General features: G+C 33.0%; 1 protein-coding gene across 4 annotated transcripts; it reads left to right on the plus strand.

The window, feature by feature from the left end:
- Positions 1–9756: 9756 nt before the first annotated feature.
- On the plus strand, positions 9757–60511 carry LOC133203676 (protein kinase C delta type-like). Of its 4 annotated transcripts, none has more exons than XM_061339443.1 (19): positions 9757–9775; positions 21349–21578; positions 33484–33651; positions 38376–38572; positions 43570–43630; positions 46468–46500; positions 49729–49882; positions 50238–50269; positions 50464–50549; positions 50861–50990; positions 51568–51710; positions 52592–52765; positions 53067–53240; positions 53960–54051; positions 54913–54975; positions 56050–56188; positions 56734–56922; positions 57159–57299; positions 58147–60511. In XM_061339443.1, the coding sequence occupies exons 3-19, from the start codon at positions 33528–33530 to the stop codon at positions 58291–58293; spliced, it is 2079 nt and encodes a 692-aa protein (XP_061195427.1). In that variant the 5' UTR covers positions 9757–9775; positions 21349–21578; positions 33484–33527; the 3' UTR covers positions 58294–60511. The 4 variants fall into 4 exon arrangements, with proteins under 4 accessions (XP_061195427.1, XP_061195429.1, XP_061195430.1 ...); XM_061339445.1 differs by having other exon boundaries at positions 51568–51707; XM_061339444.1 differs by lacking the exon at positions 9757–9775 and adding an exon at positions 19600–19743.
- The last annotated feature ends 1306 nt before the right edge of the window (positions 60512–61817 follow it).

The following is a 61817-nucleotide window of genomic DNA, read 5'->3' on the forward strand; positions in this document are numbered from 1 at the left end:
GTTTTATTGTACACTGTACTTTTATTTATTTATTTATTTGCTTTTTTTATTTGTAAATGTATTATGTTTCATATTTTTAATATTTACATTCCACATGTATTTTGCTTATAAAGTGTGAGGAAAGCTAAGGCATTCAACACACCATAACACGGACGGGGGATCAAAAGGTTAAACTATGCGTTTTATTTTTACATCACAAATGTTGAGCATCGTAGAAATGCAACGTCATAAGCGAAAGTCAAAATTCACGTTCATATTGAACAGAAAGCTGTTGCAACGGCTCTTCCATTAATTGTAACTTACCCGAAGGATAATACTGGGATTTTAAAATATAAATCACTTTTGCAATCAAGGCAAGGAGTTAAAAAAATGTAAATATAAGCATTGAATCGTTATTTCTTGAAAGATATAGTCTCATAACTGCAACGGTGTGTGTTAACAATTTGTTTGCACACACCGTTGCAGTTATGAGACTATATCTTTCAAAAAATAATGATTTAATGCTTTTAAAATTATACTTGATGTGCTGATGGAGTAAAAACCTGATTACTTAGTGGTATATTATTATCTATTTTTTCGGTGGTTTAGCTTGGTGCTTCTATATATACATGTAGTAGGCAACTAAATGTATTCGAGACTTATGGTAGAGCTCATGTATAAGAGTTATTCAGGGGTAAAAAGGTCGCAAATTTACAGAAACAAATGAAATCATACATACACTTGATTGCTTCGGAAATCATAAACAATTATTTCTAGATGATAGAAGAGTTTCCCAAGCTTTCTTTATTCAAATTCAGGTGTCTCATGAAAGCGATCGAAAAGTATCAAGCAGACCGAAAAGTATTGCAGTTTACTGATTTTTAATTTTAGTATACTTATTTTAAAATAAAAATCAGAAAACGACAATAGGGACAGAAAATAGAAGAAACACAGAAAGGCAACTATGAAATAATGAATAATTACATACATACAACGGATGGCCAAAGAAAATGGGATAGGTCAAAAACAACAGGGCTAAGAACAATAGAAAGCGAGCTGAATCGTATAGGGTTGTCGTGGAACAGGGGATACAAGAGCAAAGGATGGAACTTGTTGGAGGGACTTTGTGGCTGACTTATGTTCCACCTGGCATGAAGAGGACTAATAACTAAGTAAAACATACCACCATACTTTCATCGTCTACAGCCTATAATATAATAATAAGTGAATTATTTTCTCGAGGACCAAACCGTAATGTAAGAGACATCATAGCTGTGTGGCGACAAAACGTGCAGTGAGGATTGCTTTGCTGATTCAATATTTGTATAGAACATTCCAGACAATGCTTAATTAGATTAAGGTCTGATGACCTTGAAGGTCAATCCATTCTCTCTAGTCTCTACCTCTAGGTACTGGTTCACAGTGCATGCTTGTCCTGAGTGGTATGGCGTTATCATCCATTAGAACGAATTCTGAATCTTTGGCTCCTTCAAATAACTGTACAATCTGATGAAAAATCTTCTATATTTGATACTCCATTTCGTATGACGTACAACTCCTCTTCATTAAAATAAATGCAGATTCGGACTTTGAAGTAATGACTATGGGTCTCAGTTCTAGGGACTTATCTATTTACCTGATCTCTTACAAACTCAATTCTTCTCACACTATGCTCTGCGGTCAAAACGGTATGTAAGGTAGGTCCTCGTGCTTTCAAGTTAGCTTCATGAAGCCTATTCCTGATGTCTGATTTTAAAATGTTCACTTTATGTGTGTTGCGAAAGTCTCCGTTTAAGGCAACAGATGAGTTAAATCGGTTCTGTTTCGCTTGCGGTGAAATTTAACGATCCTGCAGGGTCGTTGTACGTACAGCGTGTTCATCCACTCCAAGACGTTTTAAAGCACATATCTTGTTTTCTGAAACCTTTACCACAACTAACCAGTGACGCTTTGAGACCTGTTGAGCAGACTACCTACTGCATTCTGTTGCATTTCAGTTTGTAGCATCCCTATGGTTCTACAGGCCTCCCGTGCACATCGTCTTTGTGGCACCATCTGTATTTAAATTCATGATTTATACGAGATTACGAGATGTTACATTGTCCCACCTAAACATTCAATTTTTCAGAGTTGTTCATGAAACATGCTTACCAATAGTACATCCAGACTTGGGAGAAGACATTTTCCTCTGACTTCCATCACGAACAATGATTGGTAAGTGAAGTGTACATGTAACAAACAAAATTGGAGTGTTTGGTTAATTATCAATGGAACTTCGTAGATCTAATAACTTACATTAATACATGATACATGAAAATATTTAGCAAATCTCCTGACATAAATCCTATCCAAATTTAATATATAAATATTTAATTTTACATGTTTATACACACGAGATGATTTTTTTTTTTTTAAAAAAAAAACAAGTTGAGTTATTTACGTGCTTATTATAAAAAAATTAATTTACATTGAATTTTTAATTAATAAAAAAAAAATCATTAGGTCTATCATTAACCAATATCAACATGGTAGCTTTTATGCAAACATGTTTGTTGAATCAGTAAATAAAGTTAGAAATTACACTTTAATTGTACTTTGAAGGCGAAAAAAAAAATATCCATAAGATAATATAGTGGAACTTAGAAATGGGTCAAGATTATACACATGTAGACAGTGATTAAACTGTTCAAGAAAAATTATGGCATTTTCCCTGTTTATCATTTTCTTTGTCCCTTTTTTTTTATTTAATAAAGACGGGAATTATATTTTCATATACAGATCATCTCTTATTAAAATTCAAAATTCAATTTTTTGATAACTTACTAAAGTATATATAATTCTTAACTTTTTTTAATAAAATAAAAATAATATTATCCTTATATAGTTGTAAAACAGCTTGTATAGGCTTTATGATGGCTATATAAAACATATAGGCATCAGAAAATTTTATTTGTTCCATATATGAAGAATATATATCTACAGAACAAAAATGAAGCATCAGATGAAGTGAAACTCTAAGTACACTGGATTTATTATTTAATCATTAAGTTCAATCATAAATACATGAAATACATCAATGTCCAGAAAAATTATAGGACAATTTTGGGAATTAAAATTTCTTCAGTCATTGCATTAAGTTTCAGTAAGAAAGAGAGGCCACAAACTGTCCATTCTGTAGGCTGTAGGCCCTAGATCAGTTCTTTCTCTCACAGAATGACAGTTTTGGGTCTCTCTCCTACTCAAAATTAATATTTAGATATATCGACGACGTATTATCAATTTTTTTTTAAACTCTGCGAATTAAATAAAAAAAAAAATATTAAATATAGAAGAATGCTTAAAAATTAATTTATAGTTTTGCTTTGGAAAGGCATACATATTTTCCTCCGATGGAGAGTATAACAGAATCAAAATTTAACGACCCAAATGATGCACAAAAGGAGTGATATTTGGGACTGGAAACAAGGAAAAGTAAGAGTAAAAGAGTTTAAAACAATATTAATTAAAATCCTACCTGAAAATAGATTTCTTTCCAATAAAATGCAGGTAATTAAATTCGAATCAATCTGGAAACTTCATACTGTTTGTTTGAAGTTTTTCAAAAAAACTGCCCATTCTTTAAACAAATGGACAGTTCCCCTCCCTCCCCCCCCCCCAAAAAAAAACCGGATTCTTATAGGTAACTTAAAGGATTGTTTGAGAAGTTAGCACAACAGTAAACTTTAGAATGGACAACACAAACAAAAAGTTTCCGACACAATTATGCTTTAAATATAAATACGAAATTAATGATTTTTAAGAGTACAGAAATAAGGATTCTATATGAAAATTAGGAAATTTCTGTTCCATATATTTCTGATTGCCTATATCCATGTCCTCAAGAAACGTGTTCATTACTTTGTTTCGGAGAAATGTTTTATAATCGATAAGCATAGTTAAATTTTCTTTGAAAAAATCCGTATAAAATTATTCTAGATAAACATTCAAATGTAAAATAATTCTTAAGGTTTATCAGTATATTAAAAGAAAAGCAGTGCAGTTTTTATGCAATGTGTACATGTATGTTTCTAATTTTACCCTTGGCAAACATGCATGTTTATTGTTCATTGCGTTTCGACCATTCAGTTTGATACTACATGTACCCCAAGGACATATAACCCTTCCCCCCGTCATATCTTTAGAGTTGCCTAAATTAGGACAATGTAAACGACATTCTGTTTATTTAATTAAGCCTTTAATTGACCTCTGTTTGTTCATTTATCTTACATTAGTTTGTGAGGTAGTGATCAGATAGGAGATGACCATCACTATATTTTAGAATGCAATGCTTTAATCCAATTTTCTTGAACCAGAAGTTTTGTTCTAACCCAATTACTATAAAGTTTTGTGAAGTCAAGTGCTCAGAAGATGTTGAATCTATGAAAAAATATAGTCTGATTAAAATCACACCTTCACTTTAGCTCCTTTTTTAAAAAGGAGCTAGTGAAGATTTGATTCTAATCAAACTGGGAAAAATACAAATTAATGTATGTACATTTGTTACTTAAATTAATAGTATAATGGTATGTTCTCCTACTAGCTAGACTTTATCAATCACACCTTTTGTTTGATCCTCTGTATTATATATGTAATATATGTTTATATATCTTTTGTACCTCATATACCATTTACATGGTTTTTGAGAGACTAAGTGGAACTGAATTATAGTTTTGTTTTTATGCTATTTCTTTTCCTCTCTGTGTAATTGTCATGTTAAAATAATTGGTAGTTGGAGGAGAGCGACTGTAAAGTTGCTCAAAGACTCTCGACCCCGCAGATTTTGTTACAGATTTTAGGATTTTTAATAAATGTATGGAATTGATACCCTCCTCACCCTTCTGCTGGCTCGGGTGACACAGAAACTGTATTACACGACTGAGATGATCCCATTCTGTTGACTTAAAATACATATATATGAAAATGCATGGATGAAATATATTATTAGACAAGTGAATTTCATTGTCGTGAATTAAAATGATTTAGTTTATTTATCTTTAAAAGAAAGGGTGTTCTCACGTTAGAGCTCAATGGCCCTGAGTGTCGAGTATAGATCTAAATTTGAAGCTATTCGTCGGTATAAGGTGACGTCTCTATATGAGTGAAAATTCTTGATTAGGACGTAAAACAATACAACAATCAAACACGTTAGAGCAGAAGACGTGAAAGGTACCAATTGCGCCCCATTATCTATTTTTGTATTCAAATGAAGCAGAATTTATTCAAAAATCTTATACATGAGAAGAAAACACTTACTGTGGCCTTCAACTCGATATTTAGATATATCGACGACGTATTATCAATTAACAATAGTTATTTCCATTCATGTCAACACGATATATCCCTGTGAACTCGAAATAAAGACACCACAGAGTCTTACACATCTGTTTCATATCTGCATATTTTACTAGAAAAGGACGTTAATGGTAACCTAACAACTATAAGCTTTATGATAAACGTGATGACTTTAACTTTTCAATCGTCAACTTCCCTTACTTATGCAGCAATACACCAGTATCAGCTGCATACGGGGTTTATATCTGTCAGTTGATTCGACACGCAAGAGGATGCTCTATGTATGAACAATTTCTAAAACGAGGTAAATTATTGACAAACAAGTTGATGAAACAAGAATATCAACAGTCTCGTTTAAAGTCATCATTTAATAAGTTCTATGATCGATACAATGACCTTGTCAGCAAATACAATCTATCATTAAGTCGTATGCTGACTGACGTTTTTCATACTGGTTGTTAAGCCATCATTTGCACACTGAATTGTCTACGGATTTTTCCGTTATTTCCCGATCATGACAAGGAGCACACCGGTCGGCTGGGGATGCTCACTCCTCCATGGCATTTGATCCCACCTCTGGTGTTTTAGGGGTCCGTGTTTGCTCTGCTCCTGATTTGTATTGATTAAATGGACTTTTGAGCTTGAATACTGTTCGTTATCTGCATACATTTCATTATAATAATACCTCATGCATCTAGTGCTGCACATAAGGTGGCAAGATAATAATAATTCAGCTTTACATGTAAATCTTTAGATTTTATAACACTTTAACTGACCGGCATCTTCAATATAAATATCTGCTTTATACATTGGCAGAGATTCGCCGACTGCATCTATACCCCTTTCTAGTTTTACGATCATTTCCCGCCCTTCTGTATAGCTACTTTTCAGTCTTTCCTGTTTTATTTCGGTCCTTTTTCGGTGTTTCTGTCAATTGTTCGTTTCATTTCAGTGTCTCCGACTTTCTTTTTGTATTGAATGTATAATGTGTATTGAAAAACAGACTGGTATAATGGGATACTGATAACACTATTATTCGTATGCACAGTTTGGACTTAAACCTGTTACCAGTACAGTTCATGCAATTTCTGTATAGCTGACTCTTATAAACAAGGTACATGTATTAAAGAGAAAAGAGGGATTTTGAATTATCAGAAAGCTTTTGATTACATTAACAGATCTAGGTTATTGCACAAACTAATTTCACAAGGTATACATGCAGTTTAAAGTATTAACATGTTTCATACTGTAAGATAATCAGGCCCGTAGGAAGCAATAACACTTTGGGTGGGGGGGTGGGGGGGGCACAAACATACATTTTCAGTTGGGGGCACTATCAACTATCAAAAATTCCTTGACAAACCAAAAAAGGGGGGAGGGGGCATCAGACGTCATTATTGAGGGGCAAAAGCATGTAGTTCCTGTTTTCTATAGTATTCTATATATCGGCAAAATTATTGGAGGGGGGGGGCACGGCACCCTCGTGCACCCCCTACTCCACCCTCCCGTCCGCCCCCCGTTCCTACGGCCATGATAATTTTAAGGGTTAGACAAAGTACTTGTAATGATATTGTTCATCGGGAGCTGGAAAGATTTCCACTTGAGATTTATAGAAAAAAGAAAATTTTAAATTACCGGTTAAAAATATCAAATAATAACCATTGTATACTGAAGTCTCGTTTACAGGATCTGGTAGAAAATGATAATGTATGCATTACAAACATAAGAATTTCATCAGTTTTTGGAAATTTACTTTCGGTCGGAAGTTATGTATCGCCCTTTGGTCTAGAAGATTTATATAACAGTGGTAATGTAGATTCAAATTCTTTTTAGGTCTTGTACATGTATGAAAGAATTTGTTACATTTATGAAAAAACAAAAAAAACAAAAAACAAAAAACAAAAACAAAAAAAAAAAAAAAAACAAAAACAAAAAAAAAAAAAAAAAGAAGAAAAACTTTGTTAAATGTTTTTGCTTCACCCATGCAAAGGATTTTTTTTTGGTTTAGAAAATTTCACTTTACACCATACTATGAAACCGTTAGAAACAATTTATAGAACATGTGTTACAAGTGAATTTGTCCGTCTAATACTAATTCCGGGCCAACCCTGAGTTTTTCTATTATTGTTGAAACCAGATTTAATAAACAATTCAACAATTTAAGTCAACATGCGTTACAGTTTTTTGTATTTTTTTTTTTTTTTTTTTTTATAGAATTAGGATGTAATATACTTTTACATGAGTTTGGCATCTATCAGCACCGAAGGTCCACCCGATTCCAACTGACTATGATTTTCAACAACAAAACATACATACTGAACATAGATAGAACAAAATAAAGGGGTTAACAATAGAGTCTAGAGAAATCATTTCAAATTATCAAACACTTAATGAGTGACTGGTGACATTTGGCGACATGTACACAAAGGGGTTAATTTAGATAAAAAGGTTAAGTGTCAAAGAAGTCAATTAAAAGATTAATTGTCATCTTTGAGTGACTCTCCCTCAGGCGGGATTAAGGCCCTGAGGAATTTATAAAATTTTCACATTTGCCCAAATATTGGAAAATTTTTGTTAACAATTAATCCGAAAAGATAATTGCATAATAATTTATGTCCGGAATAGTGAAATTTCACACCATGACACATGTACATTGTATTTTTCGAATAAGATTATGTGTTCATGACTTAAAAACTGAAAGAGGAAGACATAATGATGCCCTAGAAATGTAGAAAATGGGATTCTTTGTAATACAGGTAATTTAGAAGATGAATTTCATTTAATATTTAAATGCCCAAAAGAAGAAAATTTGATAAAAAAAAATCATCGAAGACAATTCCTCTTGTCACCCTAGTATTTATAAATAAATGTAAATTATAACCCAACTGCATGTGAAAACCAGCTCTACAACACAAGAGAACTATGTAATCTGGGAAAATATATATTTTTTGCAAACAAATTAAGAAATGTATTGTCTGATTTACAAATGTCGTGATTACTGTTAATTATATTACCAAATATGTTGTTCTCACGTGCATAAATTGTATATTTGTACATGTTTCTGTGTATGGTACATATATTTACGTACGAGACGTAAGTCACTCGATCAGTGACGTAGCTACCATGTTTGCTTACAAGTATGCCAAAGCATCCAAATTTATTTTTAAAAAATGAATGAATTAATCAATTCATTCATTTTAAAAAAAAATACAAAATTCATTGATAAAAGAATGTATTTCAGTAAATTGTTTTCTTATATTCAGAGATGATTTGTTAAATGTACTATCTTCATAAAACCATTAACACTCTTAAATATTGTCATTATTTGTGGAGATTTCGAGGGATTCTCACAGCTGGACCCGCTTTTGAGGGAAGGGGGGGGGCTGATTTGGCCCCAGACCCGATGCAGCCAGAAAAGCATCCATATTATTTTTGCCTAGCTACGCCACTGCTTTTGGTTCAATAAAATCTGAATTTTTGTCCGTTGAGGTCTTATGCTTTTGATTCGTTCACTGTAATTTCACTAATTTTTTTCAGCAAATTGATAAAGCGAACAAAGAACTATACCATTATATGATATTTATTTAGGTATCGCATGATAAATCGTGACGACGATGTAAATATATACGTTTGATCATCATCCATATCGCGTTTAAAGATGGAGTTTAGAAAGAACCTTATCCAATTTTACACTGCCAGAAAAAGAATTAAGAGCAGTGTAATTTACCTTAAGTAATTTCTCTCTCTCACTCTTTCTCTCTCATAAGACACAGCTAGTGAATTGCCGCAGCTATATATTATTATAGGACACTGTGCAATGTAACTTTAAGAATTTTTAAGCAGGATAATTTCGTCGACATATTGTACATGTAAACTTGTGTTGTTTCCGTAATTTTAACGTTTATTATGCCTAATGATGTTATACCTCCTCGATTTAAAACAAATTTTGAGGAAATACCAGCTAAAACTATGTTTGGTAATTTTTGTGTTTTTCTTCGAATAACACAATGATCTTCACCCCTGGTATTTTTTCCCTTAGAGCATTATTGTATAATGGTACTATGATTTTAAATGACCTTTAAGCTTAGAGGCTATTACAATTTATTGGTGTGTACTCAGAGTTTCTCGAAATAAAGTCCTTTTTCTAAACTTTCATAATATTGAAGAATCAATTTCATTGAATAACCTGAAATTTACGAACTTGCTGCTCTACTTCCATTCATGCTTTCTTTTACTTGCAGGGAGTTTAAGGGAATATAACAAAAGAGACGTATATACATGTACCTGCTAAAATAAACTTTCTACTTTGACTAAAGACCACGCCCAATCCGGAACTCACGTCAGTGGCGGATTTCATTTTGCTTTATATAATTTGTGACGTCAAGGAGAGGGTTTCCGTTTCATGGTTCATCTCCTGTTGAGTGTATATTTTTTGACACATCGCTAGTGATCTCGTCAATACCAGGTAATTTAAAGATTTACTATTTAAATTATCTTAGTATATTTTTTTCCCCAATACGTCTATTTTTTAAAATATATGTGTAAATCTGGACACAAATCATCATTTATCCAGCACGACAAAAGGAAGGTCCATGTTTTGGCACTTGCCATAGCAGTTGCTATTTTTTTTTAAAAAGGTTTTGAGTTCAGTATTAGATTTAGTTAATTTTCAGTATTTACATCTTTGTCATTGGATAAAGCCATAAATAAAGAGGTTAACTGAATGATAATAACTTTGTGTATTGCTGACTGTATACTGATTCAGTTCAGAAACACAGTTGTTACAGGCTTATTTGCACTCAATCTTGCCAGGGTTGTCCCTAAGAATTGAAAAAGCAGGGGACATTTAAAAAGTAGAAGGGGATATCGGGTTCCTTCCCCTAACACAGGGTAAAGGGGGAATACAAGAATAATGGTGGGTTAACATTATTATACATTGTAAGTGGGGAAATTCCCCTGGTCAGATTAGGGACAACACTGTCTTGCCATGATAGAAGATGTAAACATAAACTTTCTTAAGTTGGTATTCAAACACAGATGTCTGTTGAAATATAAAAAAAAAAGAATATATGATAAATATCTATTTAAATATAGAATTTCAGTTTTTTGGGGTTTTTTTTGAATCTCAATCAGTATGACTCATAAAACGATGTACAATGCACCCACAATAAAAATCCTGGAGCCTCAAGGACACAGTTAATTTCCTTGTGAAATCCTTGTGTATTTATGTAATGTGTACCCTATGTAAGATAACAGAAGTGGGACAAGGAAACATATTTAAAGTTAGAAGTCCAATACATATTAATATCATTTCGCTTCAGGAAGAAAATATATGCATGTTTAGGGTTGGATACCGTTAAGGATGAAACGGTACGATACCATACCGGTATTTTTGAAACGATACGGTATTTTTAACGATACGGTACCATGCATTGATGAATGAGAATGAGGGTTCATTTGATAACAAATGTGCTTTCACCATTCACTAACCTTTCAATGATATAAAATGAGCTTATAAACTTTGTTCCATGCTTTTAAGAGATAACAATAGATATTCCTAATACATGTGTACATGTATTCAAATTACAAACATTTCATTTCAACCTTTTAATTATGATCAACAAAACAAATCAATCGAATCCGAAACAAATTAATTTGCACAAATCGGCTGACTGCTTCACTCTGGTTGCCAGGTCCCCTTTTGTTTGGTCGCACTAAATGACGAAACATTAGATAATGCATAGATAACATTTTTTGCGACATTTTGCCTTTTTAATTTACATTTATTATCAGTTTTTATTTGTAAAATTAAAATAAGATTCATGTGAATGTATTTTTAAGTTTTTAGAAAAAAATATACGTATTGATTTACCTCGAATATCGGCAATCGAAAGTAAGTATCCTTCTAAGAATCCATGTCGTTACATTTAATTAGCCTACCCTTTCAATGAGCGGAGAATTCGATTTTAGCAAATTTGGAATCGTTTTTTTAAAAATCAAATTGAATGTATTAAAATGGTTTTTAGATTAAGAAGTACCGTTATTAGTACAGGTATTAAAAGAAACGGTATTTTACCGGTATTTTTGAAGTAACTATTCGATACGGTATTGGTACCGAGTACCGGTATCCAACCCTATGCATGTTACATCAAATCTTATGAAAATGTCTCTGTTAATGTAATTTCATGTTGTACATACTGAAGTTTTTTAATTATTAGCTCTTTAAACTATATATCTTCATAAAACTATCCTATTTATTAGGAGTTAATCATATTTGGATATTTTTACTAATATTTAAGTTCTATAGCATTTTCTAGGAATAGATTATATAATTCCGACTGCTTTATGTATGAGTGCCGTGAACTTGAATAAGGAAAAATACAGTTGTACTAATATTTCAGCTTTGACATTTTACTGATTTGTTTTGGTGTAAAAAAGTTATTGATTTTTATATATATACATATGTATGTATTAATAGGAAGTTGTATAAATGAATACATTTACAGTCAAACCTCATTATCTCTAACTGGATGAGACTAAGAAAAAAATGGTACAATACTTAAAGAATAAGTGGTTGCATGGACTTCCAGATCACTTGAACATATCCAAGGTGTTCGGGATATCAGTATTTGAGATAATGAAATTCAACTGTAGTTTATGATTTTGCAATTATAAAAACAGAAATTATAAACTGAAATGACCAGGTTTTTTTGTTTAGAAAATTATCATGGGGTTAAGTAGTTATAAAAATGAGCTTTCACCATTATGTGCATATTCATTTTGTTAACAATGTGCTACATATAACTAATAACATATCGTGGTAGTCAGACGGGTTCAATCGCCGGTGGTCGGATAGCTCAGTTAGTAGAGCATCTGATTGGAGGTTCAGGGGACCCAGGTTTGATTCCAGATCTGGTCTGTCAAATTTATCTCATTTCCTGGAACAACTTCTAGGCAATAAAACATTGTCAGGTTCTTTTATGATGTTTGTGTTGTCTTAAAACTCTTGTTGGTTTCATTTTTAAATATTTACATTTCCATTAAATTTCCCCTATGATTCTTTACAAAATAGAATACAGTTCATTTTCTCATGAACTACCATGAATGGGCATGAATATCTCCATTGTTACGTCATTATACCTTACTTGACGTCAAAACTATAGTGCAAACTGTTTTGCTTTAAAAATGACAGTTGAATGGCATTATTTGTGGCAAATCATCAGAAAAATAATGTAAATATAAGAAATGAATTTCATTTTTGAAAATTCATGAGGTACATGAACTACCACGCTTCACGCCGGCATATTTATCATGAAGCGCTAACGCGCTTCATGAAATATGCCGGCGTGAAGCGTCGTAGTTCATGTCCTCATGAATCTTCAAAAATGAAATTCATTTCTTAAATGTCATTTATGTTTTATCGTATAATATGTGGGATATTTACCGATCTGAATAATATATGATAAGAATCAGTAGATGTACAGTATAAATAAATGGAATCATAAAGATCTACACATTGTCGTCATATATGTGTTCTATCACTTCCTTGTGTGTTCAGTGTTTGTCAACCAGATGTCCTGATTCACGTACTAGAGAACCAGTACATTGTATGCTACTTACATTTGATGGTACACTGTATATTGTACAGGTACAAGAAATATCAGAAGGCCTCCAGACCAAACACTAATTAGCAGGTACCAAATGTTCAGGTGTACCTGATGTATCGGAGTTAATGAAACCTCTGATCTATGGCAGAGTTTCGTCCAGGGCTAAGGGCTTAGCTTTGATATCTTGCAGTTCTGTCATATGATACAAATTACAGTATAGTCCCATAGGCCTTTGCTCTCTGGCATTTTTAAATATTTTATTTTAATTTTCAGTGTATCTGTGGAAAATAATACGTTCTATTTCCACTATGGAAGAGTTATACTTCTTAGTGAGCTCTTTTGTGAAAAAGTCGGTAAATGTACAAATCTCGCGGGATTTCAGGGACAAACGTAACGTAAACATGTAAACAGTATGTTGAATGTCGATGAACAAATCCTAAGAAAATGCAAATGAAATATTTTATTGTTGTGGACTTTATATACATCAAGAGTAGGAATGACAACGATATCAATTTATATCTATATTGTTGATTGTATGTATCTATTTATCGTATGCTACATCTAAATACAATATACATGCCTCGGAAATGTCGTATTTTTAATTAATGGATAATAAATTTAGGGTTCTCGCTCTCTTACATATGTCCTTTAGTTCTTCCATTCTTTAATTGGAATGACAAATGCATTTAACATTAAAAATTGGATTGAGATTGGCATGTTTTGTATTATCCGCAACGCCATGCTGTCCCTGTCAGACGACCAAACGCCCCTCTAATTTTGAAGAGTTCACTAATGGAAATATAACGTATTGAGTGGTTGATCTTCTATTACTGTGAATTTTTAAGTAAATAATTTATAGGTCTACCTGATGTAGAAACTGCAATTCGATCTTTCTGATGTGCTTGCTTCCATCACCTATCTAGTTTGGACTATTTTGTGTAGGAGTCATAAATCTTTCTTTATCAGAGTCCATAACTACACAATCTCAGAATTCTCTTTACTGCTGCAGCAATTTTTTGGTGCTGCAGCAACACAGAAAGGTGTAGCTATGTTCTAATGCTCGGGCAAGAAACAGAAAGTCTTTGTATATTTTTTTAATTTATTTATTTAATTTTATTTAGCTTCTCATATTTTCTTTGACTCAGTAACTCAGGGGTTTATTTTTTTGTATGGTGCTGCATCAACATAGACAAGAAGGTTTTACCAGTCTTTGGAGATGATGTAACTGTCACAGCCACAGCAACACAGACAATTATAAATAGCTGCAGCAAAACAATTAGATTGGATAATTCCTTGTTGCTACAGTAACACTGACAGGTTTAATTTTTCTGTGATTATGTGGTTTAATTTTTCTGTGATTATGTGGTTTAATTTTTCTGTGGCTATGTGGTGACTCTGTGGCAACACTATGTGGAATGTTTTACTTATTTTCTTCCATATATTGCAACAGTATATAGAAGAACCTTGTAATGGCTTACTTTCAGGAGCTTATTTCTTTAGAAGCAGCAGTGTATGAGAAGCAATAGAAGTGTCTGTGAATAACTGAACATATACAGAGAAAATATTATAATGGTACTTGAAACTATTGATCTTCGTCATTGTAGATACTGTCACTCTGTGATTCAGAGTTTTTCTTTATGACAGGATTAAGTATATATATATCAAGTTGAACCACAAATTAGTGTCTGTAGAAAGATGGTGTATTGTTGAGGACCTTGTCAGAGATGTAATTACAATTATCTCTTTTTGATCAGAACAGCAACAAGCTGTATCAGGTTGAGGTATTTTAGGAGTCGTAAATAAAGGTTTCATAATGCTGTCATTCAATTAGAGAGTTGGAGTATTGATGCTAATATGTGTAAATCATTTGTAAGCATATTTCTTTTGTTACTGAATATGAAACTATCTATTTGCAACGTTTCTACTGAGAAAAACAAGAACCACAGTCATGTACCTCGGATTCCTCTATACGTATTACATGTACTGTAAAATAACTTATTTTCAAGTGGTAAATTTTTTTGTGGTTGGAGGAAAAAGTTATGATCATTTCTGGTTGATAGACAACAATACTGTAGCTTTAAATTTCTAAATTTTGTGGTGGGCATGAATTGGCGAATCTCTTTATACATGTACCACAGAATCAACTAAAAAACCTCAACATTTTTTGATTTTGATAGTTTCTAATGCTGATGTTAATAGGTTTACAAATTGTTATAAACAATCTTTAAATGTTTATATAAAAACAATTTTGGTTTTTCCTGTGCACTTGATTTCTACAAGACTCTGATTAAGCACAATTAAAATTATGTTTCGCATTTTAGACCTGATGTCATGTTTCATGAAGGAAAAAGTGTGAATATAGTAGAAATGAAAATGTCTATCTTCAACTGCATCTAGAAAACATGTCAGATTTAAAAGCACATCAGGGTATGAATCTAGAAAACATGTCAGATTTAAAAGCACATCAGGGTATGAATTGTAGATTAGTGAGCTATAAAATTCATCACCCACCAAGTAAAGTCTTAGCAGCACTAAACACAGCATCCTAATATTAAATGAACTTTATCTAATGAGCAAATAGCATGCAAGTGGTCAATGATTGATTGAAATTAACACATCCAAGCAAATCTTTTGTACTGTAAAAACGGGGTGTTATGGAAAATGATGTAAAGAATTGGTACGAAATTCTCATGGGATGATTATTTTCAAGTTGCCCGGAGAAAAAAAGAGAATTGAAAAAAGAATTCTGTTGACTGAATGACTGATTGATTCTCTGCTGATTTACTGGACAGATATTGAAAATAAGTCTGAACAGTTAGTATTCCTAGAGGCAAATAGAGGTGGAACAAATTGTTCCCCTATGCAGTGTGGTTGGAAATGTTTCAGGAAACCTGATCGGAAAAGTATAAATGGGTTAAAAAAAATTTCATTGTGGTTTACGCTATAAAAGTAGGTTTGACTAAAAATTTCTAATCCATCCTGTGGTGTTAGCTGTCAGTGGAAATCACCGTCTGACAGACACCTGTGTTGTGGTAGTCACTGTCTGACAGACACCTGTGTTGTGGTAGTCACTGTCTGACAGATACCTGTGTTGTGGTAGTCACTGTCTGACAGACACCTGTGTTGTGGTAGTCACTGTCTGACAGATACCTGTGTTGTGGTAGTCACTGTTTTACAGATACCTGTGTTGTGGTAGTCAATGTCTGACAGACACCTGTGTTGTGATAATCACTGTCTGACAGACACCTGTGTTGTGGTAGTCACTGTCTGACAGATACCTGTGTTGTGGTAGTCACCATCTGACAGACACCTGTGTTGTGGTGGTCACCACCTGACAGACACCTGTGTAGTGGTGGTCACCATCTGATAAGCACCTTTGTTGTGGTAGTCACTGTCTGACAGACACCTGTGTTGTGGTAGTCACCACCTGACAGATACCTGTGTTGTGGTAGTCACTGTCTGACAGACACCTGTGTTGTGGTAGTCACTGTCTGACAGACACCTGTGTTGTGGTAGTCACTGTCTGACAGACACCTGTGTTGTGGTAGTCACTGTCTGACAGACACCTGTGTTGTGGTAGTTACTGTCTGACAGATATCGTTGTTGTGGTAGTCACTGTTTGACAGACACCTGTGTTGTGGTAGTCACTGTCTGACAGACACCTGTGTTGTGGTAGTCAATGTCTGACAGACACCTGTGTTGTGATAGTCACTGTCTGACAGACACCTGTGTTGTGGTAGTCACTGTCTGACAGATACCTGTGTTGTGGTAGTCACTGTCTGACAGACACCTGTGTTGTGGTAGTCACTGTCTGACAGACACCTGTGTTGTGGTAGTCACTGTCTGACAGACACCTGTGTTGTGGTAGTCACCATCTGACAGACACCTGTATTGTGTTGGTCACTGTCTGATAGACAGTGTTGTTGTAGTCTCCATCTGACTGACTGAGACAACTGTGTTGTCCACTGTCACAGAGGTCAAGTTCATATGAGGGTAGGAAGGGAAAAAGGACGAGGTTAAACAAGTCATATGTGGTGGTTTCTAGTTATCTTTTTAGCAGGGCACATTGCTTGTAGAGCAATAGTTGGCTTTTGTCAGTGTTCAACCAGATATGCTGACTCATCACTGCCAAATTAAGTAAAAAATATAGTACCTCTGCTCACTTGTTGCTGAGGCAAAATGAACATTAAATCAACAGAAGAAAAGTGAATTAATGGTTTCTTAAAAATAAGCATTAATGGTAATGCATGTTCTTCCATCTTCTTCAACCAGCTATTGGCAACTAATAATTGTACAAAAAGATGCAAGAAGTTTTCACAAGGACTTCCCTTGTCTACAACAAGGTTTGTTTATTTCTGGAGATGTCAGTTTAATGTTCAAACCATGGTTTAATGTCCCAAACTATAAATTTGATATTTTGTGTACATTGTTAGATTTTATCTTAATTTCATTGTTATTTTCCGAGTTTTTTATGCTATATTGCAGATGCCTTCTTTATTTTAAACATCTCCAATATTACATATGTACAAGGGTCACTTTACTCATGACTTAGTAAATGAGCCAGGCTCTAAGTACTTTTGAGTACTTTTATTTAATTCTTACTATTACACTCCATGATCAACATATGCTCTGATTAGCGAATGCAACAAAAACATTGTCTTAATTAACCAATCTGTGAATTACTGAAAATATCATTACATTATATATTGTACATGTTGGATGTTAATCTTATGGTTATATGTACTAAAATGTATATGATTGTAAACATTGTCTGTGAGATGTATGTCTCTAGACTTTAATAAACTGAACTGATTAGTAGCACAGAAACAGCTTGTAGCTAATTACACATACTCCGTACATTAAATATGATGCAGAGGTCTTTGTGGAAAGGCTGATTATTGGATGCATGTCCTGAATTTTTATTGTGAAAGGATTATTCTAGAGTCAGCAGAATGGGATAGGGCATGTTTAATCTTTTGAAGGGCTCTGTGTAAGAGGACTGGTGAGATGAAGTGTCTTAGGTTTCTTCCTCATTCCAATTACTTCTCAGTTGTTGTAATATCTGAACATTGATTATCAATTTTATCTGTGTTTTCCTCATCATCAAGTATTCTCAGATATCATGTTGATATTTATAATTTCCAAGAAAAATGAGGTATAGAGAGGAATGCAGGTAACGGCTGTTGAATTGATTCATATGTTCCTTCATGGAAAGAGCTTTGCAAGCTCATCTGAACCAAAGGCTGATTAAAGATTGTCTTCAAGGTCTAGTGTCTGTCGCTGTCTGTCTGTCATCTTTAAACTTTTCAAATTTTTTATGTCTTCTCCAGAAACACTATGTCAGAATGTCAAATTCAACCAGATATGTATCAAAGCATAAATGGATGAAGGGCATTCAAATTTGTTCAAATGGAGGGCCAAACTCCCTAATTAAGAAATAATCAAACTGAAATTAGGGGTGATTGAATTATCCTCTTTAGAACTACTGTGGAACAGAAATGATCATAATAATGTAAGTGTTGACATTTTTACTGAGTGCAGACTCAATTTTTTTTTCAAAGCATGGCAAAGAGGGAGCTAATTATAAGAAAAATCCTTTAAACTCTTCAGAAACTTTACAAACACATCTATACATGTACCAGAATAAATAGAAAAACCCCTTATGAAATGTAGATTAAAATGTACAAAACAAATTGGTCCCTACCCTGTTGGGCTAGGATGGGGCCACAGAATGGGGTCAATACAGTTGAATATACATGCAATTTATAAACTTCCACTAAAACTATGCACTGAAACTGTGAATTTTGACATCAACCACAATATTCTGTACATGAGTTGTCAAAATCATGTCTATCATGATCAAGTTAGAGATGCATATAAGACGCTTTATTTATCAACATTATGTTAAAGAGGAGAAAGGTGACTCAGGTGAACATTAAAGTGCATGGGTCTCTGGCCAGTGGAATTAAGAATGGCATATTTAAGAAATCTGTATGGGATAGAAAGAGGATGTATATACATGTAGGTATATGTATGTACATGTAGGCAGTCACTAGGTATACAAGCATGTCTCCAGTCCTAGACTTTTTATAAACAATACATGAATCATAGCAATAAATGTTAGAGCAAGGGTTGTAATAAACTGTGGGCAATAATTTTCCCTAAACATGAATAATCAAGTACTTTCAAGAGTTTTGACATTTAAAAAGTATTTTGTAATACATTCACTGTGCAAATTGTTTTTATTCTAAATGTATATATAGGGAAACAACCGTGTCCCTCTGTTAGTTTTGTAACACCATAAAGTTTGCCAAAGGTTTAAATATTTCTACATACACATGCCTCTCAGGGTCATAAATTTTTATCTTAGTTTGTTTCTTTTTGAGATTGATTGTATACTATCAATTAACTAGAGGGATCCCTGTAGTGTACATATATATTCTCCTTTATCTCTTAATGTGGAACATCTTTCTGTGTGATAGTTTATGAATAGGAACATGTAATGCACTCCAGGTATGCTACATAAACTGCTGCGTCAGTTCTTGTTACTGTGTACATTATATATGTAATGCATTCACAAATTTCTCCTACAGCTCACATCAAAAGAGTAACAGTTTGGGCACTTGGTGAATATTAATTCATATGGATGGTTTCACCACTTGTTTACTAGGGAGTGTATGTGCTGAGGCCTCACTCTAGGAAATATTGCTGAAGCATTATAAAGATTGAAATTATCTCCAGTTTTCACTGTTGGCGAGCATGAAAAATTCATGGATTTTCCTTTTGAGAGATGATTGTGTCTGTGGAAAGCTCCATTAATATAACGGTATTGTTTGAGCCAATATTGAGGAGTTTGGTAAACAGTAAATTTGATAAGATATTAGGATTTCTTAGGAAGATGAACCTGTTATCAAGTCAGTGATAAGTCTTGATGAGTTTGTAATGGGACTTTTATCTCATTTCCTTCTGCTTGTCCAGTGGTGGCCAAACAGTGTATCACTTGTATTTTCATTTGGGGGAGGGGGGGGGGTACTAATATGGCACAACACTTTTTTATTTTTTCTTAAATATTTATGACTGTCTTTCTTAATCTTAAAATGCTGTTTGAATCTTTAATATAGTTTTACATGTAAAATGCAGACACAAGATTGTAATTTCTAATGAGACATGTACTATTATTTGGGTGCAATTCCATGTATGTATTTTCCAATAGTGTTGGCCACTAGTACTATCAGCAAATCTGGTACTAGTTAGTATAGTATTTTACATGTTTATCATATATAACAAACAAAATAAGGACAATTCAGTGAAAAAAAAAAAAACCACAGCAGCTGAGCTTCCATGACAATGCATAGGAAAAGCTCATCCTTGGACATTCATGAAAGTGTGCTGAGTTTAGCACTTCAGCCATGAGAAACAGTCTCATATTACAGCAGAATTTAATATATACGTATGTATACAAAGTATAAAGTAGACCGTGGAAGTAGATACGTTCTTGAGTAAGCTGTACTAATTATCTCTCTCTCTCTCTAGTTCGTAATGAAAAATTCTGCTAAAATACAATTTTTTAGCTGTTAAGTGTAATTAATTATTCAATGTTGGCCTTGCAGCTTGCAAAGCTGTTTGTCAATATATCTATCCATGATTTTTGTTTAGCTGTTGCATTTAACTTGTTGTTTTGGACACAAAATGATGTTGATAGTTGTTTTATTGAATGGAAGGTTTAAAATGAACCTTAAAATTGAAAGAGAACTTGAGCTCAAAATATATAGAATATAGCACTTAAATAGGTATTAAAAATGTTACACTGAACATGCTGAATGATGTATTGAGAGAGAAAAAAAACATGCATGTAGAGAAGAGTGTACCAGCAAACACATCACATGTAATTTCTACTATTTATTGAAATAAATGTTTAAGCTGTAAACATTGTTTCATGCTGGCTTGTGAAATTCTTATAGTATCCTGCCCAAAGGGCTCTGCGAGAGTGAATTGTGTTCTTAAAATATTATATGTCCACATGTAAAGAAATAACAAAGCATTGGGCTTCATTTTTATAAGATGTTGAAAATTTCTGATTTATTATAAAACGTTATCAAGACCTTGAAATCAAATGTAATTTGCATAAATAATGTTCAGTCAAAGGTATTTTTAGGATTAACCATGACTTCCTTTCAACACCCTGGTATTGGTTCATTTTATTGCTAAATGATTCACCTCTTTTGAACACAATACATGAACCTATTTAAGGGTATACTCAGCTTTTCAAACATCACGCTTCATGCAATTTAAATGTCAACCTTGCTATGGTCCAATGATCTGTATTGTATATTTGGCCAGACAACCTCAGCTTACGTATTTAGGTATTGCATTCCAGTGCGTAGGAAAAAATCTCTAATATCTGTGTCATTGTATGTTGTCTTATTTTTAGGTCATGTGACACGATACAGGAAAGATATTTTTGACCTATGTTAGAAAAACAAAAAGATATTGATACCCTAAGGAAGCAATTGGATACATTATAGAGGCTTTGTTTACCCACAATACCCTGTGGCAGGCTTTCGCATCAAAATAAAGAGTGTTTTATTCCCACATGGATCTTTTTTGGAACGTCTCCCAAGAATGAAATAGCAAATCTTCGAGGATAAACACCTAAAACAGGTAAGCTGAAATGCATAACTAGCTCTTCATGTAGTGGAATGAAACTTTATGAAACAATTACCTTAACAATTTATTTACATGTCTAGTTTCTGATCAAATCTGGTTTGTCCATCTTCCAAAAATCTTACCCAGAATGATACATATTATTTGGAGATAATTTACAGATTGTAACTTTTTAAGAGTAGAATTTTTTTATACATTATATATAAGGGTATTATAAGAATTATATTTTCATTGTTAAATACGGGGCACTGTTTTGTATGTCAAGCTAGAGTTTTATACCCAACAATATTTGCAAATAAAACCCTGCAGATTTCTGGAACTTCATTTTCCTGTTTAACACTTATGCATTCATGAGACACAATTTTCATGTATGTGATTACGTAATTTTAGTCGTTTCCTTTTATTATGGAGGATCTCAAAAATGTTCACCTCTAGCTATAGAATTGCACATTATTTCTTCAGGAAAACTTTTAAGTTGACAGACTGGAGGGCTGCAGTTGAGTTCAAATTTTCTGGAGAGCTACAGATCTGCAGGTAGTGAATCTCTAGACCTTAATCTGATTTAAAATAGCTTAGTCAGTGCTAATGGGCCATTGAAGGTCAAGGTCACAGGAATTGTTAGTGACAAATCTAAGGAGGTAGACAATTTCTTATTATTATACCTGCTTCAGGTATTCCTTATACCTTACACAGTGCTGCTAAATATGACAGGAGAGCCAATATATTCAGACCTGTTTACTCTTACGATTTCGCCATATTTTGTACGGATTTTGAGTCCAAAATACATTTCACGTTTTGCTATAATGAAAATACGGAAATTGGAAATCCGTTCGTTTGGATTTTAGCAGTTAGTTTTCTTTCTGGTCTGTCTTAGTTTGACGCTTTTTAATCGCTAAAAAAGAGAAAAATTTCAAACACTTAAGTGATGTCGGGTTGCCAAGACGAGGTGGTTTGAAAATTGAAAGAAACCCCTCGAAAGAAAGCAAAATATGATGTTTTTCTTTGTTATTACACTATGTTTTGGTAATCAGAATTGTAGTTGTTTTTAGTAATATATGTACAATCGAAAAAAAGTGAAATCTTACGGGGAAATGCCAAATCTCACTGACATATCTGATAAAAAATACTGAGAGACAACAATATGGGTAAACAGGTCTGTATATTGTACATATTGTATCTCAATAGCATAAATTTAAGACTAATTCCAAGATGCAATATATATACCCCCCACCCGACCATTCCTTCATCAATGTAACAATATATGCCTCAGTGTTAATAACACCTGTGACCATCATAATGATTATGTACTGGTGGTGATGTGATTAGAGTCATATACATGTATCAATCATTTGACATGTTTATCAATCAGAGCCTGGTTTACTGAGCTATTTTAGAGGGTCTGTATGTAGTAATTCCTAGTAAATTGTGACAAAAATGCAGTGTATTCTGTTAGATATCAGTACCATATAACGTACAACAGTGATCTGATATTGTAAAAACAACGTTGATCTGATATATACTAAAACAGAGGCCTGCAGGACTTGTGACCATTTGTCATTGGCTGTTTATTGATTTGTACAAGCATTTGAATACAGAATAAACAAGTTGGGATATAGCATGATATGGTGTACTTATTATAACACAGTATAGACTACCCACTGTGAATAAGAGAACAAGAGATCTATTGGATGTTAGCTGCTCTAGTTTGGATCTGACGGCAGTGTTTTTGTGATAGATCTAGGTAGATTCTCGGAGCTCTTAATTGTGTATACTGGATAAATTCCTGTTCACAGAGTTCAAAAAGGTAATATTTCTAATCGTCCAAGTAAATGAAAGACATATTACATATATATATTTTACAATGTAAATATATAATAATCACAAAGATGTGAATATATTTTTTTCTTTGGTATTTGTGTTTGTTTATATGCAATGTGTACAGTGCAGGGTTAGCTGTTTTTAACTGTCGACATGCACATTAATGTTGCATGTACTTGATAAACTAGCCACAGTTAGCATGTAAAGACAAATATATCATCTGGGTTATCTATTTTGTCTAGGAAAGCACACACTAAGTGTTTGAATACGTATAAGTCAAGTTGTGTTTTTTTTAAAGAGAGTTTCCTTAACTGTAACTTCCTTGTAGCTGCTGGTTCGACCTCAGATGACACAGAATAATATGTTAATTACCAGAACATGTTCTTGAAGCCTATTTAAGAATGTTAATTGAAAGGCACATAAACACACATAGAATAGATCTATATACATACACATGTACCAGATAACTGTATCTTTGCTGCAGTTTAAAGTAAAAACTATGCATGTATGTAAGGTAACTGTATATATTTGCATAATTTTTAAGCTGGATTATTTATAATTTGTTCCTATGGCGGTTAATTGATGAATACTGCCAAAATATGATTTTGTATAGGTATGTATTACATAGAAATACTAATTAAAAGCACTAGTCTGAGATATGATAATTATACCAGACATTTCTACAGTAAAACTCAGTTGTAACTAGGACCTGTGAATTTACTTCACTGTATCAGTACTCGTTATACCTGTATGATGAATCCCTTATTTACAGGGAATTCAATTATACGTTTTCCTTCAAGTATGCATGACTACTAAATAACTTTTGGAAGTATTGAGTACAAAACTCACCTTAATTGAAGTAAAAAAAGTTTTCTGATATGAACCGAATTTCACTGAATTAATAATGTCTGTTCAATAAATTGAATTTTGAGATCTTTAAAAATTCGCTAGATGTAAATTTCAGTAGTTTTAATTTCTGTCAAATACAAAATCAGTTTGCTATATCCATTTATGAATTCACTATCTACTTCGTTATCATTGTAAAAATTTACAAGAAATTGTTCCTAATTTTGCCAGGGATCCTTAAAAACTTCACTGTCCATCTGTAGATTCCATGTTTGTTCTAAACAAGTTTTACTGTATATACTATAAATGTATTTTATTTGGCGTGAATGATATTTGGCAGATATTGATTGTACAAGTTAACATAGATTTGTTCTGAATGTGCTTTATATGAATATAAACAAAAGACATTTAGCAATGTACTTGATTTAGCAGATGCTGCTTTCTGCAAAAGTCATTAAAGAGAATACTGTGCAATCATCATTGTTCGTGGGGGATTGATGTTCGTGGATTTTGTGAGTAACCCTTACCCACGAATTTACAACAATTATTTTGTCATTGTATTGATTTATTGAATCTACTAAGTAAAATTTTGCTTGCCCATGAACATTGACCCCTACGAATTTAAATGATTCCACAGTACACAGCCAAATTATGTAATACGATTACAGTTCCTTTTTTTGCACTATATTGAATATATATATTTTGACCCAGAAAATACATAAATGTATCCAATATGTATACAAAAGACAAAGCGTATTATTGTCAGATGTAGAAGCTGTTGATATTTTATACAAGGACATATGAATCTGATATGTATATGTACGTAGAAACTCATTGACCTTTGTATACAGAATGAACACAGTAGGAGAGACAGTTATTTTGGAGAATCATATGTTCAGTTTAAATGTAGGTATATATGCATGGACATCTTGGAGAATACTTGATGTATAACATGGCAGAGTATGAAAGGAGGGTTCCTATATATATGCTTTAGTAAACCTTTTACACTTAATAGCTAGTGTGTTCATGTGATGTAATTATTCAGTACTTCTTTATTAATTGTATTCATAGACAAAAGTCCATATCTATGTGTTAACATCTATAAGTGGGGGACTTGTAAATATTTCCTATGTACAGTGTAGTACTAGGGTTTGAAGGATTTCCAACATTTCCTGTTCAATTGGCTTATTACATCAGATAAGCCATTCATGAAAATATTATCACACATATATATTATTATTCCAAGTCATTTTTATTGGGATTTATTGTTAGCTGAGTACATGTTTTATTTATTTATTTTTTTTTTAAGAGGACATATAGTCCAGTTTTATGTAAAAGTGTATATAATTGTATGTATACATTTAAATATGGTTTAACAAATAGTAAATACTGCAATTTGTGTAGATATTTGGGTTCTGTCTGGGACAAACACTAGTACATATTGTAGTCTTCTGTAGGGGAAGTACATGTTACATAATAGACAAGATACATGTACAAGAATGTAAAGTATGTACTGTAAAAATACCATACACACAATATGTTATATAGTAAACACAGTGTGTTATAGGGTACACACAATATGTTATATAGTAAACACATTGTGTTATAGGGTACACACAATATGTTATATAGTAAACACAATGTGATATAGGGTACACACAATATGTTATATAGTAAACACATTGTGTTATAGGGTACACACAATATGTTATATAGTAAACACATTGTGTTATAGGGTACACACAATATGTTATATAGTAAACACAATATGTTATATAGTAAACACATTGTGTTATAGGGTACACACAGTATGTTATATAGTAAACACAATGTGTTATAGGGTACACACAATATGTTATATAGTAAACACAATGTATAATAGGGTACACACAATATGTTATATAGTAAACACAATGTGTAATAGGGTACACACAATATGTTATATAGTAAACACAATGTGTAATAGGGTACACACAATGTGTTATATAGTAAACACATTGTGTTATAGGGTACACACAATATGTTATATAGTAAACACATTGTGTTATAGGGTACACACAAGATGTTATATAGTAAACACAATGTGTTATAGGGTACACACAATGTGTTATATAGTAAACACAATGTGTTATAGGGTACACACAGCAGGGTTCGACATTCATGCTCGTCACCTCGTCATTTCCACCCCAGAATGACTTTGGATGACCTGATTTTCAGTCTGGCTTGCCCAAATGACGACCTGGGACGAGTTGGGAATATTCAATAATGATGTTTAATATTTTAAAATAAACTTTATAAGGCCTTGAAAACATTGTTTCCTGTAACCCGACCGACTCATTCAAATAGCAGTCGCGTGGATTTTTCTTTCTGCCAAATCTGTGTTTGATCATTTTTACCAAAAGTGTTAAATTAAGTTTTATTTGAGATATAAAATATGTAAACCTAGTCAACAATCACCATAAATATAAAGAGTAATGGTCATTATTGTAACATCTAGCATTTCCCCCACAACTTTCTGATGTTCGTTTTCTGCTGCTAGACAGTCATGTTGGGTGTCCACTGTAAACATCACACCTGGTTAATTCAGTCCAGGGATATTTGACCCCATTTATTTAGGCCTTTTTGGTAAGTGAAAATGAATGTTTTAAACTAGAAACTTTATTCTGTGTCAATATGTGAGGTGAGATTGTACATTAACCAAAAAGAAAAAAAAAATCCCGACTTACCAATCCTTGACTGATTTATTGGATATATTACATGAAACAAACATAATTTTTTAAGCCTAATAAGCATTCTGATTCTGCTTATTACTCAGTAATATTTGTTGCTTGTTTTCTTTGTTTGATAAAGTACTGGAAGACAGCTTTTGATATTCCAAAAATGTCTGGTTTACATTTTAGAATACAAAAGCACAACTTCTGTAATCTTAACAAATTTTAAACAAATATTATTGCACATTTTTGTTTCATTTCATATTTTGTCTGGGCGATCTGAAATTCATTCGGGCAACCTGAAATCAGTTCCAAGGTTGCCCAAATGGCGAGACCAAATTTTGACGAGTGTCAAACCCTGACACAGTATGTTATATAGTAAACACAATGTGTTATAGAGTACACACAATATGTTATATAGTAAACACATTGTGTTATAGGGTACACACAATATGTTATATAGTAAACACAATATGTTATAGGGTACACACAATATTTTATATAGTAAACACAATATGTTATAGGGTTCACATAATATTTTATATAGTAAACACAATGTGTTATAGCATACACACAGTATGTTATGTAAAACGCAATATGTTATAAGTTACACACAATTAATACCGGTACTATGGAATTGTTTAAATCATGGGAGATGAAATTTTACTGGTTCATGGGGACAAAATTTCGTTGATAACTCATATATACAGAAGATTCAATGAACCAAAATGTTGACAAAGTTATGGTTCATGGGGAATTTAATTCTAATAATAGAGGGTAAGAATGACCCATGGAATCCAGGAACATTGATCCCCACGAAGAATGATGATTTCAGTGTTTGTTATACATGTTATATGATGCTGCAAATCAGTATGTTGTATGCTACATGTAATGTTATACAGTGCAATCAATATGTTGTATGATACACACAATGTAATATGAAACATGCACACACCAGCGATTTTTTTCTACCCATTGGGAAAGGGTACGGTAAAGGTTCAATTGGGAAAAATAGCATCGAAGTAGAACAAAGGAGAATTTTCGGCCATTTAAACAAATGAAATGTATTTTGCGTTTATTCCAACCTCATTAACTATTACTCCATGTTTAAAAGAATAAACAACAAGTATTTATTGTTTTTCATATCAGTGTCCCTTGTTTTCACATTTTCATGCTTTCAATTTGTCAAAATGTATGGCACTACGCTGTCTACACCACAGGTCCAGCCATATTACGAGTAATCTATTCTTCGATTTAAGTGGAAGTGAAACAGTTAGTCAACTTGTACAATGTTTCATAAATTATAAAAAAATTAATTCGATGTCATCGTAGTCTGTTGCTTGGCAGTTGAATTGGGAAATTTTAGTCTCAGAATTGGGAAAAATTAACAGTTTTTGGCATTGGGAATGGTACCATTTATCGGTACCAGTTTTATAAGGAAAAAAAACCCCGCTGCACACGATATGTTATATGGTACACAGTTTACACACAATATATTATGTTAAACACTAGATATGTAATACTTGACCGTATTATTTCTCAGCTTAGTCAGAAGGGGAAACAATTGTGTGAAACATTTCTTGTAAGGAGGTGAATCCCCCATCACTAGGCCTTTTGTGTACATGTATATCTGTCTTATTTTCCTGTTTATGTGGCAGCTATCTATTCGTGTTATTTTACTGTTATGTGTTTTATTCATGTCAGAATACTCAGTATTTAAACTAAAAAAAATCATTAACGTAACATTGTCGTCCCAGGGTTGGCCCATTAACAGTATGTATCATTTACCTACCCATCACTTTATCTGTTTATTTATATTTTCTCACATGATAATCCTAGAATTAGCAAACAATTATGTAATACTGACAGGCTATTGTAAGACAAAGTGTTAAATTCATTTTAAGTAAAAACATAATCATTAGAAGCAGTATTTCATTGCGACCATTGATCTGTTGTCTGTGGATTTCAGCTCTGCTATACATTGGGATTTTTCTCTCTCTGTTGTTGTAATTACATTGTAAACTAATGTTCTATTTTTCTCCATTTCCCAGCAGAGAAAATGGAATTCTTTTCATTTTGAAGGTGTACAGAGACACTATAAGTTGAAATATTAATTCTGCTAGGAAAAATTGGTCTTTCCACTGTGCAGATCAGTGACTTGCTTATGTATATCTTCTTTTGTATCATTAATTCTTCCAGTTTCATTATTTTTAGACCCTAGTTCACTGCAGTGGACTTTTTATATTAATGAAAACCAAGCCAATCTATTCAGTATAATCAGATCCTAGCTTAATATACCATTCTTTGGGGGTTTTAATGGCCCCTAAAGTCATCCCCAACTTTGAGAGCATTGATTAAAATATTGATTATACTTACGAGCAGAGAAAATAGGCAATTCCTTCAAATTTACCCGGTCTAGGTACCCCATCAATCAAGGGAATTAAGGTCTAGGATTGGGTGCTAGAAGTTGACATAAAGTTCCTAGTCTCCTTATATATCCACAGGTACCTTGTCTGGGGATCGTCAAATTAACTTAGAATTCAGACTTTTGATGATTACCACATATAGCAGTGTGACAAAGACACTGTATTGATACAATTTTTTTTTTCTTTTTTCGTGTCAAAATATGTAAGTGCATGTAGTATGTAAATTCATGTAATTTTATAATGAAATTAATGATTATAAATCATGCATATGTTCCAATATTTTTTTTAAAGTAAATTTCATTTCAAAGTATAATTGATCATAATGGAGTGTGTAATCCAAATTTACAGGTACATCGATTTTAAAGCCAAACTGAAAGTGCAGACTCTCATTGAAACCATCATTATATATCATGTTGTTAATTATTACTTTGTGTATATATAATTAATATTTTATTTCATTGAAAATTTATAAGCAGCACTTGGTGGAAATATTGCAATTAACTTATTAGTGGCCACAATGACAGTATTCAAGTTGTACATGTACGTATGTGGTCCTGAGAGAGAATGTCTGATTGAGTACGCCCAAGCATGAGGATGTCAAGGACATATCAAATAGACAACTCTGTTGGCCAAAGATTTCAGATTATCTACTTGTATGCACACTGTCCTGAAATAATAATTTAAAGAAAACTTTTATAAGAAGATAGGGAAAATGGCCATCTAGGTGTAGGTAGACAAAATCTGCTACAATACACAGAGATTCCCATTGGTCAATAATACTTTCCTTGATGGCTTGTAATTATTAATAAAAGTAAATGCATATTAAATAGTCCAAAGGCTGACATCACCTAATCATGTCAAATTGTTTTAATAAAACATTATGGTGAAATCTTCCATCTACTACATAAAAAATACAAAACTAATACAAACAAATCAATACATTTCCAATGTTTTATTATTTTAAAATCATCTCACGGTGACATTACAAATTAATCAAACACAGGTAAAGTTCTACTACTATATGAGTATTTAATTATTATGTATTAAGTCACTTCCTATGTATAGGGATTAGTAGAGAACATTACGGCAGGTAGACTGCTAGCCCCCACCTGTAAAATTAAGCCCCACCCTCTCTTGAAATATACCACCCGGTAAAAAAAATTCTGCCCTCAATAAAGCAGCTGAATGGAGGAAATCTTTTTTTATTGCAGATTTTACCTTCTGAATGTCATAACACAGTAATGTTTATGTTTGAATGATTACCTCAGTCTGTAATTAAGTATTAAGTCTGGCATACTGCTGTTTTGATATACTGGTACTTATTTCACCAAATCAAAATTTAATGTTAATTGGTAAATAATCTCTGGACCTGGATTAAGTTGTGCACCATTGGAGATAAATAATCTTTTGAAAAATATTATGTTCTTGGTAGAGTTGCAATCTGAATTATTAGCAAACCTCAGTACATGCATCCCCCAGGAGCATGGATTGCAGGGATCATCGGAGGAGATTAGGGTTTCCATTCAGATGGAAGTCTGGGACAAGTCAGATATAGCCAAGTCACTAGACTGACAGCAGATTTACATTGGATTCTTTACATGTTGAACTATCGGTTAATTCAGACTCTGTGTCCACTTTTCCACATGAATACCTAGTAGATGTACAATGCATTAAACTACCTGGACCAACTTTGCATGAATAATACACCTGGATTCTTTCTTGCAATCTTGTATTGGATGCTGAATTTCTGGGTGATTGAGAAGGTGGAAGCTTACTCTCAAGTAACTCTAAGCTGACTATCTGGACCAAACTTGCTATATAAATTGTCAAGGGAAAGCTTGCTCAAATGTGATTGATGTAGCTTTATGTATGAGTGTTTGGAATGAATTTATAGAGCTTGTCCATCCCTTTGTAATTACAGGCTTTTCTTAGAGATGCATACATAGTGTGTGTGTCCCAGTCATGTTCAATACATGTACTCTGTAGGTGAGGAACTGACATAGTTCTTTTTAAAAGTGATGCATCCTACATGTACTAAGATAAAGAATTTGAGTGTTTCTCTCAGAGATGACAATGAAGTAAGCATTTATTTACTATGAGCTACTGTATGTTTTTTTTTTAATTGTTTATAAAAACTATTTAAATGATAAACCAGCAACATTCTTAAACTTTATCTTGAATTTTTAATTTCCTGTCCTCAGCTGCCATCAAAGGATTTTAAGGCCCTTGGGTTGAAAAGGGGGAGGGGTTTAACTGTAGTATGACAGTGAAAAAAAGCATTTCATCTTCAAGAATCTTCTTTACAAGGAGGCATCTAGTGGGGGGGGGGGGGGGGGGGGGTATTACTCAAATATTTCATTGGTTCAATTCCTGTTCTTACATTATACTAATTATGAATGTACATAGATACCACAATTACTCATGTGACTGTTAAGGCCCATGGGCCTCTTGTTTGTTTGAGATAGAATTTTTGCACTTCATATGTAGTGCATACATGTACATGTACTTCAGATAAAATTGTTTGTGATTGCTCAGTGATCAAACAGAATTTATCTTTTCTTGCTATTCGTAAAAGTACATGTAGTTTTTACAAGAAATTGTTTGTTATCTTCATATTGTTAAGTTCATGGGATTTACAAGCTTATTGAATTTTATGTCAGTGAGTGTTTTTTTTTCTTTCCTTTTTATTGAGATAAAACATGCCCATACAAAGAATGGGCTGATTTCATTTGACTTCCTGGATTGGGATCTTTTTTTACCTGTATGTTTAGTACACCTAAGTGGGTGTGCAGGTTTATTCATGCTAGTGATGAAATTCGAGTTTATATCTGTGTTATGTTTTTTTCTCCCCTGCAGTAGATTAGTGTATGTTTTGAGCCATGGATTTATAGTGATAATTTGTGAATTTTAAAAGATCCATCACCATTTTGACATAAAGGTGAATTAGTCCTCTATAATTTCCTGTAAATTTCCCACTTTTATTCTGTGACTGATTCTATTATATTGTATTATATTGTAAATACTGATAAGCTGATTAGCCTAAAGTAATAAAGAATAAGATATAGGGGGATACATGTAGGGCTTATATGTGTAACAATTGTTTTTACTTCTCTGAGAATTTAAATTATAACTATACTGCCATTTTAATGAAGTTGAAAATAATATTATAACAATTAAGAGATAATATTACTTAGCAATGAACAAGTCATTTCCTATGTGGACAAAATATGCTCGACAAAAAATTAGATAAAGTTTTATCCAAGATATTTCGAGATAATGATAAAAATAGGTAAGAGGAAATGTTTGTAGTACAGTGAACATGTAGCCAGAGTATTTTGTACGTCATGTATTGATCAAGTGATCAGGGGCCCCATCAATATCTGAACATCAGTAATCAATATTGACATCTGTATATCTAGAGGATGAGGCTTGCTCAAATAACTAGCCTAATAATTCTCCTCTCTACAGACTTATTAACACATTTTAACACTTGTGTTTGGGTTGATTTCAAATTGTTTGTAATATATGTCACTCTCATATATCTTGCATAATTCTCTAGTTTCAGCATTTGAAGCTTTATTAAAGGGATTCTTGCTGATACATTCTGAAACATTCTGTATGCATCAGCTGTGGTCTGAAATTTTGATACATATATGATATGGAAAAAAAGAGTCATTTTAAAATCTGTTACATTTGTAGGACTATATGGCATCATATTCACAAGTTGTTTGAAAAATCAATGAAACAGATTTGTACTTGTTTTATACAGTAGACAAAATCGTCAGCTTTCCAGCTGGGAAATAGGAGCGTCTGTGTGTTACATGTACTTAAGTATTCAGCTTGAATGACTTTAGTATTTATATGTGGAACAAAATATAAGATTCATTTCTGTGTATATTAAGAATAAATTAATGTACCAGTAATCCAATGTAATGTAATTAAATCATTTATTAAGGTTTGTGCAAGTTTTTCAGTAATATTAAAAACTTTGAAAGAAGTTTTGAAAATAGTGACACATCAAACAAATATGCTTAATGTTAGGCAGTGGAGAGGAAAAATCTATTGAACATGAATTTTCATTTTGTGGTTTTATATTTTTAGGTGGAAAGTGAAGAATCTAAGTATTGAAAGAACATCAGGCCACCATGCCAGGAATAGGTTTTATCCGAGTCAAACTTTTACAGGTGGATAAAGGCCAGACTGCCACTAAATCAGAACCGTTCGACCCATTCGTTGCTGTTAATGTCAAAGAAACTGTAAACTCCCCAGGTATGGAAGAAACTTAACTCAGCTGCTTTGAGTTGCATGTATATAAATGGAAGATATTAAATGTTTTGTAGTTAGATATGGAATTTATTTTATGAGTGGGACAGGATATTTTGTAATTTTACTTGTGCTTTACACAGTTATATATATATATATATATATATATATATAAAAGAAAAAGAAACTTGTCTCCTGAGTGTAATAAATTCCATATTCAACAATAAAACATTGAATTTTCTGTTAATTGAAGTAAAATTCTTCTGATTTTCTTTTTTCCCTGTTAGCTGCCTTTGTATTGAAATTCTTTAGAAACAATATTGTGCCTTTATTAAATATAGGTCTTAAAAATGATGCAAAAGATAATAAAAAACTTAAAAGGTTTGAATAATCAAACAACTTTAACTTTGTTATTGCAAATATGATGAGTATTAAAAGTGCATTGTCTTCATCCTTTGACAATAAGTCCTTCAGTAGATCATAATATAATATGGTATTTTAAGTTTACTATTGATGTCACTACGGATTAATGAGCCATAAGAAAACTCTAGTCAATGGCCATGCTCCATCATCTTTCTAAGAATATTATTATCCACATGGAAATGTCACAAAGAGGAAAGGCTCTTTGAATATTTGCCATATCTGTGTAGCATACATGCTAGTTTAGTAATATTCTGTGTTTGTTTAATTGTAATTTAATGGAATCTTTCCCATTGGGGATCATTTTATGGCAACCATAAAACCTGAACTATTGATTTTCAGACAAAGATTAACACCTATTGTCTGGTATTTCAGGTAGAGTGCATATCTTGCAGGTTCTTTAAACCTTCATTATTTTTGTCCCAACTATTGCCCATAGACATGTAACAAATGTCAGGCTTATTAGCAAATATGAGCAATATGTATCATTTAGAAATGAGTTACATCTAACCAACCTTATCAGATAACCTTATGATAACCTTAAATTCTTCAATCCTGAGACTAGTCATGGCTTTTGTTGGCTTCAAAATAGCTACCTATTTTCTCCTAGTGAATGGTGTTATTTTTCAGGTTTTCATTCATAATGATAAACATGATAAAGCTAATAATAAAATTGTGATGAGTTTTAAAGAGGTTGATCCCCCCCCCCCAAAAAAAAAATGTCACTATAATTTTCACAATTATGAATGCTGCAGCCCTTGTACCAAAAAGGGGTGCGAGAACCTTTCTTATTCCTCTCAGTAATTCGCTGTATACCTTTAAATTCATTCATGTTTTATGAGTGTATTTACCATAACCATGTTTTACTGCATGATTTTTGGCCATTTTAACGTATGTTTCATTTGATGTTGATTTACTGTAATAAATCATTCTCAAGAAAATTTTATTTTATGTAGTATTAGATCTGAACCTTAAGCATGTTAAGGCTCCAATGCAATGAGGATATTGATTTCAAATGTGCAAATAACTGTGATAAAAATATAGGAGATAATTAAGAGTTGAGTATTCCCTGTGTTCAGAGCCTTCAAATAAATCTACAGTGTGATCTGTAATTACTCATCATCAAACAGTTGTCTGTGTCATAGGAAAGCCTTCCAGTCTTGATGGTTTACCTCTGTGTATGACAAGATTTTTGTTAACCATGCATTAAAGCTCACAAAGCTGTGCTTTATGATCAAGTGCAGAGCATGGAGTGTTAAACAGGAAAAATTACTAAATAGTTTACCTAGATCTTGATTATGAAATTATTACATTAAGTGTGAACAATTTTTGAATGAAATTTGGCCATATGCCTTATGTCCTTACTAAATGTCCTTATCAACAGCAGTAAAAAAAATGTTGCTTTAGTATATTACCGTAGTAAATATATATTGATATATTATACATCTTTGCAGCACTTTCACAATGAACATCTGCTAAATCATAAGTGAATAAGTAAACAGTTGAGGGGACTGGGGGATGTCTAAATCTTCATTGGCCATTAAAATTTTACTGGTTAGCATGGTTAAAGGGGATGTAGTTTTGTTGGTAACTTGTATATATACAGTGAAATTTGTCTAATCTACATGCACTGGGAGACAAATTTTTGTGGGAATTAGACAGGGTGTCAGATTACACAATGTAAAGAATAGAAAATAAGGGGGGGGGGGGGGGGATTCAGAGTGAAACGGATTGCACAGGTGTCATATTAGAAAGTTTTCACTGTGCAGAATGAAATCTGTTGACAAAGTTATTGTTTGTTGAAATGTCAATTTGTTGGTAAGGGTGGCCCATGAAAACCACAAACATTGGTCCCCAAAGAACAAGGATAATTCCAAAGTAAGCTTTTTCTTGTACATAGACTTAAGTACTAATACACACTTTTTGGTTGTTGGAAGAGCATCTGTAACCTAGACATGAAAAAGTGTGTCCAATCATTTTAGAAATATAGCATTGTAGAGTTAGCCAATTACCATGATGATTGCTAGACAATCCAATATCACAAGAAGAGGGCACTAAGCCAAGTATTTGATTGGTTCTGTGTGATTCTTTTCAAGTTTTCTATCTTTTGAAAATATAGTGTTGTCTTCATCAGATATGAAATCTTGAACCTTTGTAATAATGTCACAATTAAATCAAGAATTACTGTAGCTTCCTTATTTTACGCGAGTACTTAATATCGCGAAATGGCCCAAGGGCGTCAAATCGCGAGAACAATAATTCACGAATGGGTGATTTATCTGGAGATTTTACATACATTATAGCACCAAAAAAATAAAAGCGAGTAATTTTATTTCGCGAGTGGTGCTTCTCGCGTAATTACGCGATAATTTATTCCTCGCGTATATTTAGGAATCTACAGTAAGTTGGTCTTGATTACAAATTTGTATGAACCTATTTGTGCTTTGAAGTTGTATGGTCAGAGAACATAAGACTGAGAAGCTATTAAAGCAATGTGAGCTGCATTTTTGAAAATTTTATTTTGCTGTAAAAATGTGCTGTTGTGGTAAATCTGTATGTAATACAATCCTTTATGATCAATTAGACTTAAATAAATATTCAATTTTTTCAGAAGAAAGATTTCTGTACAATGAAATGTATAGTATTATACAGGAAATCAATTTTTGTACAGGACGACAATAATGTAATTTTGCTTCAATCAAAGCTTCTTAAATAGTTTTTCCATTGGAAATATGAACAACAGAAGTTTATAAACGTTCGTTTTTTCTGTTATTGAAATACATGTAGTTAATTACAATATTGCAACAAAAATTTCCAATGTCAAAGTTGCAGCTCATATTGCTTTAACTTTCCAGTTTAAAACAAGAACATTTTGTAATGGTGTTCAGAGCTTTTAGTACCTTTTCTCATGGTTTTCAGAGCTATAAATTTAGTAACTTGTAGGAAATAGCAGACTTATACTCAGACCAGGGCTAGACAAATAGCACTGCCCGACACCCGGGACAACCAATTTTGTTTGACGGGCAAGTTATTTGATAACTGATACCTTCCTGTGGACAAGTGCTTTTCCAGTTAACAAAAAATCATAAACTCAAATGTTGTTTGTTTTACCGCTGCTAAAATATAATGATTCACAGCAGAATATATGTTTTCAATGCAGTTGACGACTACATCGAATACTTGGTAGGAATTCCTCTAATTCTAGTGTTATTTAAGAAAAAGGTGGGACAAGCATATTTTTTGGCAGGACAAATAATTTTACGATGGTAACCTGTCCGAGGGCAAGTTCTAAAAAATTCTATTTGTCTACCCCTGTCAGACACAAAATTGCCTGTACATGTGATACAACTGTAAGTCAAGGTTAAATGAAGCCTTAGGCTAGGGTAAGTCTTTAGGTGAAGTAAACCTTAGTTTAATGTAGAAAGTGATTTGCCTGGAAGAGTTAACCTATCGGCACTCTCTGTTTTAACCCCCCCCCCCCCCCCCCCCCCCCCCAAAAAAAAGCATGGCTACAGAGCTGCTGGTTTTTTGAAACCTTATGTCTTTATGCTAGCTTTCATTTTTAAAGTTTAAATGTATTCAGTTTTGTCTGCTTTGGCAGACAGGAATACATCATAACCTAATCTGTCTGCCTCTATATACATGTTTTATATAACCCCTTTGTACATGCTGTACTATTGAAGGTCTTCATATGCAGACATGCAGAAACAGAGCATGTGAATACAGCTCTAACATGTCTAAGGTTTCAAGTTCATCATTGCTGAATATGATTATAAGCTTTGATTACTGGTGAGAAGGTTTGATAAGGAAATTTATTAAAGTCTTATCATGCTCATCCTGTCAAATTCAGACAAGGGTTTTTAAACATTGCGTATCTTTCATCGAGTTTAAAGGTACATGCATATATTTTAAACTGCTGCCAAGATACAAAGTGAACAGATTTAGAAATCTTTTTTGAACTTTGACGGCTATTATTTCCTAAACTGAAAATTGTCAGTGTCAAAGATGATCATGCCTGTCAAATAAGTGAAGAAGACTAAAGTAAATAAACAATATTCTCAGATGAATGCTAAACAAAAAATTTAGATATGATCTTTTGCTTGATTAAACTAATTATGTAGCATGGGTTTGTTCTTGGCTTAATTCAAGATCATAGCACCTAGCGTAGTCACTAGGCCAGATTTATCCATGGGTAGCAGCTAGGCAAATATATCATTCAAGATTGTAGCTTTATGTAGAGCTACGTAGCCCCCATGATCTTCAACACGCCCCTGTATGCATTTTCTAGAGTGTCATTCAATATATTTCAGGTCAGAAACCACAGTATGTACAGAAGAAGAGAACGATATACCCAGAATGGAACACTTGTTTCGATGCTCACATTTATGAAGGTCGAGTCATTAACATGATTGTCAACGAGAAGCCAAACAATATGCTGGCTGAGGTAACCATCAGCGCTCGGGCCCTGGCTGACAAGTGTAAGGACGGCAGTATATCCACCACATGGGTAAGACAAACAGAATTACATTGTATGTCAGGTCTGCTATCTTTTAGTAAAAGTTTCTAGCTGTTGAACTCCAATAGGAGGGTCATGTCAAAAAAAGTTAAAGGTAAGTAATTTAGAAGAGCTTTGTCCAGTTAAGATTTGACTTTTGAGCTTTTGAAAAGAAAATCATGAATATATAAAACTTTTTGTTGTTCATATGGACAGTTTACACCGTAACAATTAAGTCTGAGTGTAGAAAGACTTTTTATGGCCCAGTAATTGGAGATTCTGGGGCATATAGTTTTTGGTCTGTTTGTCTGTCTTTCTGCAAAAACTCTAACCTTGGTCAGAACTTTTGAACAATTGATGCTAGGGGTTTCATATTTCACATGCATTTTTTGTGACAAGACCTTTCTGTTGATTTCAACAGTTTTTACCTCTTGACTTTGGAGATTGACCTACTTTTGAAAAACTTTAACCTTTCTTAACCTTTCTTGGTCATAATTTTTGTTTGAACAGAAGGTGCAAGTTCTTTCATATTTCATGTTTGCAATCCCTGTGACATTAGACCTTTCATAGGGCACCGACATTTTTTTTACCTTATGACATTGACGTGACCTACTTTTGAAAAACTTTTACCTTGGTCATGAGCTACCCTATGGGGACATCAGTGTTTCACTGATGTTAGGACGGGGCTCTTTTGAAATAATGGAAAATACAGGTAACTCTTGATGGCTCGAACTTCGATCTCTCGAAGTTCTTGATCGCTCGAAGTGAGTCTCCGGTCCCGAATTTTTCCCTTATATAACTAAGCAAATTTACTCTTGATTTCTCGAACTCTTGATCTCTCGAAACCCTTGATCCCTCGAAGTCAAAATACAGTCCCGCTATGCATATTCTATTAGAATTTACCCTCGATACCTCGAAGTGGCTATGTCTATACAAGGTTACATAATTAGCACCTTTACCTGGACATTTAAATGGCCCAAGGCAGAAGAAGCGGGTCCCGAGGAAAGGGATATTTATTCAGGTGACACTTATGCTGCAAGGTGATAATTGACTTACAATTAATCTTATTTTGCCTATATGTTATTAAAACAATTATCATCGACTGTCTTACGATAATTTAGAGACGCAGTGTCAGTGAAAAGTAGTACTAACTGATTAAAACACGAAACACTAATTTAATTTTTATTTCGAGTCAGTGTCAAAGTTAAACGAAAAATGAAAAAGCAGAAACAGCCTCAATGTCAATATGACGACTATTATTGGACAAATACTTACAGAACTGCATTCAATGATTATGTTTGGAATAGTCAATGCTATGTACGCTGTAAAATGTCGTTTTCATGTAACGAATGCGTAGTATGATGTCCGTATTACAAAGAATAAATAAATATACATGAAATGACGATACACAATTTTTGCTTTACTCAGTTTAATGAAATATTCATCTAAATTAATTCGTTGTTTTATAAAAACCACGTGTAAAAGGTTAGCACTGCATGAAAATCATTACATCCAGTAAGACTAATTTTAAAGCCTGTCAACAAACCCGGAAAATTCCGGACTCTTGAAAACTCGAACTCTTGATCTCTCTAAGTTTTTCCTCAGTCCCGCGGACTTCGAGGTATCGAGAGTTACCTGTACATTAATTCTTTAAAAGATTTTCTTCTCTGCTCCTGAGTATTTAGAAGGGCTCAAAGTTGCGAGTAATTAATTGGCAAATGCAAGTTAAATTGGATTCAAACTTAAGTCAAAATAGTCAAGATGGCAGGCTTGAGGAAACAAATCCTTTGGATTTTCTATCCTATGGTCCAAAATGAGGAACATACACAAAGACAGTGTGTAAGACCCTAACTTTTCTGTCTGCAGAATCATCAAAGTCGGAACTGAAATCTCAAGGACAGTTTGCAGAGAAATAATAAATTGTTGTAGGAGTTCTGTAAGCGCAATATGTTCACTCAGATTCCTTGTAACCTAAAGTCATATGCTCTACCAAATATTACATAGGTATCAATGAAGAAATTCCCAGTTTAATAAAAAGAAAAATGATAGGATATAATTTATAATATAATCTAATCTGCTTGATCTGTACTTGAAGATTAACTTCCTTTTCATTTTTGTTTATAAACAAGGGTTACATTTAAAATCACTTTGAAAAATAATTTTTAGCTTTGGATGAGCAAAGTTAGTTTTTTATTCAAGCACATGGATTGATCAAATAAAATATTTTGACAATGCCAACCCCATGGATTCAACAAGCATGATCATTATAATGGATGATCCAGTGTTTTTGACTTTTCTTAATGCCAAATAAAGGATATAACCAGGGTCGTCATCTTCATTTATGAAACACTGTTTTTTTTTTTTTTTTAAAACATTTCCTTTTATATCTGAAAGCAACCTACAATTACAATTTCCATTAGCCACCTCAATTTTAGAATCACCAGTTTAAGAAAGTAGGTTGCCATTTTGCAACCTTGTCCTAAAGTCTACTTTGAGCCCCGTTAAGAAGACAAACTAAGTGCATGGTTATGATGATCAAGGGTGCCTCTATCTTAATTGTGAAATTCATGGCCCCTGGGATATTAATTTTTATTTAACTTTAAATCTTCTTCTTTGCTCCTGGGTATCTAGCAGGCTTATTAAGTAATAGTTTTAAATAGGAGAGTTTTTTTTTTTTTTTACCAGTTTTTTGAAATTCATGACCACTGGGTTAGGGATTATTGTTTTAGGGCAAGGTTCTTTAAAACATGCAGGTAAATTTTTACTGTGAGAGAGGTTATTTCACTTTGATTTTTAACTTATGATAATTAAGAGGGTTGTATATACTCAGGGGATTATTAAGACCCTTGGGTCTCTTGTTATGATCCAATATTGGCTACTTTGTTAAGATTAATGTGCCTGTAGGATGAAGGAGATGTAGAGTTTGTTACATTATGTCAGTCCTTCTCATTCCTGTAAAGCCAGAAAAATGTCTGTACCAAAACTTTGTCCTGAACTCTATAATTAAAGTTTTTTTATTCTTATTTTACAGAGTTAAAAAAACAGTAGCATGCATAAATTTAACAAAAGTTTGTCCTAGACCTGTCCAGAAAATTGCAGGCAACATAAAATACAACACTGTAGAAAGGGAATGTTAGGGATAGAAGCATTTGACGTAATGCATTGAAGCACAAAGCTTTCACACCATAGAGAATGTCAAAAAACCATAATTGATCTCAAATGGATCCTGTGTTGTGAATAATTAATTAGGACAGAAAGTTGTTTTTAGTCCAAATCACACTGTGTAGCAAGGAGCCATGGATCATTCATTGATGGCTAAAAATAAATCCTCACATATTTCATGACAGCAATCTTCTTTCTTGCTCTTAGTTTGTATAGGAAACACTCTATAAACATCAAACTCTACAGACTTAATAAATTCTATTCATTGAAAATTGCTAAAAAAAAAAAAATCCCCCATATTTAACACGAAATATATTCAGTAAATAGAATACCCCAAGATAAGTAAATATGTCATAAACATACTTTGGTGACCACAAATAATAAACTGAAAGCACAAATTATAAGGATTCAATCAATTCAGCATTTTATTGGAATTCAGAATTTTTCAGTTTGCACTGCTGTAGAGTCATATAATCACATACATGTAAATTAAATGGCTATTTTTGTGTCTGATTTTGCAAACCATTGTGACATTCCAATTATATAGTAAGATTTTTTTCAAAAGTACTTTGGTATACTGTATGAAGTTTTATATCAACAAATCTTTATCCCTTTCTTATTCTCTTGGTAAATATTTTTACCAGAGTAAAGATGCTTGTATTATTGCAGAGCCTGTCAGTAATAGATTGATATCTGTTTAGGTTGGCCATTTTTTACAATGACAATGATAGCATCATTTGACTGCAGTTGATCTGTAATTTGATTGAGCGTTTAGATCAAATAACAGCTAAAGCTTGCAGTCTTGCCAGTGTATTGATTTGCTGAGCTCTCCGGATCAGGAGATGTTAGCACTTAACTGCCACTTTAAGAGGCTCTCATAAATATCTTCAGCCTCACCATGTTACATGAGGTTTATTCTTCAGGAGGGAGACTTTTACTGCAGCTATGTGCTCCAACACATTGTAATCTTTGCCTGTTCTTGTCATCAGTTTTTTGCTACAGAGGTGTTCAGAGAGAGAGAGAGAGAGACTTTAATGTAATTGAGCTGCTGTAATAAGCCCTGCCGTATGATTACTTGGAAGAGAGTTTATAGACAAGATATATGAGGATTGATTTTCCATATATCAAACACCCTTTTCTAACCTTTGTACATTGTCATACACTGTTAGGAAGTCTATCTCCTGAGAGCTGGCATTTTGTTCACGACTGATGTTCCTTCTCTACAACCTTTGATTACTATAACACCCCCTCTCTCTTCATCTCACTTCTTTTTTTTCATGCAAGTGAAGTGAGAATTTATGTCTGCAGTCCTAGCAAAAGTAACGAATTGTTATAAATATCTGTTGTGATTGGCATTAGTGTAATTTGTAGATGATTCTGCTAGCCTGTAGATTTTAGGTTTTGGATTTTGTGGTGATGAGAGTAGAGTTTTACTGCCCAGCTATTATTTTTCCCCTATCATGATAGTAAATACACCATGTCATGAATAAAAGCTAATTATGAGTGTTGTTCAGAAACAACTTTGTCTGTCTGTCTGATCTCCCTGCACTGTGGGCCAGGTATTCTTGGTTAATACTTAGCAGAATTTACATATTTTCTGTAAGCGGAAAATGAATGAATAAAGACAAAAAGGAATTTAGAGGTCATTAGAAGTTCAAAAGGTCACAGTAATATTGATATGGACATTATTGCCATATTAAGTCTTGCTATCCTGAAAAAAAAAAAATTTTACCTATAACAATTTTTTTTGAAAGATACAACTTGAAACATTCATTTTAGAACGTTTTTTTGGTTAAACATGGGAAATATTCCAACAATAATCTGTAAATATTTTTTGTTCATTTCAGCTGGATTTGAAGCCCTCTGGTAGATTACAAATACAGATTCGATTTTTCTCCGAAACTGAAGGTAAGGAAACATGAGCTAACATTTAATTGATTTATTTTATAGAAATCGTAAATGTTGGGGCATGAATAAAAATGTGTCAGTTTTTGTTTCTGCATCTTGTAACAGTTAATGCCACCATCACTTTCCACATGTAATACCGTATAGGGTAGCCATGCAGTTCAGAGGAAATATACCCATAACCGTTACTTTGAAATTGATCAGATAATAAAACAAGATGGGTGGTTTGGAATCTTGTATTTAGTATCATATACAGAATTGATGTATTAAAAAGTGTATATAAAAATAAAAATGAAATTGATTTCCTTATATTTTTATTCCTAATTAACATCAAAAAGCTATTTTGATCAAGACTTAATTTAATTTAAGGCCATCCTTAAAAAATTGATTGTTTGGAATTGCAGCTTGGGGGGTTTCAGACCAAGGAGGGAGGATGGGAACTTTTCTTTTTTTTTTCTATATTAAATGAAGGTAAATTAAAAACTGTTGATAAAAACTGTCAATAAGCACTAAACACTCTATTTTTTTACTTTTTGTAAAAGTATCTCCCATCAACAAAGAAGTTGCTTAGATCTGACCCTATTTAGGTGTTTTGGTGGTGCAATTGACAACAGGCCAAGAATTGATTGAATAAAAAAAATCTTATTTTTGGTCAATAAAATTTTTCCAGGAGGGGTCATTTCAATGAGGCGGGAGGCAATTCAAAACAAACCATAATTTTTATTTTGGCCTATTAAGACATAAGTAATACCAGACACAGACTGTATCATATGCTTCAAGGGATAGAAAATGTCAGGAAATAAAGTGTTCGTGTCATTAAAATTAGTACTTTTTCCTAGTAAACTGATGTAAATTATTGTGTCCTTAAATGAAATTGTTTATCATTTTGTACCCAGTTGAGTCATTTTTCTGTGATTTGTCACATATTGACATACTGCCCGTGTAAGTTAGTTAATCTAGCTTATCTCAGGATAAGACTTTTGATTAAAAAGCCCATTGCAGAACAGAGAGAGAGAGAGAGCTAAGGGAAATAAAAAACACAAAGATTTGAAATAAGAATACAAACTAATGGAATGTTAATCCTTACTATTTAATTTCCTTTCTCTGTAGCCAAAAAAAAAGTTTTAGGGGGATGCCAGAGATTGTCTTAGGGGGATGCCAGAGATTGTCTTAGGGGGATGCCAGAGATTGTCTTAGGGGGGATGCCAGAGATTGTCTTAGGGGGATGCCAGAGATTGTCTTAGGGGGGATGCCAGAGATTGTCTTAGGGGGATGCCAGAGATTGTCTTAGGGGGAATGCCAGAGATTGTCTTAGGGGGATGCCAGAGATTGTCTTAGGGGGGATGCCAGAGATTGTCTTAGGGGGATGCCAGAGATTGTCTTAGGGAATAAGGAAGTGAGTCATTTAGTCTGTCAACACACAGGAGGGAAATAGTGGGAGATCCATTTACACGGGATTTTAAAGTGGGTTAACTTGTTAATAGCAAAGGATTCAACTACTAATGTACTTGTGGATAACACGAGACATTTCATGACCTCGATCAATTCATCAGTATATTTTCTCTTCTGATTTGCATACTCATGTTTGATGGACATAGAACTTGGGAGAGCTGTCAGAAGTCTAGTATCTAATTATGACAGTGGAGCACTCTTAAAACAGCTAGGACATTATTACAAAAAAAACATTGCTAACATATGAAAGCAGAACTCTATTACAAGTATACATGCCAAATCTTGGTTCACAATCATGACTAATTATTTTATTTGTAAGCCTTCTTATTTGTAAGATAATTAATAGTTATGACCTTGACAATACTTTACATCCCCATCCCTGATCTCTTACAAATGACCTTGATGCTGGGTCATAACCCTTTGTACTGGGTGAATTTTGTAAGCTCTTAACAGTGTGTTTAACCTTTAGTACAGTTAACATGGTTAAAGTATGTAAAAGTTGATGATGATTCTAGGATTAAGGAAATGTCTTCTGTTGTAATACTGTGAAATCACTATTTTTCATGAGGGTTTAATTTTCGTTGTTTTCGAGGTATGAAGAGACCCATGAATTCATATCCTCCACAAAATATATAATGTTATATGTATATAACTACGCAACAATTCTTCATCCACGTAATCAAATCCCCATGAACCCATAGTTTTTCTTCAAACCACGAAAACTTGACCCCACGAAAATATGTGATTTTGCACTATATATTAAGATATTTAGTTTCATAATGGAAATTTCAGCTTGATAGGCATAGAGAAGTTTAGACAAGAGTAACTGATATGATTTATTTTACATCTGGGATTGCTCTCTCTATTCTTAACTCATACTCTCTTAGCTTTATTGAATTTCCTGGTATGAATTTATAGGCTTATTGTGATGCTATTGTAAGGTTACACACAGATTAAAATGTACACATGTATATACAAATTTATTAATCTAAAAATGTCAGATACAGATTTGTTAGTAAAGATTTAATTTAAATTTCAGTACATGTATAATAAGTAATATTACATACATAAGATCATAGGGCCGAGACTTGAGGTTTTCTCCTATTCCCTTCTCATTTAACAATAGGATGTTCATAGTAAACAATTTGTGGAATTCAAATATAAGCAGCTTATTTGAAAAAGATGTTGGATCTTACAGTTAGCACAAAAAAACAATGAAACTTTTCCCATAGTGAAAACAACATGAAAAACAATGCAAAAGAATTGAATTATTAAAATGCATTAATAAAGAAACTAATAAAAGAGGAGGGCTATAAGAAATGAAATGATGTAGAAATTGGCATGACTTGAGCATGTACGTGTTGTTATTGATTGTGTTATGTTTGTAGAGGTAGCCCCGGGACCTTCCCTGAAGTCCAAAGGTAAAAATCCTTGTGTTTGCCTGCTTGTGTTACTTTGGTTGTGTGTTTGCCTGTAGAGTTAGACCATTAGTTGTGTGCTAGTCATTGCTTTACTGACCCCTATCATACAGTCATGCTCTATCACCCAATCATACTGAAAACTCATCAACTTTAGTCCCAGTTATTTTTATTTTCTCATTTTTTAAAAGCACTTGATTTTAATTAGATTTTTTTTTTATATTTGTTAGATTTATATACTAATATCTGCTACTTATAGGTTTTGGAGTGCATGTTTATGGTAAACAACATAATTAGTCTAGATTTAATTTTTAAATTCTAAAGATCAGATAAAAGTTTATGAAAATTCATTTCAAGCATAGGTTTTAAATCTATAAATAAGGAAAATACTTTTACTTTTATAAAAATAAAAAATTCATAGTTAATTTTTTTCAGCTTTACTTGTCAAAGACCGTAAGAACATATTCAATGGTAAAGTATGTAATCTGTCTCTATAGCTGTCTGCCTGTCCATCTGTAGACAGTTTCTCAAACTGCTTCTCTGCTACCAGTTTTGGTCCAATTTTAGTAAAACTTGGTACATAAGTAGACCACACCTAGTTTTGAGTTAAAGAACAGTGATGCCTCGGTTACTAATAAATAAAATCTTCTGCACAATTGTCCGATTTAAATAAAACTTAGTAATCCAGTAGATTATGCTACCATATATACATTTACAGAATTTAGTATTCTTGCATTCTCTAAATTTACACCAATTTTGTATAAATTTAGAGAATGCAAGGATACAGTCTAGTCAAAGACATCATTTTTTAGCAAATCATTTTAAATCAGCCCGATTGTTAGTTATCATTTTGTTTGTATGCATCAGGTACTACCCTAATCCCCTGCTATCATAATGGTGTATAATTATAGCTATATATAGCATTGCTATGTTGCGTATAATTTAATGCGGTACTTATATATACATGTATAGCCTACTCCACTTAAATTGAAATTGCTTATTTTGAAGTAAAACTAAATCCCAATCTCAGTTTCTCATTATCTTTGCAATAAAATATTGCTTAAATTGAAATCGCTTACATTGAATTATCACTTATTTTGAAGTAAATTATCAGTCTGCTGAGTTGATAATGAGTTGTTTTTATAACGGTTATATTGAAGTCTTCCTGGCCAGTCATCACAATTGGTGACATCATAATTATACAGGTAGATGTCAAGGTGTCAGTAGATATATTTTCACCTTATATGCTTCCATTGCATGGTTTATAATAAGAAATTAATTACTAAGGACTATCTTTGTTTCCCAGATCACATATTGATAGCAATTTTGAACAGCTGCTGTTTGAACACTATGACACGCTTGTGAAAATGGGTAAATCACAAGAAAGAATAACATTGTCTTCAAATGATTAAATTGAATAAATTTCTGCCTAAGATAAAAATTTGAAATCTTAATCCAAGTTAGTGAAGGTTTTTGGGAGAAATCTGAGCCCACACTAGCTATGATATAAATGTACAATCAGCATGTTGCTGTTTTTGAAGACCTCGAATCCATGCGAGTCTGGTGGCTTTCCCCAATACCGATAAAGAATAAGATCACAAAATTACACCCAGGTTGAAAAATGTCGGGATTTGTTGTTTTAGTTTAAAAAAAATTTAAATGAACAAACTTTTTCATTTCACTATTCAAGTGCTGTAAATTTAATCAGGTAATGTTAATGTTGATTTTGGTTCGTGTTTTAGATCAGGGTCAGGATTTTAAAATGTTTTGATAGGCAATTTTGCTTATTTTGAACTTTCGGTTATATTGAAAAAAAATGTGTTGGTCCCTTGAATTTCAGTATATCCAAAGTAGACTATACATGCATAATACTCATTGATATGTGGTAGGAAACAAAAAAGAATTGGAAAGATTGATAGACTTTTGATATAACAATTAGGAAAACGAGATGTGTTTGCGAAACACTGATGCCCCTATATGGCAGCTCAAGGTGAAGGTTAAAGTTTCTCAAATGCAAGTCAAAGTCAAGGTCAAGAGATCAAAAATGTTGGTACCCAAGGGAAGGTCTCTTCTCAAGGAACATACCTGTGAAATATGAAAGGCCTAGCACCTACCATTCAAAAGTTATGGCAAAAGGTTAGAAGTGGGTCAAATATCAAGGTCAGAGGGTCAAATGGTCAAAATTAATTGTGCTAAAGGGAGGGTCTTGTCGCAAAAAATAGACATGCGAAAATATGAAAGCCCTAGCACCAACCATTCAAAGTTATGGACAAGGTTAAAGTTTCCAAAAGTAGGTCAAATTCAAAGGTCAAAATCAAAGGGTCAAATTTGTTGGTACCAAAGGGAAGGTCTTAACACAGGAAGTACACTTGTGAAATATGAAAGCTCTAGCACCAACTGTTTAAAAGTTATGGTCAAGGTTAAAGTTTAAAAATTAGGTCAAACTCAAAGATCAAGGTCAAATCGTCAAAATTCTTGGTACCCACGGGAAGGTCTTGTCACAAGGAATACACTTTTTGAAATATGAAAGCCCTAACATTAACCATTCAAAAATTATGGCCAAGGTTAAAGATTTTTAAAAGTGGGTCAAACTCCAAGGTCAAATATGATGGTACCCAAAGAAAGGTCTCTTCACAAGGAATACACATGTGAGATATGAAAGCCCTAGCTCCAACCAAACAAAATTGTGGGGCAAGATTAAAGTTTTTGTGGGTAAGCAGACAGACAGACGGACAGATAAAAAACAATATGCCCCCAAACCTTCGGTTATGGGGGCATGAAAAATGAATGTAACATTTTAAAGCTTGATTCTAAAGGAAATAAAACTCCATTGCCAAGTGGCTGCAGAGTTAAAGAATAAAATAAACATACCAGTAGATAGGGCCAGGGTTTGTGTATATATTTGTAGTGCCTGGATAATCAAAATACATACTGCTGCTGTTAAGTACAGTTTATGTTCAGAAAATTAATATGTGCAGCTGTCATGACATTGCAATAGTATTGAAATGTAGAAATATATATAGAATGAAATTCACTGTAATCTTGACCTTTTTCATGTATTTTGTCAAGATTTTACCTTGTATTAAAAAAATAGTAAAATCTCCATTTAAAAAAAAAACGATCAAGAATGTCAGAATAATAATAAAAAAACTATCAAATCCATTATTTTCCTTAAATTGATATAGAGTTGTGTCGTAACAGTTTTGTTAAGTTTTTTTGATGTCTTTTCAGAACAATTTCCACAAGAATCGGAAAAAGGGGGAGGAATCACTAGAAGAAGAGGGGCCATTAAACAACAGAAAGTTCACGAGGTCAAAGGTCACCAGTTCATTGCCAAATTTTTCCGACAGCCCACCTACTGTTCATTCTGTAATGAATTTCTTTGGTTAGTATATCTTAATGTTTGGTTAGTATATCTTTTTATTTGGTTAGAATATTTATAATGATAAATCCTATACTTCTATTTACCAATATAGATGTAAATAAATAAATATAGATATAAACAATTGAAAGATATCATGGATATGAAGTAATTGAGCTGAGTTATCCAAATCATATGTTATATATCCATAAATTGTTACATCCAGCTGATATTTCATTAGTTTGAACTTCTTGATGAGAGAATATTAATTACCTTGTTATAAGCAAATATTCACTTCGTGTGTTATCACTATCAACATATTCTAGACATATAATGTGTAAGACTTTGTTCTCTACAATTAATTAAAACTATATTACAGGGGACTCAACAAACAAGGCTACCAGTGTAAAAGTAAGGAAATGTCAAAAATATGTAAACATTCTAGTCAGTTAATAAAATCATGAAAGACATGAAGTTTACATTCAAAGCATTCTGTATCCTAGACAGGGAACAGTTTAACTATTTTGTATTTAATTAAAAAAAAGGGCTATACACTGTAATTTGTAACTTGTTGACTTAGATTCTTGCTGTGTTTGTTGTTTCAGTATGTAATTGTGCTGTCCATAAGAAATGTCATGAAAAGATTCTTGGACAATGTCCAGGCAGTGCCAAAGACAGCCGTGAAACCAAGGTTAGTGTTACTATAATTTGGGGGGGGGGGGGGGGGGGGGGCTTGGACAATGTCCAAGCAGTGCCAAAGACAGCCATGAAACCAATGTTAGTGTCACTATAATTTGGGGGGTAGGGGGCTTGGACAATGTCCAGGCAGTGCCAAAGACAGCCATGAAACAAAGGTCTGTGTCTTTTGTGTACGGGCCTTCAGCTTCAAAGCTGATACAATAACAATGGTTCTGATGATTGGGAACTGATCTTCCAATATAATGTGTTACAAATTGTCCTGAGTTCTTCCTCAGAATGATGGAATATGATTTTTGATTTCAGCTGATGTCAGAGAGGTTTAATATCAATGTCCCCCACAGATTTAAGGTTAACAACTACATGTCTCCCACATTTTGTGATCATTGTGGAACTCTGCTGTATGGGTTGTTTAGACAGGGACTCAAATGTGAAGGTATCAAAATTTAAGATATGCAACTTGCAAAAATATATAAATTTATTTGTGCAGTGGACAATTTACTCATGGAAAATCTAGCTGATCTCTTTTTATTATTCCTAAAACTTGTTTTAAAAGAGAACAATTTCTATTTCCTGATTCATGCAGTTGCATTTCTCTATTTCTTATTGATTTATTTAAGGAATGAATTTAATAGCTACCCATTTTATACGGTATAAACTGGGTTGGGGCAGTTTACGCTTTATAAACTGCGAAGCGGTTTATAAAAAAGCGTAAACTGTTCCAACCCAGTTTATACCATATAAAATGGGTAGCTATGAAATTCATTCCTTATAATTTAATTTTCATTCATTTGGTGTAAGAAAAAAAGATGACTGTCCTTAAAAATTACTTCAATTTGTACAAAATTTGAATGTAACGTCAGGCGGATCGATACGTTTTTGACGCGTCATTGTGACGTAGGCAACCCATTTTATACGATATAAAGTAATTTTTTATCCAATCAAATACAGCGTTACAACCAGAATTAAATTATTTTAAAATAAAATGAACTTGGAATAAACTTGTTTTGTAGTGTGTGGGACAAATTGTCATAAGAAATGTGAGAAGTTCATGCCTAACTTATGTGGAGTTAATCAGAAAATGTTAGCAGAGGTTCTTCAGCAGGTCAGGAAAGCGCCCTCTGTCAGTCAACGAAAGGCCGGCACGGGAACTGTGGTACGCTTACATCCATTGGACAAATCATCAACTGTATTGTTATACAGCTGTCATAATAAATTATGGCCTGTTTTTAATTTCATGTCAAATTTAACATTTAAAAAGATTTCCAAATAAAGAGAGTTTCACAAACAAATTCAAAGAATTTTTTAAATAAAAGTGTGAATGTTTTCTCTTGACTTGAAACTTTTTAGTCACAATAGGCTGTGTTATCTGTTGATAAACACAGTAGTGCTTGTTTTAAAATTTCCTAGCTTTATATCGAGTCTACTTTTGGTTTAATAATGGACTGACTGAAGTAAATAAGTTATTCATGCTGTAGATGATATAGATTATGAAATTGCATGCTACTATCACATTTTTGCATTTATTTATGCTGAATGATTGAATACATCACTTTAAATTGACATAATTGACACATTTCTCCTGAACAAGAATACAGAGTACGAAGTTTGTGACAAGAAAATTTGGGGAGGGGGAGGAAAGCCTTGCAAAGAAGAGTTTAAAAAAAAGTGAGGGGAGGGGCTATCATGTAGAGTGGCAATTTATCTAAATTCTTCCTAAAATAATGCAATACTTGAGCCCCATTTCTTTTTTAATTATTATTGATTATTTAAGGTTAAGGAACCTGGTGTAGGACTACAGGTAATATAAGAGGTTGTGAATACAGATACATCAATTATTCATTACAAAAAATATTTAATAGGTTTAACTCATGCAAGTTTGATTACAAGAATTTAATATGAAAGAATTTAGTTTCTATATCAAAGAGAAAGTTGGACATTAGATTTCAGAGATACATAAGTAATGTCTACAAAGTAGAAAAGTGAGTGGTTACTATAACATTGAGTTTACAGAAATTTGTATGAATTCATTTTTAGAACCAAGAGGAAAGCAGCTCAGATGATGAAGCTCAGGGATATGAACAAATCTGGGAGAAAAATGGCCCCCCTCTGGAGCCCCCAGGCAGTAAACCACCAGCTGCTCCCAGACGGAAATTCTCCCCCAACGATTTTGTTTTCCTGAAAGTTTTAGGCAAAGGAAGTTTTGGAAAGGTGAAATTAAACTGTGTTCATTCTGAGCAAGTATATATGAAATATATTTCCTATATATGACTCTCTGAATTTCTTTAAGCATGGTTTTAAAAGTAAAATATTTTCTTCAATTCTTAAAAGTTTTGTACACATCACTTAGTTTTTTGATACAGGGTGGCACGTGTACACACATGTTCATTAAGCATTTTTCCCTCATTTCAAATCTATTTACAAAATAAAGAATAAAACTTACATTGCACATTTTATATACTACATAGAAGAAGTGTTTGTGTATAATTTTTGATGGTTCTTGTCTTTAAAGGTTATGCTAGCTGAGCTGAAGGGTCGAGGGAAATATTATGCTGTCAAGGTCCTGAAGAAAGACGTGGTATTGGAGGACGACGACGTAGAGTGTACAATGATTGAAAAACAAGTGCTGGCCCTGGGCTGTCAGCATGCCTACTTAACTCATCTACATAGTACTTTCACCACACAAGTAAGTACTACTAATGTACACTATTAAGTACTAGAAATAGTATTACAATGAAAGAGAAACAAGTGCTGGTCCTGGACTGTCAGCATGCCTACTTAACTCATCTACATAGTACAATGTACTTTCACCACACCAGTAAGTAATTCTAATGTACACTATTAAGTACTAGATATAAATGTAGTATATACACTGTTAGAATAACACCTGCTACTATGGAATGTCTGTATGCTTATATATCTCACCTACATAATACTTTCACTATACCACTAAATTAATAAACATCAGTATAGGGCATGAAATAATAATAAAAAAAAAACACAAGTACCAGCCAGAAAGGCCAGAAAAAGTACACCAGAAAATACTGAGTACTGAGTGAGAGAATTGCTGGCTATGGAATGTTTGTATAGTACCTGCTTTTATTTACAAACTAATCAGGCTTTCATAAAGCCAATCAGTGTTTCCTCAACTAAACATGATTTCATTTAGATACTGCCCTAAAAAGTTCCTTGGAAGAACAGTCAAACAGCTGTGTACATAATCGACTCTCCAAAAATATATATATATACATATCATTGACTTGAATTACAGACTTGTTTTAAGAAATAGAGTTAATATCTTAATTAATGGATAAGCACAAAATTATTACTTGTAATATTGTATTTTTTTTCTCCAAAAGAAGTACTAAGTGAACAAAAAATATCAAGTGTATAATTTATTTTCAGAGCCATCTTTTCTTTGTCATGGAGTATTTAAATGGAGGGGATTTGATGTTCCATATACAGCTCTCTGGGAAGTTTGATATGCCCCGAGCTCAGTAAGTTATAAACATCTCTCTGGGAAGTTTGATATGCCCCGAGCTCAGTAAGTTATAAACATCTCTCTGGAAAGTTTGATATGCCGAGAGCTCAGTAAGTTATAAACAGCTCTGGGAAGTTTGATATGCCCTGAGCTCAGTAAGTTATAAACATCTCACTGGGAAGTTTGATATGCCCCAATCTAAGTAAGTTATAAACAGCTCTCTAGGAAGTTTGATATGCCTCAAGCTCAGTAAGTTATAAACAGTTCTCTGGGAAGGTTGATATGCCCTGAGCTCAGTAAGTTATAAACAGCTCTCTGGGAAGTTTGATATGCCCAGAGCTCAGTAAGTTATAAACAGCTCTCTGGGAAGTTTGATATGCCCAGAGCTCAGTAAGATATAAACAGCTCTCTGGGAAGGTTGATATGCCCAGAGCTCAGTAAGTTATAAGCAGCTCTCTTGGAAGTTTGATATGCCCCGAGCTCAGTAAGTTATAAACAGTTCTCTGGGAAGTTTAATATGCCCTGAGCTCAGTATGTTATAAGCAGCTCTCTGGGAAGTTTGATATGCCCCAAGCTCAGTAAGGTATAAACAGCTCTCTGGGAAGTTTGATATGCCCCGAGCTCAGTAAGGTTTCTTGCAGCAATTAATAAAATTGTTTACAGAAATTTTTATTACACCAAGAAAAACTTGATTTAAGCATGAATACAACAACACTGAGGGATGTACCTTTGTTTGTTATGAAATATTATTTACACATCTATTCAGAACAAATGTTATCTTTTAGTTGACACTACATGTACCTGCTTTACTTTATTTGAATTATGAAGTTGTTACTAGAATAGAGGTACCTTTATGTTTGTTTTTGTTTCTTTTCAGATTCTATGGTGCAGAAATTTTGTTAGGATTACAGTATTTACATACCAGAGGAATTGTATACAGGTAAGCTAATGTTATGTTGAACAAAAGCTTACTTATTTTTTTCTTTTGAACAAGGTAATAACTACACAGATATGTATCCAATCATCTTGCTCTTTGTTTTATTGCCTTTCCTTCTTCACAAGAAGCTTTGAATTAACATGGATAATAATTGCACAGAAGTCTATCTACCTGCAATAATGTGGCATTGTCTGATTTTTTATCTGATGTTTTCCAGAGAAAATAGAAAGGGGGAGGGATACATTATTGCCACTAAGTCACCTTGCTGTTTGTTTTATTATTGTCTTTTCTACTTTACAAGAAGGTTTGAATTAAAATTGACTTTTTGTTTTGGTGATTAGTGGGCTTAGCATGAACTGAATAATGTGAAGGTTAAAGGGGGGTCACATGATAATTTTGTAGTAAGTCTCTTTGTGGAAACTTCACTTTTAGGGCCCCTGATGCTGGTTTCCTTCCCTATAGTCCTTCTTCTGTCCACATTTGTATGTGATGTTATAAGTGGAACACATATAACTCAATAAATTCATATTTTCAACATTCATGGAAAATGCATATAGAAACACTAAAAAATATTGGGTGCATGATCACAAATCAAGGTCAAAGGTCAAGATAACTGTCTTTTTATGACATGATAATTGAATACTTTTCAACCAAATGACTGTAGACATGTTGAATTTTGTTAAGGTCAAAGTAAAAAGCTCAAGGCAAAAAGATCAGTATACATGTAATTATTGACATATTGTGTTTTCTAAAAAAAGTTCTTTGTGTTCTATGTATCTCAAGGTCATTGAATGACAATAAATCATTTGTATAAGATTTCAAGGTCAAGAGTCAAAAGAAATGGAAATGGAAGAAATGGAAACTATTGTTCCAGCAATAGTTTTTTAGTGCATGTTTAGAAAAAATCTTTCGAAAAAAACATTCTGTCAGAAGTGAGAAGATAATTTACAGTAATTCAGATAAGCCATATTTGGAGTGGGTTATACCAGGAAGGTTTTATTTGAGTGTAGTCCTGTGTGAAGAACTGTTAACTTTTGTGTAATGTTTAAACTTTACAACAGAGCATTTCTTTTGTAGAGATCTTAAGCTAGATAATGTTTTGTTGGATCGGGAGGGGCACATAAAGATAGCTGACTTTGGAATGTGTAAACTGAATGTGTTTGACGAGAGGAAAGCTACAACATTCTGTGGTACTCCAGACTACATCGCCCCCGAGGTAACTAACAACCACCCACAAGGAAATGTCAAATAAATTCATTTTAAACAATCCCAATGTAATGGATGTTTTGAACACAGCTTTAAATTTGAGAAAAATGTCTTTTGAGTCATTAAGATGATGACCAAATCTGGAGCGGGAACCTTGCCATTGTATATAATTTTCTTATGACGAAATTTAATTCAAACATTTTTATTTAAGAATTTTTAAGTAAACTGTTATTTGAGAGTATGGAAAATTTAGGATGAATGGATTTTATCTGGTCATATTTGATAAAATCATTTCTTCTTTGAAATAATATCATGTAGCATCATTGAATTATGACTCTGCAAAAATGTGAACATGTTTGACTTAGATTTAGAAGGAATCTTTAAGTATGGTCTGTCTAATATTTTGCTTGTACATCATGAATTTCAGTTTTGGGTTAAAATTGTATTTCATGGGATATAAACATCAGTAATCTCAGTTAAAAAATGAAGAAAAAACTGAAGTCCTGATACTTTGTGTTGAATTGTGAGTATTTAAACTAGGAGAATTCTTTGTAGATTCTAAAAGGCTGGAAATACAACCAGTCAGTAGATTGGTGGTCCTTTGGAGTGTTATTATACGAAATGATGATTGGCCAGTCACCTTTCCATGGAGATGATGAAGATGATCTGTTCCATTCCATTATGAACGACACTCCACACTACCCAAGATGGCTTTCCAAGGAGGCAGCTTCCATGCTTAGTCTGGTAGGTGTCTATTATCTATAAGTTTCTGAAATCTATTACAGACTAAGGATGTAGCTTTCACTAACTCTTATGTACAAGGATGCTTAATTTGTGTTGATTTTAGTTAGCATATTGTTAACTTTTGTGGAGGCAGAGCTTAAGCTCAGTCGGGAGCACATATTGGTTTCGTACTGAACCATTTTTCATGCAAGTCTGATAATCTGCCAACAATTTGATTGAATGCTTAATTATTACAGTTGTTCATTCGTAATCCCAAAGAGAGGCTGGGCATGCCCGACTGTGCTGCTGGTCCAATCAGATCTCAGGCATTCTTCAAAAATATAGATTGGGATCGAATGGAACTGAGGCAGATTGAGCCACCATTCAAACCTAAAATCGTAAGTCAGTCGAAAATTGTGGCATGCTTGGTTAGGAATGCCAAGATTGTCCAAGAAGGTGTGAAAAAAGATTACCGTCTTCTAAAAGTCAAGGGAGATATAAATTGTCCGTTCAATTTTGCAAAACTGGGGCAGTAAACACTAGTTTACTAGTAATTGCAAGACAAAATTAATTTATATGAATTATCAGAGCTGTGTTCTAATCAGCAGAGAAGTCTATCTTTTGAAATAATTTTTTGTGTGCAAATTATCAAAATCAAAATGAAACAACTGCAACAAAATCCAACCTATAATTTTAAATACTTCTTAGAATAAAAGCAAAAAGAAACCCAGTTCAGAAGCAAATTATAAGTATATTTCATAAGATATCATGATATTAATTTGGAAGTAAGTGTGCAAAAGATGATAATGAAGCATGATTATAAGCTAAGGCTCAACTTTTCAGTTGATGTTTACATGCATAAGAAAATTCCTAGATAAACTCCTAGGATGGACAAGAGTTATGTTTCTTACCTTTAGAACTCGATAACAAATGAGACTTTAACATGTTAGATATTACTTTATTCATTCAGTTTAAAAAAAAATTCAGAAGTGATGAGTGAAAAATCATGTTTATGGTTTGAAGGTAAATAAATGCAAAAAATTAATGCATTTATATTTTGTATTTCAAGACGTTGATGATGGTTGCTATAGTGTTGAACTGTAAATTCTTTTTCAAAATTCACAAAGTAAACTTTATTCCACTCATCAGTGAAATATGTGATGTCGGTAAAAGTGTAGATTAAATATTCATGTTTATAGAAAGTAAAACTCAAATTTATTGATGTTACTTGTATCTTCATTACAGAAATCTGACAATGACATATCAAACTTTGACAAAGACTTCACAATGGAGAAAGTCCAGCTAACCCCACCAGACAAGGAACTCCTCAAAACAATGAACCAAAAGATCTTTCATGGCTTCACATTTACAAGTGCAGAGGCAGATTTCTAAATTTACAGACAGAAAAAGAGAGATGCCAGGCCAGGTGAAGCCAAGAGACACTTTTGACATCCAAGGTCAAAGATCTGTGATCCTAATTATCCATGTTTCTTCTTCTGTAAATAATGGAGTTCATTGGAAGCTGTGATGTTGTGCTGGGTGATGTAAGGATCATCTCAATGTTTATAAAAAACAATTCTCACAAGGGACCATCTCAAAATTTAGTAGATGGACAAATTGTACAGCATTGTCTTAGGTATTAAATTTTTCATTTCCTCTTCTGCACAGAAGAGCAATATTGAACATTTGATGTAACAATAGAAGTGTCCTAACACTGGATTTGATGACAAATCATTTGGAGAAATTGGGGAGAGCATCAAAAGTGAGAATTTATATATATGTTTAGACTTATGTAGATTCTGCTCATAATTTTTTACTTTGTAGCATAGATTAATGACCAAACAGAATTTCTTATTACATATTTACACTTTTCTACAAAATTTGTGCCTTTTGTGATTTCCCCCAAGCATTTGTAAGTGTATGTATGTATGTTTATTGCCATCATTTTGAATACCTGTCAGCCTTTACCGCTGTATATTAATCAATAAGCAGAGTGACCTTGCCATGAAAAAAAAGTCAAGAGTTCAATAACTAAATAAAAGAAGAGCACAGTCCTGAAAACAATGAGCCTAATGTATATAAAAATTTAATACTGAGTGTATTTAAATCTCTAATGAATGTATATAAGACCTTTTTGTAAAAGAAAAATGATGCATTAATCAAAATATCATTTACCGTAGACTCTTTTATGTAAAATGTATGAGTGTGTTCAAAAGGACTTTAAGCATACTTTTCCTTCATTCTGTTGCTCAAACAGTTCACAGAAATAATCCTCTTTTTGACTGCTTTTAATCTAGTAGTTGCTGTATTTTGACATTTTTTATTTAAACGAAATCCATGTATTATATAATCATCCAAAGAAAACTGTGTGTTTGATGGATTTTCCCAGATGATGCAACAGTCGTATACATATTGTGCTGTGCCATTGTTACTGCATGCAGAATTCGTTATGCACTTTGAAAGTGTACTTTTTAAAAGAGTTTTTATATTGCCTTAGTTATTTATTGATGCACGTTTACACCCGAATTTACAGAAAAAGGGAGATAATTTTAAAGAGAAATAATAATATACATTTAAGTATGTCAAATAATTGTTCACATGTCAAATCAAGGACAAATGGGCTGAACCTTCACATGTGTTAGCAAGTATTTTTAAAAAAATATATACCTTTTTAGTATATTGAAGAAATACAGGTATAGGACTATTAGATTATTTGTTTTTTATGTAATTTTTAAAACTTTATACAAAATCATACTGAAAATTTAGCTGATGTTAAAGTGATGTAAATTACAGTATTTTTATAAATCTGGCAGTTTTGTATACTTCCTTGTTTCACAGGGTGCTAAACTTTTTCAACCCCAAATTGTTTGTTTCCCTTTCATATTTCATAGTTTATAATGTTGGACATCAGAAGCAAATTTAAAAAAACTGGATTTTTTCTACAGTAGAATATATGTATGTACAGCTTTCCACATTTCCAAGCCTATTCTTTAATGTACTGTATTTGTTTAATCCTCAGGTATATCAATGAACAAGGAATTTACATTTTTCTGTTTCATAACATTCAGGCATTATAAGATTGAGTGTGACTAGCAGGTTTCCTATATGTTGTATTCTCAACCCCTGGCTATTGTACAGTAAAACATGGATATAGCAAACCCCCAGAGATACACAATTTCCAACTTCCAGTTCTAATTGTTATTCTTTGTTGTACTACATGTATGTGGGATACAGTTACTGTTATAAGCAGGAGTTCATTTAAAGCAGTTGTCTGGTGTTTTTGCAATAAACTTGTTTTACTTTGAGGAGAGTCACTCTGTCATATTCAGAATAGATGTTCTTTTCTTGTTTGTCAATGTTGTTGCAATAAATGTCATTAAACTGTACAACAAATTAATAATTATAAGTTAATTTGGATTTCCCAAATGTTTTATATCTTAATCAGCTGTTATGTTGAGTGGATGTTTTGCTTCAGTATGAATTATGATACAATATGTTTTATCCCTATTTCATAATGTTGATGATGTAGTGATATGTGAATGTTTTACACACTAATACATGTATCGACTAACGATTTATAAAGAGTAAAAGAAGTTCATGTTTAAGAAAACATGTTTCTTTTCATTTAAAGATTTTTCATGCTGATGTTAGGACTTAAGCCATTGACTATAAGTGATTGTGATTAAAATATTTTTAAGTATTGTAGAAAGAACAACTATAGAGAGCATTCCTTTATCTTAATGAAATATATTAACAATTCAGTAATTTACACCTGTGCAAGCATATTATAAATGATGATGATATAAAAAAAATATGGTTACTTTTCTGTCCCTTCCGACAATGGGATCACAGAAGAGCTCTAAAGATATATTCTGGAACTTCAGACAAGTGATCAGAAAGGGAAAAAAGCAACTTTGCTAGAATAACAATTAGATGAATTAATTTGCAATAGTTTTCAAATGATATAGATTGAGGGTTTTTATTTCAAACCAAGGCTGTATGGGCGAGGAATAGCAACACCATATACATGTATAAGTTGCTCTCATTCCCCAGTCATAATAAATATATCATTTAAGGCTTACAAACAAAAGGCTTATAAACGTACCATAAGAAACTATAAATCAGCCAATTACCAAAGTTTGAACGATGACTTAAAACAAGTTAAATGGGACGAGGCTGTGTTCAATTGTGAGAATGTTAGCGAAGTGAATAACAATTTCAATTTAAAATTAATAAACTTAGTTGACAAGTATATCCCTACAAAGGTCATTACTGTTCGACCCTCTGACAAGCCTTTTATTACAAATGCAATTCGTAGGAAAATGAGGAAAAGAAATAGAATACACCATAAAGCTAAACGTACAGATAATCCTCGTCACTGGCAAAAATTTAGAGAAATTCGTAACGAAGTAGTGAACTTAGTACGAATAGCTCGAAATGATTACAAAATAAAACTGGCCTCTCAACTTATAGATAAAACTATTCCTCCAGGTAAATGGTGGCGCATAGCGAAATCTGTCTCAAGACTTAAAAAACAAAATACCTCCCCTCCTCCTCTGAAAACTAGTGATGGTAGAATATTCATCCTATTGATAAAGCTGAAGAGTTTAATACTTATTTTGTAAACATCTCACATATCAACACTGAGCCAGATCTTCCTGAACACGGACCCGGTCCGCCAATTAATTGCTTTGATGATTTTGAAATTACTGAACAGGATGTTCTTGATCAACTAGAAATCTTGGATACCACTAAACCACCAGGACCAGACGGATTATCTCCAAGAGTCCTAAAAGAAATACGATTCTCCATTTATAAACCACTAACAAGACTCTTCAACATGTCTCTCAGTAAGAAATGTCTGCCTTATATAAGGAAACAAGCACATGTTTCTCCGATCTTTAAAAATAAAGGAA

Source organism: Saccostrea echinata, unplaced genomic scaffold (genome assembly GCF_033153115.1).
Source record: "Saccostrea echinata isolate AGI-Se365-2 ecotype Australia unplaced genomic scaffold, CSIRO_AGI_Sech_v1 ptg000051l, whole genome shotgun sequence".
Classification (NCBI taxonomy): domain Eukaryota; kingdom Metazoa; phylum Mollusca; class Bivalvia; order Ostreida; family Ostreidae; genus Saccostrea; species Saccostrea echinata.

Excerpts from the sequence above, each read along its gene's own strand:
- LOC133203676 (XM_061339443.1), top strand. The coding sequence starts at position 33,528 with ATGCCAGGAATAGGTTTTATCCGAGTCAAACTTTTACAGGTGGATAAA. Across the intron at positions 33,652-38,375 it reads AGAAACTGTAAACTCCCCAG|GTCAGAAACCACAGTATGTA; the intron begins GTATGGAAGAAA and ends AATATATTTCAG. Across the intron at positions 54,052-54,912 it reads TTTGATATGCCCCGAGCTCA|ATTCTATGGTGCAGAAATTT; the intron begins GTAAGTTATAAA and ends GTTTCTTTTCAG.